General features: G+C 40.7%; 1 pseudogene; it reads right to left on the bottom strand.

The window, feature by feature from the left end:
• On the bottom strand, window positions 9,540-37,482 carry LOC103694772 (Y-linked testis-specific protein 1-like; annotated as a pseudogene).

Genomic DNA, 72,089 nt, shown 5'->3' on the forward strand with positions numbered 1-72,089 from the left:
ACACACCACTTGTCTTGGAGACCAGTCTCATGTAGATGTTTTTCAAGATAATACTGGTCTTAGTCCAGTTCTTGTTCTATTGTCCAAAGAGAGAGATATCTCTAATAGGGCCAGGTATGCACAAGGTTTCCCATCTAATGGAATAGGAAACGGGAATGTTATGTTTCCCAATTTCAGGATGAAATTCAATGCATTCTGCTCTGTGACTTGCACGTTCCTTCTTATCTTCAGAAGTGATAGCCAGACATTGCTGTCACCTGGTCAATTGGATGTGTCAATATGACATTGGGGGTGGGACAGGGATGAGAGACAATCTGGTACTGGTCTACGCACAACCCCACAGCTGTAGGGAGCCGTTCCCTGCTTTAGTTACATAGTAGGGACAGCATCAGAGGGAAAGTGGCTTATGCCTCTTAAATAAGAAACAAGCTTATGGAGTTTCATAGGATGTAAGCTGACACAAGTTTGGGTTTCTGTTGATTCTTGTCTTGAGTGAGTGAAGACACAGTTTTCAGCTTTCCCTAATAGGCTCTGGGTTGTCCTTAAGATTTTAAAAGCTGTCACATGTTTCATTTATCATTTTCATCTCAATGCTCCGAATTCCCACTCTTTGTGTGTAATTCCCTTATGGTGCTTGTATCACTCTGGTCAGGCCATTAGTCCTAATAATTACTTAAGGTTTCCTTTTCAAGCACACTGCTTGGGATGAGGGAGACAGCTTGGGGTGGAGCCTGAGGAACTGGACACAAGGTAAAAAACTTAGCATGGGTAAAAGTTCTTGTACCAAGAATTGGAGAATTCCTGGTATTTACTGCCAGTCCTTCTGACCTATACTGGTTTGATTCAGGACACAGAGAGACACTGGATCATAAACAAGGTAAATTGGTCCACTGGCCTGCATGTCACACACATGAATACATACAGGCATAGCACATATGCATATATGCATACACACACATGGGAAAATATGTTATTAAACATCCATGCATGTAACGATATTTCCTCAGAAAACTCCCTGAGCACTTTCTTTAAAGAGGAGATAGTTGCAAAATCAGATGCAAGGGAAAAGAAGTTGTAATGGAAACGAGTCTGACAACACTTTATTATATGGGGATTCATGTGGACAGATTTTTTTTCAAACCTACATTAATAAGTGTTCTCAAATGCTTAGAGCCCCCTTCTAGCCCACTGTCCAAAGGTAGGGGAGAAAAGATGATATATAGGGCAAGTGGATTTGGACCTGTTTAGAAGTAGTTCTTTGGGGCAAATCCAATCTGACCTGTCAGGACAACTGCAGTCCAGTTCAGTAGTGTCAGGATACCAATAGTCCAGTTGAAAAAAAAATGTCACCTAACACAAAACAGCACTGGTAGCACAATCTTGCAGAAACGATCAGGCCTCCATCAAACTGTCACTAGTCAGCAGGAGTGACCAGAACCAGCTGGAATACCAAGAGTACTTTGCCACACCTCAATAAAGTGAAGTTCAGTGAGAATCAAGACCAAGGATGGATTGCAGGTAAACAATGCAAGCACCTCATCAGTGTCTACTGAGTCATATTCATAATCTCTCCCAATATCACGTGACTCGCCTTAACGAAACACCACCTGAGTCTGCATCACAGGACAACCAGAAATTTCCACTTCAGACACCAGAGTGTGAGGAATGAGAGAGAGAGACTGAGACATATGGAACAAACAAGGATATCCCTTTGAATTGTATCATGTCCCCAAATGAATGGGAAGGGAAGATACCTCTATACCGAGCTGCTAAATTCCATTTAAATAACAGTGGCATCCAACTGGCTGGTTTCCTAAAATTGTCTCTGTTTTTACCTGATACACACGCTTTATAATTTGTGTGTAATGATGGACCTTCATTCAATAGCTCTAGTCATCCTTTTGCTACTTTGTAGGTTCTCCTTTCTCTCACATTCAACCCCTAACACTAGATAGGAGACAAAAGAGGAGAGAGGGAAAGGGTTTCTATTACCATTAGATGACCTCCTATTGATTAGGGGCATGGAGTTCCTTAGGGGGCAAGTTTGATCTTCATTGTCAGGATGTTTAGTTTCTTCTTTGGGCGTGACTATTTAACAAACTGCAACCAACAGCAGCCCAACTATGGGGCTCTAGCATTTATATGTTCTCTGAAAAGTCTCCAGAATTCCAAATGTTACACACTTGCAAAATCTATCTGCTGGTCGCAAAATCACGCCCCTGCGAGAACACAAGGCAAATCATAATCAGCCACTGTTGATAATTGGAAGCAACCGCATGCCCCACAGCCTGGATTAAAACAAAAACATTGTCTTATAATATTTCTATCTTTTTAAATACACCAAAATTCTCATTGCTAATAGCCAGTTTCATTTGGATATTAGTATATCTGACTTTCTATCCTTTAATCAGCGGAGGGAATCCTGATTAGTTTGAATCAGTCATGCTAGCTTTGTTCTGTGCATATCACTGGTGTTGTGGTGCATCAGAAGACTCACTGAGACAGACCAAAAATCTTCTGAGGAAAGATTTTTTTTCTGCCTGTCAAAAATAGGGAGTTATCCAAGACAGTTTCATCTCTCTTCTACTTCCTCCCATCCAGTGTTGGAGTTCTGCTGTGGAGGACTGTGATGTGTTCTCTGGGGATGCAGCAGCCATCTTGTGACTACATTATAGCCAATCACTGAGGGCAGTAAGAGGAGAAAGATGGATGAGCCAAGAGTCCTGTGGGATGGCTGGGCTGTTAAACTTATGCTGTGTGTGCATTGGTGTTTCTTCCCAAGTAAATCACACCCTTGGGATTAAGGGATACTGATTGGTTTTATATTTCTGTGACCAGACACATTCCCATCATATATATTTATTGTGTTTGTCCTTCTAAGGCCAGAATTATTGACAGCCTCATTTGAACTCATCTTCTGTCCTATTGGAACCTCACTTTGGCAGCCCCTTCCCAGGCCCTCCTTAGCAATTAGCAACCACACACTCAAATAAGGACCAATGTCCCAGGAGGTGGATCTGAAACAACAATTAAAACACACTCACCAGGAAGGACAATGGACAATATTATTTAAAATGTTTCTGCCCAAGAAGAGTGAAGTCAATTTAATTTTAAAGGTACCTTCTTTTATCTCTCCCTCTCCCCATTAAATGTTTGATAACTGTCTTCTAAATATCTGACCTTTCTCAGGATCACAGAACACAGATGATATCCACCCCTGCCTTCTTTCTTGTGGGTGTTAAGTTATACTTCATGGACTAAACGTATTTCCTTTTTTGTGTAGAATAAGGCAGATAAGGATTTTTCCAGAAACTTCACATTTTACAAATGCAAAATGCCCCCCTATTGAGAAACAATGCAAAATCCTTCATGGCTCATGTGGCTTCCTCTCTTCTGATTAGAAATTTAACCCACATGGCATTGTCATGGAAGGAACGTGTGCCTTAAAGAGAGATTGTGGTCTGACAGAGGAGTGGATTTCCAAGTTTCTGAGGTGGGGTTCTTGGGTAAAGGAGCTGGCTTAGCCAGTAAAGTGTTTGCCATGAAAGTATGATGGTCTGAGTTCGGTTCCTAGAACCCACATTAAAAAATAAAAGTCAGACATAGTGGCCTGGAATCCTGGTACCAGAGAGGTGGACAGATGAATCCCCGATGTTCTCTAGTCCACCAGCTCAACTGGTATGTTTGGGGTGTAATGTGAGACTTTATTGCAAGAAAACAAAGCAAGGCAGGGTGGAACTGTCTCAGTTCCTTCTCTTTGCTCTGATGAAATACTGTGTGAACTATCTCAGGGAGGAAAGGATTGACTTCAGCTTGATCAGTGCCCATCAGGAAGAAAGTCAGGGCAGGAACTCAAGGCAGAGACTTGAAGGCAGCAGCTGAAGCAGAGGCGATGAAGGAACAACCGCTTACTGGGTTGTTGCTTATTGCTTGGTCAATGTGCTTTCTTCAGTAACCAGGACCACCCACCCAGAGGTGGCACCATCCACAATGGGCCTCCACATGAAAGTCCCCCAAACTTGGGGAGACTCTTGCTCCAGTCACGGTTTGGGGTACAAACAGGAAACACGAATAGCCGGTCTTGATGTAATCAGCAAGAGGCAGTTTTATTTACGAGATCTCGGGCTGACACTTACCCCATATAGGAGATTGACTCAAGCCCAAGCCTCTCTAGGCAGGAGCTTATATAGGGAAAACCAGGGGTTTCGTGTGGATATACATATTGGCTAATACAAAGGGTGCACAGTTACTTTTGGCATGGAGTTACATCAACAAAGCACACCTGTAATGTAGCATCTCAGCAGTGTGGGCAGGGCAACTCATCTCACTGCAGCAGGGGGATGACCCATCCTCAGGGAGTGAAGAAGGGGGGGGGTGGCTTCAGATGGCCAGTGTCCTTGGGAGCTGATAGTCGGGCTGGTGAGCCGTATCTCAAATTCTCTCAGGCATGTCTGGACTTTGTTTGAGACTAACTTTTTGAAATTTAACTCTTCATTCCCTTCTACGTGTTGTGAGTAGTTCTAATCTTAGAACTACATGTAGAACTCATTCTTCATCTGGCATAACATCATGGTACTGTTGTCTTAACATGAGGACGTGTACAGCGCTAATCATCTTCTTGACAAAAGCTAAAAGGTGATTAATGATGTAGGGCCCAAAGGTGAGCAAAAGGAGAAGGATAATCAAGGGACCAGCTAAGGCTGAAAGCAGGGTGGTAAGCCATGGGTACCTATGGAGCCAGCTTTGAAACCAGTTATCAGTGGTTTCTCATTCTCATCGTCTCTTTTCCAACCTCTCTCTAAGTTTAGCCATAGAATCTTTAATGGTCCCAGAGTGATCGAGGTAAAAACCTCATTCTTCTCTCAAAGCAGCACATAACCCTCTTTCTTTAAGGAATATCAGGTCTAATCTTCTCCTATTTTGAAGGACTACCTCTGAGAGAGAGGTTAGGTATTCTTGGAGGTCAGCTAAAAAGTCTTTAGGATTCCAATCTGAACATTATCTAAACCTATACACCAAGGTCATGACTATCTTAGAACTTTTAAACTGATGGTCCCTGAGGCACAATCCCAAGAAGTGTTACAAGTATTAACATATGTAATGTTACATCATTTGTAATAGAAATCAAGCCTATCTCTATATTTTTCTCGATGGAACCCAGGGCCAACATGAAATTCTTGTTTCTAAAGCACACTCCTCAAGTGCGCATTATAACAACCTCCTAGTCACTTATCTGATGTGTAAGTCTAGGGAGCTTTCTGAAGATCTGAGTGTCCCTCTAGGTCCCAGCTCTCAGCCCCAACAGCTAGTATGCGGCTGGTGAGGGCTGAGAATTCACGGCTGTCTGGGTGGTCAGCAGCACCAGGTATGGCCCTTTCCAGCGAGGCTCGAGTGTCTAGGCTCCATGTCATTGTATGTAGCTACAGTCTCCGACCTGGAACAAATGAGCTGTCTTGGAGGTTCCTGGGGCATAGGCTGTGGCCAGCTGTGAGCAGATTTCTTTCTGTATCACTTTTAGGTCTTTTAGCCTGGCATATAAATCATTATTACTATGACATGTTAGTTCAGTAACATCTTCTAATACAGTCAGAGGATCTGAGGCTCCATATAACATCTCAAAGGGGGTAAAGCTGAATGTGGAAGGGGTATTTCTTGCTCTGAAGAGAGCAAGAGGGAAGGAGTGTCACCCAGTTGGCGCCAGTCTTCATGGTCAATTTGAACAGGGTCTCTTTTAGAGTCTTATTTATTTATTCTACCTGTCCTGAACTTTGAGGTCTGTAAATATAATGTAATTTTCAATCAACCTCTAAATACTTGGCCACACGCTGGCTTACCTTGGCAACGACAGTAGGGCCATTGTTTGACCAGATTACCTTGGGTAATCTAAATCGGGGGAAAGATTTCTTCCAGTATTTTCTAAATGATTGTAGAGGCCGTCTCTTGTTTGTTGAGGAAAGTTTTTGTCTATTCCTGGAAAGGTATCTACAAGCACTAGGAGATACTTGTGATCATATTTTCCTGGTTTTATCTCAGTGAAGTTCATTTCGACTTTTTACTAAACTCTCTAGGTCTCTTTATCCTGTTTTCTTGTTAAGCATTTGCTTACTGACATATCTTTCTCTGAGGAATATAATTTTTTTTCTCAAGTGTGTCATTGTCTTTTTTTTTCTCTTCTTTTAATCAATTGGGACCTTTTCTTCTGTTGTACATATTAAGTGAGGCCATCCCTTAGTCCAATCCCAGTTCCCAGTGGCTGTCTCTTGTAGGCCTGTAACTAGGATAGGCTACTGCATAGCCATTTTCCGAGTCACTTTATCTGCTTTGTTACTGTCCCATGCCACTGAATCTCTTCCTTCTGATATGCTGAGCAATGAATAGTACTCACAGTTGTTGGCTTCATCAGTGCATTAAAGGGATGGTAAAAGCATCTGCAGCGCTGATGTGCTGGGGGGTAGAAGTTCAGCCATCCTAGATGACATTGTGATTGTTGCCCACCATGGCAGCACCCACTTATCTCTGACCTTCATGAAGAAGGTTCCCATCTGTGGACAAGGTCCTCGGCTTTCAGCAGGGGTCAATCAGCCAGTCGCAGAGGTCTTTCCTCCACCCATGGGCTTCTGCCAGTTCTTGACACTTGTGCTATGGTGGCTTCCAGGTCAGGATTGGGCAGCAAGTTGACCAGATTGCCCCCAACAGGTGGAGAATCTAGTCCATGTCAGCTGATCAGTGATCCCATCCTCTGGGACATTTCATTTAAAGGCAAAACATCAGCCACTCTACCACAGTTTAAGTCTTGGATTGGGTGATAATTGTCAGAGCCCGGCTGGCAGGAATGATGTGTTCCAGGCAGAACGGCACTGAGCCACACACACATCTCCCAGCATCAGGTACTGGTACACTGAGACAGGTCTTAAGCTCCACAGACACAGTCTGTAGATATGCATACACACGGCCTCACCCAGTCATTTTAGCCCACGCAAGCCATTTTGGAGAGCAATTTTCTCATGAGCAAGGTATAGGGCCAGTCAGGGATGACCATGAAGTAGTGTGTGCGTTACCCGGCCCACGCCAAGGTCCACTGTTTTTCAGGCAGTCCATAAGTATTGTTCATTGCCAGTAGCCCCTTGCACTCAAGGTCTTTGGATATTGGCCCACTGGGGGGCATAGGACCACAGAGCATTGGGTCCCTGTATCCACACTTCCCTTCTATCTCTGTACATAGCCAGCACTCTTGGACCAAGAAGCTCTTGGTCCTAGAGGGACCAGTGGCCCCTCTTGTTCTTTCTTGGGCAGTACCTAACACTGTGTCCTTTTTCTTCGTATTAGGCACACTGATCTTTAGACAGGAATTATCTTTTGTTGCCAGGTACTATCTTCCTAGGTTCCCTAACTACTGTGGCAGTATATGTTCCACTCTTGTCTCTTTTCTTCCATAGCTTCCTGTTCCTTTTACCTTCTTCCCTCTTTCTCTGCCTCAGTCTCATTGTCTGTATCTTCTTCTACAGCTATTAGTTGCTGTTTACTTTTGTGCACTGACCCTGAACCATATATCAACCTTATTTTCTCTGCAACATACAACAACTCTCTCAGTGACTTAGCTTAACCCTTCAAGTTTCTGTAACTTTTTTTTTATATCTTTTTCTTACTTTAGCCAAATTGGTGGGGCATTTTCTAGCCCCTCGGAGACCCACCCTTGGAGCCTGGCGGCAGACCCGCAGCACTCTCTACCTTCAACGGTATTCAGGTCAACAGTCAGGAGTGACAGTCTTCCATCGGTGTCTGGAACATTCTTTCTGGCTTCTTGTAGGAATCCGTCTTTCCTCAGTGGTAAAGAAGACCTGTGACAGTTACTAACAAGCATCTCAGATGGGATGGTGAGAAAACAAGGATGTCTTGAGAATAGAGGTCTACTGAAGAGGGCAAACAGCTTTTAGTCACACAGCTAAACCAGGGGGCCTTCTTGGGACAAAAAGGCCATTGTAGAAATAAGCACAAACATTGTTCCTGTGAAACAGAAAGGAAAGCAGAGAGGCAGCTGATCTGCTATCGACTATCTCTCTGAACTTAGATTTTACTTAAGAAGTACTTCCCTTCAGTGTCAGCTCAGTGTCTCTGTCTCTCAATAAACTAAGCCTCTGAAGGACACTAGGCTTCTAGTAAGAACTAATAACAAAACGATGAAGAGAGGGTTAGAACCTGGGTGTTAGATACTAAGTGGCTGACAAAAGAATTGTAAACAGTTCACCTGGGGCTATCAGGTTTGTAGTAGTAGTCCTTTACCAAGCTGTCTCACTGGTTTAAAGGCCCATGGAAAAGAAAACATTAATCATGACCTTAGCCACAGCCAAAGCCTGAATTCTAAATTTTGACTGGCAAAACAAAGTTCTTCACAGTTTGTTGTAGATTCTTTGAAACTATTTTACGGGCTTCTATACCCCCCCCAACCTGGGGCATTTTGACCACAGGGGCAGGAACTGGATGCTGTGGGGATAGGATAAAAGGCACTCTCCATGTCAATGATGACTAACAGGGAAGGTTACTTAATGTTGGAGATCAACTCCTCTCAGGAATAGGGCCATCAGATAAGGCAGGCTCCCTTAAAGAACTTCTCTTAATAAACACTCTCCTTTTGTTAGCAAGTGTTGAAGGTCTGTCCACTGAAGGCAGCAACTGGAATTATTTATTTATTTTTTCCAGGGACAAAAGTCTCATAATAAAACCACTAACTCTACGCTATCTTTGTTGTCAAAGCGTCAACCCCAGCCGGCCACCTTACCTTGAAACTCCTCTTACGCTGACTTGGCCAGACCTGCACTGCTGTCCACGCACAGCCTGTAGCTTGCTAGCAGGCCTGCATGCCTGCCACCCTCAGCCCCTACATTTTCCTACTCTGTGCTGTCCCTTCCTTAAAAGCTGTGAATGTTTAAGCAACAGGGAGAATTTTTCTTCAGGATCTAAGGTAAAGCTTTCAGGTACTTGTTAATGCCTGCTTCAGAGGGATCACTTGCTAACCTGGAGACCTTCATACACAACGGTTAACAGCAGCTGGACTGGACAATGGGAGTAAAGAGAGGGGCAGCTCTCCTTGGGGATGAGGCTCAAGAGAGAAAGATAAAACTCCCCGGCAGAAAACAATTTCTCTCAAGCAAATTATTTTTAACTTTTAATTAAGAACCAAGAGGACCAAGTAAAACTCCTTGACAAACAAAGCAAACAGTTTCATTATTTCAAACACAGTCGTCAGTCCAAGATTTCAAACACAGTTGTCAGTCCTAGTCCAAAAAGAAAACAAAAGCTAAAAAGACACTCGACAATACCACAGAAAACAAACCAGACAAACAAGACCAAGACAAAGCATCCTATAACCAATTTGCACAGATGCCTGGTACCTTCAGTACCTGGTCCAAACTGCAGCTTAACTTTAGCTGCTTCTGGAATACTAAACACAGAAACAGAATACAGACAACAGACACTAACACATCTAAGCACACTTGTCCATGCCTATACTTAATGATGCAGCCGAACGCAACCTCCGAAGTCAAGTCACAGTCAGATCTTTTTGACTGTCAGTCGCCGGGTTCTCCCAACAATATTTGGCTCTTGGAACGTCTCCCAGAGCTGGGGCGTCCCCACTTCTGCTATCTAAAAAAAGAAAACAAAAAGAAAATGATTATTCGGAGTAGGAACCCAGTACCTACTCACAGGCATCTGTCCGGGGCGGGAAACCCATCGGCCCAAGTGGAAAGCATATCCACTCAAATTCCGGGTGGTAAGCCCATCCACCCGAGTACACTCAAATTAAACCTAGACTATGGCACAATGTACAGTACATAATACACAACACACACACACACACACACACACACACACAGCCGCTTTCAACACTCACTCCAACGTACCTCCAAGAGGCATTCGAGTCTCTGGGGGTCTCGCTCCTATCCCGGACGAGGTCCCAATGAAAGACCCCCAAACTTGGGGAGACTCTTGCTCCAGTCACGGGTTGGGGTACACCCAGGAGACAAGAGTAGCCGGTCTTGATGTAATCAGCAAGAGGCAGTTTTATTTACGAGATCTCGGGCTGACACTTATCCCATACAGGAGATTGAGTCAAGCCCCGAGCCTCTCTAGGCAGGAGCTTATATAGGGAAAACCAGGGGTTTCGTGTGGATACACATAATTGGCTAATACAGAGGTTGCACAGTTACTTTTGGCATGGAGTTACATCAACAAAGCATACCTGTAATGTAGCATCTCAGCAATGTGGGCAGGGCAACTCATCTCACTGCAGCAGGGGGATGACCCATCCTCAGGGAGTGAAGGAAGGGGAGGGGGTGGCTCCAGATGGCCAGTGTCCTTGGGAGCTGATAGTAGGGATGGTGAGCCCTATCTCAAATTCTCTCAGGCATGTCTGGACTTTGTTTGAGACTAACTTTTTGAAATTTAACTCTTCACACACACCAATCATTATTCCAAAAGATGCCCCAGAGATCTGTCCACAAGCAAATGCAATGAGGCAAATCCTCAGCTGAGGTACTAAAAAAAAAAAAAATGTTTAATAAATCCCGATGCCGAGTTACTCACATCAATGGTTTCTGTTTCCGAATGAAAGAAACAAGCCCAGCTTCTATATCTAAGGCAGCCCATAGCTGGGCAGATGCCTACCCTCCATGCTGTTAGAATCCATCTCCCAGCAATAAGCCCAAGTTACTATTTATTAATTTCTATGCTTCATCTTGGCTGTTCTTGAATCCAAGGTGCAGCCCTCTGGGCCATGATCTATTAGCCCTTTTATACGGCAGCTCTGCCTTTCTGCAAGTTATTTCCCTTCCATGACAAACTCTGTCTCCCCTCCTCCACACTCCACTAAGGCATGGGGACCTCTCTGTCCTGCTTGCTCCCGAACCCAAGCCCGGGAACCCTAAATCCCGTCTCTCTCTCTCTCTCTCTCTCTCTCTCTCTCTCTCTCTCTCTCTCTCTCTCTCTCTCTCTCTCCTTCCCAGCTATCGGAGGATAGCATCTTTATTCACCATTCAGAATTAACTGTGGGCAGGTTCCCAGAAGCTAGGGGCAGACTTTCTCCTGCAAACAAATTTGGGGAACCCGATTAGTATTAGAAAGCAAGGAGCTACAATCTCCTCTTCCCAGGTGTGTCAACTTGACCACTGTAGGGAGTTGAGCCAGTGACTGAGGAAGACAGCTAAGGTTGACCTCTGACCTCCCATGCTTATGCAACCACATACACGTATGTATTCATTTATTTAAATCCATAGCAGGATATTGGCTGGGAAGGCAGGGTGAGTGGATCTGGGGACAAGTAGATAAAAGAGAAACAGGTATTTGTAATCACCACAGAGAGCTCTCTTCTTTCCTCTCAGAACAAAGTAGACTACAGCCATTATGTCATCTTCCTAACAATGTAGGGGCTTCTCAAGGGCAAACTCCAAACCTGCAGCATTTCCACCCAAGTCTTTGTTCCATGATGCCACAGTGTGCATTAAGTTGAAAACAAAAACAAGAACAAAACAACAAAATCCCCCAAATAGGGTTAAACGTACCAAGCAAGATTAAAACCATCTTGTTTAACAAGAGACACCTGTTTATTCCTGTTTGATAAATGGTGTTTCTCCAATAGTTCGGATTTTTTAAAATTTTTATTAAACAAAATAGAAATAGAGTAGAAAGGAAGAGAACAAGACAAGAAGCTGTTGCTTGACCTCAGTTGAAACACTAGGTAGAATCAGGCAAATTTTAATTCTGAGAAAGCTCAGGTTTGACAATGCAGTCTGTATGTTATTTCATGGTTTCTCGTGAACTCATCTGAATTTTGGTTTTGCATACGTGCATGAGGCACCCTTCTGTCTTGGACCTCTGTGGTGTTTTGCATGCCCAGGGTGCCCTTCGTTCAACAGTCAGATACACTAAGGATTCTATCAGGTGCTAAGCACAGGTTGGTGATAATCCCACATGGTCCTCTCTTTGGTGAGCCTGAGAGAGAATGGGTCAGGGGTCAGCTAATAATGCAGACCCTTTCATGCAAGCGACAGCTTTATAATGTTTTATTTATTAAAAAATGGTAATTTACTTTAATTAATTAGTTAGTTAATTAATTAGTTAATTAATTAATTATTGTGTGTGTGCGTGAGCTTGCCGCTGCAAATATGTGGACCTCAGGTCCTCAGGCCTGGCAGCAATTGCCTTGTCTTGCTGAGCATCTCACCAGCCTGGAGCAAAATGCTGACCAAAGGAGGCAGTGGGACTTGAATGAAGTGTTTTCTTTTTCTTTTCTTTTTTTTTTTTTTCTTCAGAGTTGGGGATCGAACCCAGGACCTTGCACTTGCTTGGCAAATGCTCTACCACTGAGCCAAATCCCCAATCCCAGGTGTATTCGTTTTAATCTCTTTTATTATTATCTGAGAATTTATATAGATGCATGTAAGGCCTATTTGTTCAAATCCAGCCATTCATTCCCTCCCTTTCAATTCCCTTGTTGCAAAGTCTGTGTTACAGGAAATGTCTAGAGAAGTGTGGATTTTTGGAAGCCCTGGGTCAGGTCTGAGCTGCTCACATTGGCCCTTCAGGGAGACCTGGTGATTTACAGGACCATTAGCCACTTAGTAGGTGGGAAATGCCCCACTATTTCCATTTTAAATGTCTAACTAGGCCCGGTGGGAGGCAGATTCTTATCACTTCAGAAAAGCCTTCAGTACCCATGACACCTGTCCCCAGCCCAGTGCCAAACCTAGAGGGCTCTTGTGTTTGGTGAGGATTGTCCTGGTGTGCTCTGGGATTTCCTCATTTTCTCAGGGAATCTGGGTGTTGGTGTGATTCAGACAGCACAGGGCTCCTGGCTTCACTGGATTTCCATGAGAGTACTCCTGTCTTTCTGCAGACTTGTTTGACAGGGTGTCAGTACTGCTATTGGCATTTCCATTAGGGGCTGATTACTACTCTGACTCATTGGAGCCATACTCCTCTCACTGGGGTCTGACCTCCAAGGTTTGCCCTTCACACTCTTTGTCTTAACCTCAGGGAGGGAGCATACAGTAAGTCTTAGCAGAAAAGATGCTGGGCTTCTGAGTCGAGGGAGAGTGTGAATTTGGGACAACTTCAGCTTTGTCTGATATTTGATGTCTGGATTTGCCTTCTCTGAGGTTTTTGCCCACCCCCCCCATCCCTGCTACTTCCTTTCTTTGACCTTCCTTCCTGTCCTCCATCCTTCCCCACTTCTTTTCCATGGTGAAGATCATTGCTTCATAACATCTTATTATTAGACAAAAGAGAGGCAAAGACATTGGTCCTTATAGTCCCATGACTTCACAGAGCAGACAAAGATTCTCAATATTCCAGGCGGAAGTGGATGGTCCCTGCTTCCCTCTGGTGCAACCCTCCCTTTCTCGGATAGTTTGAATGTGAAATGCTCCTCAGAGACTGTAAACACAGAAACACAGTTCTCACCTTAAGGGACTAAGGATGATTTATTCCGGAGCCATGTAGAGTGATCATGGTCCAGGATCACAAATTTAGGTCACCCCTTATCCCAGTGTGGATGCAGTGTCACGAGATTTCATAGTTTTACACAACAAAAAAAGTTATAATTATAATGCAAGGCAAATGCAAAATACATTGGTGGGCATACAAGCAAGGCAGTCAAAGCTAATTTGGGGGGTCCTTTCTATGTTCCTACGATGCTATCTGATGACATTCTTAGCTTTTAGATTGTTGGTTTGTAGGAGTTTATTAAGTTAATAGATCCCAAAAAGTTTTTATTTTAAATCTATGACATAGATTAGTTTAGACAAAAAGGGAGGCAAAGAATTCTGGGGGCTAAAACTATCAGGTAACTAGTCTCTGGATCAGCAACATTCCAACATCTCCTCACCACTGCAGTTCTAACCAGCCAGTCAGCTTTCACAGACAGCTTCTTCCTAGAAATTCTCATTTAAAGGGCACACATGTTTAAACAGTTAGACCTCAGTTGTGGGCAACATTTTGCGAAGGAACATTTTGTGTGGAACATCTTTGACAGCTGGCAGCCATAGAGCCACAGTGGCAGATTGTGAGGTTCATGGTCTGCCTGTCGCTGACTCCAGCCTGCTTCTCTATATACAGTGGCAGGCTCTTTGTTCTTCTGTCAGGTACTTTGTTACAACAGTAAGGGAACTGATTAGTGCAATTAATAGCAGTTCAACTAACTAGAAGCAGTCTTGAGAGAAAAGGGTACCGTTCTGGCTTTGCGCTAGGTGAAGAGTTGGTGAAGATCCTGTTGTCTCCTTCCAGAATGATGAGTTGACATCTTTACATGCAAATGTCTGTGTATGTCAATGATTGGAAGGCAGGTCCTTACCCATTGTAGCCGAGTGAAGCTGATCACATAAGGACTGGAGTTGGCTCCCGCTCCATTGCTGTTGACTTCTGAGACCATGAGAAGAATGGGAAGCAGAGGAGGTCACTATGTGACAAAAGAGGCAGGGATGTACGATTTGTCCACAAGCAAAGGGTGGTGGCATCCTGCAGAAACAAGGGGAGATCTCTCTCTCTCTCTCTCTCTCTCTCTCTCTCTCTCTCTCTCTGTGTGTGTGTGTGTGTTTGTGTGTGTGTGTGTGTGTGTGTGTGTATGTGTGTGTGTGTTTATGTGTGCGCGCTCCCTACTGACACTTAGGCTCTAGATACTCACCTTCCAAAATGCTGAGAGAATGAGCATCTGTTGTGATATCCCCCATGTATGTGCATGTGTTGTAACTACGTTATGGCACTCACACTGAATCCCTTGCTGCTCTCAACTTGGCCCAAGCCCAGTGGGCATGAAATGGCCACACAGAAGAGGAGATGCTTGCCCTGAGATAACCCCTGTAGATCCTGTCATAGTTCTCAGTTCTCTGGGTTGAGTGGTTGTATATCCCAGGGCCCATTGGTAGCAGGAGACTGTTCTTAAGCAAGTGCTATTCTTGATAGGATGAGCAGCCAACTCTTAGTGGGACGTCAGCTACTGGAGCCACTGCTGTAGCTTCTCCTGGGACAGTGGCACTGAATGTGTGGGACTATTCCTCTCTTAGTGCTAGACACAAGGTAAATCCGCTCAGCCCCAGGACTGCTCAGTGTGGGTCTGCTTCTATCCCTTCAGTTTATCATGATCTTAGAATTAGGATGGGTCTTTATGTGCAGAGCTGTGAGTACCGTACTCTGCGAGGCGAGCCTCTCTTCTCTCCACTTCCCCAAGCTTCATGTCTCATTCATGTCAGCATAGAAGAGACACGGCTGATGGTGAAGTAAGTCCTTCTTAACTCCCCTGGGAGCTTGTTAGGGATGCTTAGAGGGGCACAACTTGTTGAATTCTGTCTGCAAAGGCAGGTCCACTCTGTGGAGAAGGGAGGGGGCAACAGCCTGAGTGGTAGAGCTGACCCCAGCTTGCTGCAGACTCCCTTGTGTTTCCTGTGTATCTTCATGATACATTTTTGTTTGCTCAACTCAGTTTTCGGTATCCTCACTCTGGGCGCCTTTACTTGTGGTTTGAAATTTTGAGATAATGCTAAAGTAAAGGGGTGGAGGTGGGAGATGTGGTTTCTTCTGTTCAAGTAAATCACAACTTTGTAAGTGGCGGGTAGGTTTTTGCAAGTTTAGCTATTTTCCCCTCTGTGTTTCTTGTATCTTCTTCTTTGAGGTCAGAAAGTTGGGCAGGAATCCTGGCTTTTTCACACTGCACACCTTAGGCCTTAGGATGTGCTGCTGGGGAAACAACCGCCATTCTCTACAGCACTCCCACCCTTAGCACGGGACCTTGCGAGACATTTGGTATCCATAGGACAGCACTAGCAATAACATTCTTTGCTCTGGCTTTAGTTACATTGACTGAATGAATGTTGTTTCGGGACCTCTGGTTTATTTTTCATGGGTTCTGTTGTGAATCCATTGGAATTGAAGCATTCCCTTCTAGAGGAAAGAAAGAATCTCAGAAGTTTCAGGAAGCTTAATAAACCTTTAAGGCTTAGGAATCTCGAAGGTTATGACGCTCAGGTCCTGTTCCAAAGAGCAATAAGATGAGAACAATTGCCCCGGGGGTCGGGGGCAACCATGATGAAGGGGGCTTCTTGGGAGGAGCTGCCTGCTAGTTGGGCTGAAAGCTACAGGATGTAACTATTTTGAGTGTCACCCATGCTGGTGTGGGTTTCCCACTGATAGAGTTGACTGAGCCACTCGTCTGCTCCTGAATAGACATGATAAGGTAGACCTGGCTGGAATTGTTTGTAGTTGGAGGCTTACATGAGGTGAACACATATTGTTCAGGTCTACCCAGGATGGGTCATGTAACATAAGCTGCTAGACATTCATGTAGGTTAAAAAGTAGCAGAAGTCACCCTATGTTAACATAACCAGAACTAGGTAGCTAAGGGTGCAAAGCTAATGCAGGGTATTGGGCACAGGTTCTAGAGGACCCAGGGGAGGAAGGATGTTCCTCATCCTCGCCCCTCATCCCTGCTCCTCTGTGCTGGTCCAGATACCACCAGGCAGGACGCCATCCTACAATCCACATCTACACTGGTTTACCACCCAGATCCAATACTTCCGGAACCTACAGCACTACAATGACCTCACTGGCTGCAGGGAGGACACAGCCAGTAAAGAAGCTGCTTAAAGTTAAAGGAGAACTATCACTCAAGTTGGGAGAGGACCTCTTCACTCTCCAGGAGCCTTGTATGAGAGCTCGGGCCTCCTGGGAACCACAGTTCTTGCTTCAGGGCTCAGCAAAAGTCAGGGCAAATGTAGTCATTGGTCGGGGCTGCCTTCCTTGTTAACTGAGGTGCCGTTATTTTATTTTCTGCCACAATGAAATTAACACTTAATTACTGTGGCATTTTTTTATCTTGTGATACACAGTTCTGACCCACGAAGGCATAGAGAAAACATTAACATCTGTTTCCACCTCTCTGCTGGAATAGGATGCTTGAATTGTGCGGGGAAGTTGTGAGTTTCCCTGTAATACAGGTTATGTTCTGAAAGGGAAGGAGGGGACTCCAATCTGCTCTGTAGTAGTTGCATTCAAATAAAATGCTGTCTATTTATCTTATCTGTCTGTCTGCCTGGCTGTCTATCTTATCTATCTAATCTATCATTTGTCTATCATCTATCATCTATTTATCCCTCCATCCATCCATCTACATACTATCTATCTATCTATCTATCTATCTATCTATCTATCTATCTTTCTGTCTGTCTATTATCTATCATTTTTCTATCTGTCTATCTATAATATGTCTATTAGTAAATAGACATATCTATCTACCATTTGCTTATCTAATATCTATCATCTATTTATCTAAGGTGTGTTCATGGGTGTGTGTAGATGCATATGTGTGCAGATGTGTGTATATGTTTCCATATTCAGGTAGTCAGAGAACAACCTCAGGCCTCATCCTCAGGCATGGTCTGTTTTTTCGAGACAGTTTCTCTAATTGGCCAGGAGCTTACGAATCATGCCATCTGTGGTGGTCAGCAGATCACGGGTATCCTCTCCTTTTTTCCCCAACTGGCATTAGAAGCTTTCTCCATTCACATTTTGATGTGGGTTCTGGGAATCAAACCCATGTCTTCATGCTTATGAGGTATCCTGGTTAGTTTTCACTGACATCTTGACATAACTTAGAAGAGACTTGACATACTGACCAAGTGACCTGCTTATTTGCAGTCATGCATTTTAAAAGAAAAAGCTTTAGGAATGGGAACCAAATGGCTGACTCTTTCTAGGGTGAATACAGAAATCAGATACCACAAATCTAGGATTTATATATATATATATATATATCTATATCTATATCTATATATATATAGATAGATAGATATAGATTGATAGATAGATATATGTTTGTTATATATATATGTGTGTGTGTATGTATTATATATATATATATATATTATGTTGTATATATACTGTATAAAGGTATCATATGTGTGAAACTAAGTGCACACATGCTTATATGTATATGTGTATTTATAAAATTATCAGTGCATTCATGTATGCATATTTATGTGTGCATGCATGCATGTGTGCTTATGTTCTTGGTGTGCATATGCATGCGGATATATGTGTCATGCATGTCTGTATGCATGAAAGTGTATGTCTGTGTTGTTGCTACTTATTCTTGTCCTCCACCTCCACGCCGCAATTGGCCTGCTTCTCAATAACACTTTAGATGGAGCTGGGTGTCTTCTCCTTCTGGTAGGAAACTATGGACCGAAAGTGGATACGATCATAGACTGGAGACCCCAGCACATTTCATACACACATGGTGGGAGTGGCTCTGTACTCAGTTAGAAGCACATACTCAGGTCTCTGACTCTTGTATAGGAGCCAGAGAAGGACACTTTCCTCTCTTCTCTTCTGCCCTGGTTTCCATGAAGTGTCCTCCTGTTGCTCCTCAGAGTTGCTGGTAGGACGCTCCCTGGATGTTGCCACAAGAGACGGACCTGCACCCGTAGAAGCCCAAGTAGGGACAGCGTGTATCTGTTGGTCCCGAAATCCAGGTTAACTCCAGCACTCCTGCTGATCACGTAATAGAGCTGTGCAGTAGTTGTCGGGGTATAATTGACCATTCCCACTTGCCTTATAAAACTTGGCCATTATCTTTCTGGTCCAAGCTTGAGAAATGGCCATACAAAGAGTTTTGAAACTACCTTCCCCTGGGAGAGAGCAAAGAAAAAATTAGTAGATATTAAAAGGCTTTTAATCCATGAACACATAACCAGCTGAAACGGGCTGAAAGTGCCATTGTGACTGAACGGAGGATGTGTGAGGCATCTTTATCTAATAACCACCATTTGACATAATAAAGATTTATTTTAAATCAAAGCAGATGAGTCAAGTTCTTTTCTTTAAATCTGCTTTTGCTAATAGCCCTACACATCCGGAACCCATTTTAGTGCCGTCTCTTCTACTGAGAGCAGAGGCAAAGGCTTTCTATTCTCCCCAATGTCCCAACAGACTCAGTACTGATTCCTTTGGGCCCTCCGTGGAAGGGTACTTTTAAGCCTAAACCCGAAAGGAACCTTTTGGTGGGGGGCGGGGTTGTGTGGTGTTCAATGTCCCCATTTGTGTGTCCTGCTTTCGCTCAGTTCTCACATCACGTTCTCTTATCCGCGTGCTCACCCACCCCGAATCATTTCAGACAAGGTTGTACCCGCTATCTTTTGCCTAGGTGGGGCTTCTGTTCTCTTCTTGTCTCTTGGGCTTCACGGAAAGCCCCTCCCCCCAAGTCCCCTGAAATAGATGACAAGGTAAAGCACATCTTTGGGTGATCGGCAGGGATTTTCAGAGCTAACAGGCAAAGTAGAAGAAATATGGGATGATTTATTAAGTCATGAAGTAGTCCCGGGACTAATAATATATGAAAATAAAAGAAAGAAATAACAATGCTTAAATAACAATGCACACGTGCACACACACAGAGACACACAGTCCTTCTATAGAAACATGCACACGCACTCAGTGGTTCAAAGTACACAGACAGGTGTCATCTTCTTCTGTGTTCACAACTGGCTGAGTTTACTGTGGTAAAGACCGCCACCTATTTGATTATTAAACCACGCCTTTTCTCCTGGGCATCCAGCTCAGTGATATTGCCTGGCATCCGTGGACTGAGTGCCAATGGAATGGTCAGTGTATATGACTGGATTACTGGCAGCCTCCTCTCCAGCCGTTCTTGTACTTTCTCCCCTCCTTTCTTGGCTAGCTCTTTAGGTTCTTATGCTCGAGGTAGGGCAGAGCTATGGGGAAGGGGAAACCTGGGTCCCAGGAGACAATGTGGAGCCAAATTGAGACGGAAATTGCAGCCAGAGAGAAGGTCTGGGCCCTGGGTTGGAAGCTGATATTTCAAAGGCTCTTGTATGAGTCATTTATTGACTTCTTCTTCAGAGATAACTATACTTGGAGAAGCAATCCTCTTTATACGCCACCAGCTGGAAAGGAGCTTTCTTTATTGAATTTCCACATTTCATTTTTCATTTTGGTATTGTATGCAGCACATGTACACACGGTCGTGTGCACATGTTTGTGGAGGCTGAAAGACTGGTGTCAGTCTCAGGAACACCACCCACATCATCTGAAACAAGGTCTCCCATTGTCCTGGATCTCACCAGTTAGGTTAGATAGGCTGCCCCCCCAAGCCCCAGGATCCACCAGTCTCTACACATCAGCACCGTATTAATAATATACAGTGTGCACACACACTCCCAGCATTTCCTTCAAAGTAAGAGCTCGAACTTATGGAATACAAAGTTAAAATAATCAAGGGGCTGGAGAGATAGCTCAGCAGTTAAGAGCAATGACTGCTCTTCCTAGACATCCTGAGTTCAAATCCCAGCAACCACATTGTGGCTCACAACCATCTGTAATGGGAACTGATGCCCTCTTCTGGTGTGTCTGAAGATGGCTACAGTGTACTCATAAATAAAGTAAATAAATAAAAAAAAAATTGAATTCAGTGTTTTTGTGGCTTTCATAGGGCTGCCTCCTTCTCTTCTCTTTCTTCTTCTTTTTCTTTTCCTCACTGAGCAAAAAATTAAGTTCTAGAAGAGGGATGCCCAGACTGGATGTATAAAATCAGAAATAACAAATTGTGTTGGAACTGGCTCTGAAGGAAGAGGGGGACCAGAAGGATTGTTGTGAGTGTGACTGTCTGCTTGTTCCAAAGTGTAAGGCTATATAAACCCAGTGCCACCTCCTCCAGGAACGCAAAGCAACAGCTCTGTGTGAGGTCAGTGCTGTCTGTTGTGTGTGTGAGTGTGTGTGTGTGTGTTCGTGTGTGTGTTTGTGTGTGTTTGTGTGTGTGTGTGTGTGTGTGTGTGTGTGTGTGTGTGATCACTTTTGGGGGTGTATGCGACCACAAGCCAATGCTCATCAGATCTCGATCCCGAAAGTGCTTTGGGCCCCATCTTAAGTCATCACATCTCTCAGTGCCTGAGGTTAACTGACTTCCAGAAAGCATCTTAGATGGGCTGACTAATGTTTCATTACATCGCAATGACATTTTCTACTGTAGATAAAATAAACACCTATACTTTAGAATGGACAGAGACTTGAAAAATGGAAGTGGAAAAAATATCACTACCGAGTTTGCATTATAAAACACATTTATTTAGAATTCTCCAGGATAGTTGTAATTTCCCATATAACCTACACATGATTTCCATATATTAGCATCTTACATAATCATTTGAAAATAATAAGGAGAAATTAACCTTTGGGAAAAAAAAGTACTTTTTTAAATCACAGCTCCCACTCCCACACTGACAACTATGAAACTAATTATTTATTAACAAATTCCTAAGCCACAGTCTTTGGCTCATTCCCGGACTAACTTAATAACCCATTCAAACTATTCTGTGTCTTCTACATGGTTATTTACTATGCTTTCAACCCCTTTCTTAGTATCATCCTCAACATCTCCTTTAGCATCTGCCGCAGCGTCCCTCCCTGGGTCTCCTTTTATACACTATTTGCCAAAATCCTCTCTTCCTGCCAGTGTTCCACCTTCTATTTCCTGCCTCAGCTCATAGGTCATAGACTTTTTTTTATTGACAGGTGATGCTTAGAAGAGATTCTCTCTACAAACCTTGGTGCATTAACATCAATTAAATGACTCATTTTAAGTTCTCATTTTTAATTTTGTTCATGGATCTTTTTTGTGTTATGTCATGTGGCTGCAGTACCTGCAAAGTCCAGTACACAGAGGCAGATCTCCCAGAGCCAGAGTCAGTTGTGAGGATGCTAAGGGTTCTGAGTAGCTGAGCCATCTCTCCAGCCCATAAACGACACAATTTTGTCACAGTAAGGGGAAAACTGGATACTACTACTCCTATGCCTTTTCACAGTGTAGATTCCAATCCACACTTTATTTAGAATCTAAGGGTCCTGTAAATGTATTAAACTTTTTTTTCTTTTTCTTTTTTTCGAAGCTGGGGACCGAACCCAGGGCCTTGCGCTTCCTAGGCAAGCGCTCTACCACTGAGCTAAATCCCCAACCCCTTAAACTTTTTTCATTCCCACTTCGGGGGGTACCTATCCCTCATTTCCCCTAGACATTGAAGGTTGTCAAGGTATGAATGGCACATTTTGCAGGCTCTTTGCTTATGGTCCACCTGTCTGGTCTACTGAGCCTCCATACCCAATCCTGTAGGTCCTCGATCTCTTATGATCCCTTCAGCCTTGTGGATTCAAGCTTTTGAACACTGATTTCCAACTTTTCTAGTGCAGTCGTAGGGAGGTTTGGCACCAACTGATTTCGTTCAACCTGTGCTATTTAACAGATAAAGATCGGCTGAACTTTAAAATAACCATTTGAATAATTTATTTTATATAGATAGTAATATGATCTGGTGTGGATTTAAATATTTCGCCACCTAGGAACTGAATTTAGGACATTGTGTAACCTTTTAGAAAACATTCTGTGGTTTTAAATTTTGGTGTGTATATGTGTGTGTGTGTGTGTGTGTGTGTGTGTGTGTGTGGGTGGGTGGGTGGGTGTGTGTGTGTTCATGTGTTTCACAGAGTCCAGGATCCCATCTACAAAATCTGCACAGATAAATCCCAGAATAGACGGGTGGAGACTCTGGAAGATCCCCTCCCCCAACTGAGGAACTACTGGCACCTGATGACTACAGGGCAGAGGGCCGGATTTCTTCATTGATTTGGCCCCTGACTGCTGTCCATGCTCCCCTGGATGTTTGTACCCACGCCCACACATCTAGTCAGCACTAAATGGACTCAGCAGTTTCTATTAAAATGCAGATGGAATTAGGAGGGAGGAAAGGGGAGGGATTTAAGGGGAGGGGATGGGGACGGATTTGCTCAAACACATTATGTGTATGTACCAATTTCTTAAGGAAAAAAATTAAAACAAAGTAAATAAATAAGTAAATAAATCTGCTCATGTTTGCACATGTGCATGGTTTATGTGTGTGTGTGGGGGGGGTTGCAGCACCCTGCTACAAGGTGATACCATGCAAGTCTCTTTCTGGTCTGCCTTCGGATTTAGATATAGAACACTCTCCAGCACCATTTCTACCCGGACTCTGCCATGCTTCCCACCATGATGATAACTGACTGAACCTCTGAAACTGTAAGCCAGGCCCAATTAAATGTTTCTTTATTAAGAGTTGCGTTGGTCATGGTGTCTCCTCACAGCAATGGAACTCTAACTAAGACAGGAGGTGTCTTTGCCTGACCCAAATCTCTCATATTTTCATCCGGGCTGGAAGCCAGCAGACCTTAGTGATTCTGTTCCCCCTTCCTGTCCCTGCGGTTACAGTTTTCCCTTTCCTGTTTCATGATGACTGGGATCTGAGTTCGGGTCTGCTACGGAAGCAAGTGGTTTTACCCACCCATTCTCCTAAGAACCATCCTGTGGTTTTTAAGGCTTATCAGACGATTACAGTCAACATTCAAACACAAATTAGAGATGGCAAGTGCATCTTGAATTTTCCTTGTTTTGGTATATTTGAGTTGTTTCAGTGTCTTGATTTCACCTTGTTTCAGTATATTTGAGTTGTTTCAGTGTATATGAATGATAGCTGAGGACTGGGAATCTTAGCAAGAGATCAAAAGGAGAAATGAGGATGCAAAGATCTATCAGATCCCTGCCACTTGCCCTTGCATTCAACATTTCATATTTTAAAACAATAACAACCACTACCATCGACAATAGTCAACAACAAGGCATGCATGCAAGAGACAGGCAGAGAAGACACTAAAGGGCATTACATACTTGTAACTTCACTTTCTCCACTAAAGCCTCATGTATTGAGCCAGTGGATTTTGTTCTCAAGCCCTGACGATTAATCCCTAGATGGAAGCCCCCTAACACCGAGATGAATGACACCATGGTCAATGGTGTAGGCAGAGCTTGCGATTTTCTTTTCTTGTAAAATCAACCCAGTAGGGAACTAATAAAGACAGCTCACATATATAAATAAAAGAGCCTTTGACACTGACGATTGGAATTGTTACTATATATCCCAGTTCTTTGCATTTTATTTTCATTTGTGTGTTGTTTTCAGCACCATGATTGCTACATAGAAAACTGTGTATTTTCTACACTATGTATCTTTTGGAGGTGCACTCTGTAAGCTAAAGACTAAATCAATCCATATCAAAGGGTTCCTCCCTGACCTGTTTACAGAACTGAAATTAAACTTTTCACAAAAAATTTCACACTTGCCTGGCTCATTGTTGTTAGGGCTTGAGTGTGACATTTCCCCAGGTTCTCAGCTGTGGGAACACTTTGTCTCAAGCTGATGGCACTGTCTAGGAAGGTGGAGGAAACTTTCAGGCTGTGCCCTAGCAGAAGTAGGTCACTGGGTCAAGAAGGAAGGAGCTGGCTGGTTCAGACCAAACTCTTGGCTGTCTGATCCACCCAAATATAAGCAGGGCCATACAGGCTCTCAGTGACACAGATCAATACACTGTTGCCATGAAGTCATTGCCACGACAGTTTGAACCCAATGACTGTGACTGTGTGCCCTTAACAAACCTCTATTCCTTTATTTTGATTGTGTCATGAATTTTGACACTTTGACATAAAAATAATGTAAGTGTACATCTGCATGTGTGAGTGTGTGTGTGTGTGTTTGAGAGAGAGAGAGACAGAGCCAGAGCCAGAGCCAGAGACAGAGACAGAGACAGAGACAGAGAGACAGGAGAGAGAAAGGGACCAAAAGACGGAGAAAGTGCATTATATTAAGTACACATAATTTGCTCCTTGAATCATAAGGCAGTCAATTGGTTTGATTTATGTTCAGTATTTGAATTCTTCAGAGTCATACAGCCTTATAATACATAGCTAAAGCTTATAGTATAAATTTTCTATTAAATAATAAATTGTCATTATCCTTGAGAATTTCATACCTGTATACAATGAAACATGGCCATAAACTCTTCCATTTCACCCTCTGCTCTGCCCAAATTCCCTGACAATAACCATCCCTCAAAATTCCTATCCTCTTTCCCAACCTATAACCACTAAGCCCAATTAGCATTGGTTATGTACTTATGGGTGTGTGACCATCTTCAGGCATGTGGGAAGTATACCAGTGACCAAACCCTCAGAGAAGAATGATTCTTTTACCCCAGCAGCCATCAGGACCCGAAAGCTTCCTCAGTAAGGGATTCTGTCTTGCTGGTTGTCCTTTATAGACGTATGCAGGTGACCACAGCTGCTGTGAGCTCACAATTGCAGCAGTCATGTCCTGTCCTGAAGGCAGCAAACCACAGCCCTTCTTCCCACCCTCTGGGTCTTACACTCTTCCCACCTCCTTGTCCAAGATGCTTCCCGAGTCCCAGGAGTTAAAAGAGACTGTGTGCTCATCAATAAATGGGGCATCTACTGCTTCACATGCTAAACTGCTCTCTTAAGAAACTTTACTTTAGGGCTGGAGAGATGGCTCAGTGGTTAAGAGCACTGACTGCTCTTCCAAAGGGGCTGAGTTCAATTCCCAGCAACCACATGGTGGCTCACAGCCATCTGTAATGGGATCTGATGCCCTCTTTTGGTGGAGTGTCTGAAGACAGTGACAGTGTTCTCACATTCATGGAATAAATAAAGCTTTAAAAAAAAGAATCTTTATTTAAATTTTAACTGGAACCTGAAACTTTTTCTTTTTATTTACCTTTATAAAATGTACACACACACACAATAACACACACACACAAAGAGAGAGAAAGAGAGAGAGACAGACAGACAGACAGACAGAGACAGAGTGAGAGAGAGAGAGGGGGGGGGAGGGAGAGGGGGAGGGAGGGGGGAGGGAGAGAGATCGATCTAAAGGACTAAAATATACTCCTAAGTCAAAGATAAAGCCCAGACACTTGTCAAAAGAATGGTGGAGACTTAAGTGTGGAATGACCATGGAGCCTCCAGAAGGCAAGAACCAGAGACAGTGGCTCTACCAGGTAGGGAGTCTACTGTTTTTCGATGACTTCAAGACCAGGATTGGTGAACTGCAGAGTAGCCATGTGGGTATTAGCCTGCAAAGTGCACTTTGTATGGAGACTGAAGTGTGCTGCCCAGGCTGCCTTGGTTCCCTCTCACTTCTATGATTCCTAGGAGAGTAGGAAATGTTTCACCAGGTTCAGTGAAGCTTGTGAATCTGGAAGCTAGTGCTAAAACTGGACACTTAAAAGTTACTAGTTATTAGAAATTCTGTTTAAATTTAAAAATCATTTCCTCATTTGTGTGGGCTCACCCGACACGTGTAGGCAGTGCTTACTGATTGATCATGGCGCCGTACACTACCGACCTCACACAGACTCTGACAAGGATTACTTCCGGTGGTGTGTGACTTATTTTTTCTCCTTTCAATGAAGGTGCAGACGAGCCATTTCCGGTGTCAGCACGTAAATGACCTAGTTCCGGTTTCTCACAGGCTTCCTGCATCTAGGTTGAATCCTTGACATGGGACATCCTCGGCACGGCACAACGTTCCGTTTGGCTGAGCAAGAGGGATCTCTGGTGTGGATTGTTTTCTCTGCCCAAAGTACATGGGATTAAATTCGCAGACACCATGAGTCTATAGTGGCTTCTGTGAACTCTGGGTTGTTATTATCTTTTCAAATCCTCTTAGTTCTTGGCCTAGTCGGTGACAGCTGCCTCACTCTGTGAACTGGCTGCCGTCGTTCTTTTACAGTGATTTGATCGATATGTTGCCTTCATTTTTTAGATCTCCTAGCTCCATTTTCTGAGAAAGGCTACTTCCCTCTGTGCGCATGACCTCACTTGTTGGACGCTACCTCTTTGGAGATCTCAGGACATTCCTTTGAGGTTCTGCATCCCTGCAGACAAGGAGCTAAAGTCTTTCAAACAAAATTCTGTAACTCCACGGTGGCTTTTTCATGCCTTTTGATAAATCCGAGGACAAGTCTTTCCTCTGGCAGCTATTCATACACGTTAAACTCTTAAGTCGAGATATCCAACTTATTTTAATCCAAATATCAACAAACACATGAGTTACCAGTAGATTTATTGAAAGAATCATGTATGAGTTTGGACACTCCTTTGTCTCTCTCTCTCTGGAACACAACTTTTCCCCTTTGAAAGCTAAAATTTCTAATTTTATTCAGTCCATTAAAAATCCACATTATTCTTAATTTTTTGATGGTAATGACTTTAGTTATCTACAAACTGACTTGCTCCACCCCCCTCCTTCCATGAATAAAAGGAAGTCTACTTTAAAAGCAGTTCTGCCTAATGAAAACCTAGTTTTTTCTTTTGTCAAATATTATTTCTTCACTTCTGGATTTTTTTTTAAATACCAATAAGGCACCAACTGTTTTCTTGATGTCTCCCCCTCCCACATATACTTTATTATTTGGTAAACATGGGGTGAGCCCCCTGTATGCTCATTATCAAATGCTTCTGATTCGATTTGTGAACAAAAGCAGCCTACCCTCTGTCTTTTTCTAGTGGTGTTCCTTTTCAGTGAAAGAGAATTACCAAAGCCTGCCTGAGAATTAGGATTTTTCAAAACTCTAATCTCATTGAGGATTCCAATTTCCAAAGTTGACATTCATTAAGGGGAACGGATATGAACTTCCCATTACGGTTTGGATGTGTATTATTATTTCTTGTTATATTTATTTTCCCTTTGTGACTTGAGATGTAAGCTACCCACAGAAAAAAAGAGCTATCTAACCAAGTTCCCATCTTCCCCTCTCTGTAAGTTGAGATTTCTAAGGCTGAAGAGGAGAATAAAGTAAAATGAAGTGAGTCTGCAGATGTTGTCCACGTAATTCCTAGAACAAGAAACAGAGAGAGACATGTTACATGAACACGTGTATCAGATGGATCAATGAAACTGCAGGGGCCCTGACTAGATCTAAATTTTCTGTAAATGGTGTGTGTGTGTGTGTGTGTGTGTGTGTAAACCTAGGTGTATATGTATATGTATATATGTATGTATGTCTTAGGGTTTTATTGCTACAAAAAGAAACCATGACCAATGCAAGTCTTACAAGGACATTTAGTTGGGGCTGGGTTATTGGTGCATAGGTTCAGTCTATTATCATCAAGACAAGAGCATGGCAGCATCTAGGCAGGCATGGTGCAGGAGGAACTGAGAGTTCTACATCGTCCTCTGAAGGCTGCTAGAAGACTGGCTTCCAGGCAGCTAGGGTTAGGGTCTTATAGCCCATTCCCGAAGTGACACACCTACTCCAACAAGGCCACACCCACTCCAACAAGGCCAAACCTCCTAGTAGTGCCACTCTTATTTGGTACTATTTGTCTTTAAACTTGAAACTTATCCATAAAACTTTTCAATGAACAACAGGTAACTTTAATGAAATAAATACAGAAGTATTAGAAAAATACACAGGAAGATGTGTGCCTTAGTTACTGTTCTATTGCCGTGAAGAGACACCGTGACCAAATCAATTTATGACAGGAAACATATAATTGTGGTCTTACACTTTCAGAGGGTGAGTCCATGTACCATCGTGGTAGACACTATGGCAGCAGGCTGGCAGGCAGGTAGGCATGCCTGGAGTAGTTCCTGAGAGCTCTCATCCTGCTCCCCATATGAGAGAGAGAAGGAGAGGGAGAGGGAGAGAGGGAGAGGGAGAGGGAGGGGGAGGGGGAGAGGGAGAGGGAGAGGGAGAGGGAGAGGGAGAAGCCTGGTGGGCTTTTGAAATCTCAAGGCCCCCACCTCCCATTGACCCATCTCTTTTAACAAAAACACAACTCCCAATCCTTTCTAAACAGTCCACAAATTGGAAACCAAACACATTCAAGTATTTGAACCTCTGATTGTCACACTTATTCTAAATACTAAAGTATGTTTTATTTTCTTTTAAAAGAAATTAAGTAATGAGTGTCCATCCCATTTGGTAGTACATTTTATCATTGCATTTCATTTCTCAGAGGTTAGGGTTATTTGCATAACAAGCATCCAATCAAGCCATAACTCTCCCATAAGCAATAGGCATCATACTTCCCCCTTTCTACTTAATTATCCACGTAGGGGTTACGGAAACATATCCCTTCATAATGATTTAGTTCAAAGCATGGGACGCTATTGATGTGCAATTAATTGCTATTCATAATGGGATAAAACAGAAGCCAACATGATTGAGTCTATTGTTGCTGGGAGCTGAAGATTTCCCTTCCATTTAATAAAAGGTGATAAATATGATTTTAACGCAAGACTAGAAACCCCAACAAAGCCTTTAGTTTATATTTGTTTCAGTATTTCCAGATCATTCTCTGTGATACACAGGAACCCCAGAGGAGGAGAATTGTGTGGAGTCACTGACACACACTCAGCAAAGGATTGGTTTTTCACAATAAGGAGATATATCCTGTCCTCTGAGAGTTGGCCCCAGGACTCCCAATGATTTAAAAGTCCTCAGGTTCCTTGGACAAAATGACACTGCATTTGGATATAACCTATGAAAGCCTCTTGTATACTCTAGTCATATTTATGTGTGTGTTTGTGGGCGTGTGTTCATAGATACATGTAAGTTCAGAGGATGGCGGAGTGTAGAGCGTGTTCTGCTCCTTCACTACCTACTTTATTCCCTTGTGACAGGGTCCCTTGCTGAACCTGAGGTGAAGCACACTGTCAGGAAGCCCCCGTCTTCCTCCTGTTCCCATACCAAGCACTGGTGTTTGCAAGTGTAACTACTCACTTGGCTTTACCCCTGTGCCATCTCCCCAGATCCTCCTACATTTTAAATAATCTCTGAATTACTTTTGTACTTAATGAAATGAAATCATGAGGGGCTATTAATTAGGAGATGACAAGAAAAATGGTTTGTTTGTGTTCAGTACAGATATATTTTAAAAACCACTTATATTAGTTCCTTGATAACTTTGTACATTATATAATGATAGAATTTACTTCTCTCTTCTCTTCCTAACTCCTCCCAGATCCATCCACACCTAATCCTTTTTCCCTAATTCAAGCTCTCTTTCTTCCCTCTGTAATAACCTACTGAAGTCATTTATGCTGCCCATAATTTCACAGGCATTGGGCAAGCCACTAGAGCCTGGCCAGCTTATCACCAGCTATATCTGTGCAGAAAACTGACTTTCCCTTTCCTGTCAGCTAGGGCGGAGGAATAGTGGTCCTGTCGTGTATAGAAGACACTGCTTTGTTCTGGTTCTCACTAACATCTGTATCTTATATTTTCACTCCCTCAACCTTGAGGGTTCCTAAGACTCAACTCCTTCCCTTTTTGCACCTCTCTGTGAGTCTGGGTATATGCTTGTGTGTCTATATTATAGATGTCCCATTTTACATTCAAACCAACACATGGTTGGTGGGCATCTTTACAATTGACTGCTGTTTGTATCTCACCCCAGACAAAATGCTGCAATGCAGACATGGTGTAGATCAGTACCAGAAAGAAATAGGAGATGCTGAGAAACCTACCCAGTTGTTTCTAGTGTGAGGTGAAGTTTAGACCTCTGACACAACCTTCTGGCCCTACCCTATGGGTTTAAGATACACATTGTCCCGGTACAATGTTCAAAGGTGGGACTATGAAAATCAATGGACCCTGTGTGCTGTAATCAATGAGTTCATCTGTTGATGGATGTGTATGAAGGTGGCGGGAAACTAGGAGATAGGAAATTAAGGGATTTGTTCATTTGGGACATGTCTTGGAGGGTGTTTTTTTGTCCTTGGTCTCTTCCTGTGTTGATGCTTCTTGGATGTCAGTGAGGTTAGCAGTTGATTTCTATCGCGCCTCTTTCATGGTCATGTGACCATGGACCGAAACCTATGAAACCATGAACTAAAATAAGTTTGTTTACTATGTGAGTTGCTAGGCAACTTGTAAGAGTGATGAATGAGATTAACATGAAAGTGTCCAAAAGTGATGCTGACTATACCAGGTCAGGTCTGGATTTGATGTAGGAAGACCCATGACTTAATCCTTTAAACTCTTTGTCTGGAGGCTGCAGGGTAAGAGAAGGCCCAATGTTTCCAAAGTGGTTTTATCCAGACGATTCTGCCAATGTATCTGTTGTCTTAGCAAATCAAGAACCTCCTGTTTCCCGCTCTGGTCCTTCTCCTGATTTCACTTCTGTGTTTTTAATAGACTTCGATATTGTATGAACTAGTGGGAAATGAGTACTAAAAAAGGGAAGGAAGCTATAAATTTTGCTGTTAAATCATTAAATTACACAATTAAAATAAATGGATTTTTTTAATTATGTAAATTATACTTCAATAAGGCTGCAGAAAAGGCTTGGATAACTATGATGCTTGTCCAGTGATTTGCTATTTGTCATAGTTCCTGTGACTTTGATATTAATAGTAGTGGGTTTTATTAAAGATGAATCAGACACCAGTGTAACCATGCAGGGAGAACACTCCATTCTGACAGGGAAAAAAATCAAGTCAAATTCATTGGCTTTCTTGGTGAGGTTTTTCTGGTCACAGATGAGTTGGCTAGAAGTTGGACAGCTATTAGGGGAGAGCAAAGATGGAGAGAGCACAATGTTTACGGGGATAACTGAAGGTTATGCCCATGAAAGGGGCTGAGTTTCATAGAGTGCAATTGCAGAAGCTCCAGTGGCTGATGGAGCTGAGTCCTAGGAGCCTTGCAAGACTGCCATTATACGTTTTGTGATGTCATGGCCGAGTGTGAGATAAGGCTAGATGAAGTTAAAAAATTTTGGTTTCTTTGGAAATTAATTTGTGTCACAGGATGTTTTTCTGGAAGCTATGTTAGGAGAGGATGTTTTGCTGAAGCAGACACGTGAGAAGGCATATGATATTTAGCTAGAGCACATGCTTGTAGGGGGACAGGATGTTTATGGAGAACATAAATGTAATCCCACAGAGAGGGACAGGACATATTTACATTGCTACACCTTGCAAGGATTCGATGGTCTTTGCTGGTCTTATTTCGTAATGAGAAATGCACAAAAGAACCTGTGCTATTCGGGCTGCTTCTGGCTGCTTCTGCTGCTTCTTGTTGGTTTATTAGAGCCTTGAGGTCTCTGCCAGATCAAGGCACTGCTACTGATTTGTGTTTTGCATTTGCTATGGGACCACACTGCACCATGAAGATTGAAGTTACCCCAAAGAATTACTTCTAAATAGGTCCACAACTCTCTCCATTTTTCTATCAAGTTTCTCTCTCTGCTACCTCTGGTTGGTGGGCTAGAAGGTTTAAAAACCCTAAATAAAGTAGGTTTTGAAAAAATCTAAGCATACAGATAGATTCATGGGTTTTGAGAAGGGCTATGTCTCCTGCTGAGAGGAGATGATATGTAGTTTGTGACTTTTTGGTTCTGTGGTCTACTGTGACCCATTAAATGGCCAGTGACTGACTGTCTCCCAGTAAGTGTAGCACACACTAAAACACTTTTGCTTGGCATTGGGAGCTTTAGAATGTATTCATTTCTTGTCACATATCCTCGCGTATTCATGTTGGTGACAGTAGTAACTCTTCAGTTCAGCCATACAGGGAAGTGGGTCTATACACTGAGAGAAGAGAATGGCTGGTGGTGAGTATGTAGCATGGAATAAGAGAAACTTTACAGTGCTGGGTCTCTCTCTCTCTCTCTTTTTTTCCCAATTTGACAATCTGGAGTCAACTGAGAAGAGAGAACAATTCAAGAACTGCCTCCATTAGATTAGACTTTGGGTAAGTCCATGGAACATTTTCTTTATTAATGATTATGTGGGAGGGCCCACCATTGTGGGCAAGTTCATCAGTAGTCATGTATAAAAAGAATAGCATTTTAGGCTGTAAGAAATAGTAATGGACCAAGCCATGGGGAGTGTGACAGTTTGAATAAGAAAGGCTCCCACAGTCATATATTTGAATATTTAGTTAACAGGGAGTGACAGTATTTTCAAGGATTAGAAGGATTAAGAGTTGTGCCTCATTTGAGGAAGTGGGTGTGTCGACAAGGGTGGGTTTGCTTTTTCAATAGACCTATGCTTTCCCAGACTTTCTCTCTCTCTCTCTCTCTCTCTCTCTCTCTCTCTCTCTCTCTCTCTCTCTCTCTCTCTTTGCTTACAGAGCAGTAGCTCTCTATTGCTCCAGTTTTATGCTCCCTGCCATCATGATGGAGCAGACTTCTGAAACTGTAAGGTAGCCTCCAATTACATGCTTTCACTTATAGTAGTTGTCTTGACCATGGTGTCTCTTCACAGCAACAGAACAATGACTGAGACAGGGAGCAAGCCAAAATGCAGTGCTCCTTGTTACCATTTCAAGCTCCTGTTCTGGTTTCCCTCAGTGATGGTCTGTAACCTGTAAGTCAAATAACCCTTTCATACCCAAGTTAGTTTTGATCATGGCATTCATCACAGAGAGAAGGAAGCAAACTAGAACTTCACAGGTCAGTACATGAGCAAGTCTTACCTTTAAATTAAAGCAAAGTGTCTATACTTTTCTATTTTTGGTTATGAGGTAAGAGTCTGTGGCTCTACTAGACTCACTGTTTCTATAAGAAATTGTCTTACTTAGGGTTCCTATTTTTGTAAGGAAACATCATGACCAAAAGAGCACGTTAGGAAGGAAAAGATTTATTCAGCTTACACTTCTACATTGCTGCTCATCAGCAAAGGAAGTTGGAACAGGAACTCAAACAGGACAGTATTCTGGAGGCAGGAACTGAGGCATTGTCTATGTAGTGGCACTGCTTACTATCTTGCTCATCATGTCTTGCTTAGCTTGTTTTCTTATAGAACCCGGACCACCAGCCTAGTAATGGTGCCACTCACAGTGGGCTGGGCCCTCCCCAACCAATAACTAAGAAAATGCCCTACACTTAGATCTTATGGAGGCATGTTCTCAAATGAGGCACCCTCTTCTCTGATTACTCTAGCTTGTATCAAGTTGGCATAAAATCATGGTGGTGGTTAGAATGTGATTGTCCCATGGGAAGGGTGGCACAAGTAGGAGGTGTGGCCTTGTGGGAGTAGGTGTGGCGTTGTTGGAGGAAGCATATCACTGTGGGGGTTATATGCTTCTTCTCCAACACCATGTCTATCTAGAAGCTTCCATGATTCCTGCCTTGATGAAAATACAATGAACTACTGAACCTGAAAGCCTGCCCTAATTAAATGTTGTTCCTTGGGGTTGATGATTTAGCTCAGTGGTAGAGCGCTTGCCTAGGAAGTGCAAGGCCCTGGGTTCATTCCCCATTTCCAAAAGAAAAGAACCCAAAAAAACAATGTTGTCCCTTATAAGTTGCCTTGGTCATAGTGTCTTTTCGCAGCAATGAAAGCGTCAGACAACCAGCCAGTATAAAAACTCCCAAATAGCAGAAATAATTAATGATAGAAAGTATTTTCAAGTCCTGCACTGAGAAACTTATTCTTGAGGGAAGAAACAGCAATGAATGAGTCCAAGATAAGGTTGATTCCAAAGACATTCTTGGAGTGTAGATGTGGCTCAGGGAGACCCCATGGAGTGCAAAGGGGCTTCTAAGGAGGAGAGAGCTACATGGTCAGGAACCACAAAGCATTTTAAAGTCAGGGCAAATGGCATAAGAAAGAGCTCAGCACCTCTGCATTGGAGGCACCAGCAAGATTTTCCTGAGGATAAGCTTACATGTGAATAAAAGACGGGAACTTCCTGAGGCTAGATAGGGTAAAAGGGCCCACAGGTGTGTAGGAAGCCATCCAGTCGAAGAAGAGCCAGGCAAGACAAGCCAGTGCAGGAGCTCTTTGTGGTCATCTAGGGGCATTGAGAAGGGACGTCAAAAAATATTACAGGATGCAACAGAGTCTAACAGTGCACAGGGAAGCTATACACAGGATCCAGGTAACACCTGACATAAACTCACGGCATCCTCATGTTCTTTTTTAAATTACTTTTTAATGATCATACATAATAATGGGCTTTATGATACTTTCAGGAATCGATAGATATAAACTGAGTTTGGCATTCACTACTCTGAGTTATCCTCGTTAAAATGTCCTCTCCGGAAGCCTCCACCTCACATCCACCTTCTGAAATGATGGCTTGGCTGTTCTTTAAGGAACCAAAGAGACCAATATGGATGTGGCCCAAGTTCAACTCATTCTAGACCCTTTCTGTTCTTCCTGGGTCTCCTGCTTCACTTTTTGAGAACTCCATCTTGGAATTCCCTCGTCCCTCAGTGTCCTCGACTCCCCCATGTGTTCTTTAGTCTTTCTTCCACATCACCATCAATTTAATCTTTCTTACCCTCATCCTGGTCTCTACTCTGCATGTGAAGGTTTGATTTATTTAAAAAGATGACTTTAGGGGCCTGCAGAGATAACCAATGGATTAAGAGCTCGTCTGCTTTGAAAGAGGATTTGGATTTGTTCTTTGAGCTCATGTCCAATGGCTCCCAACCACCTTTCATTTCAACTCCAGGGGACCTGACTATTCTTGTCTCTGTGGTCTCCTGTATTCATGCCCTTCCCCTAACCACATAATTAAAAATAATACATCTTCAGATGAGAAACAGGTTTCATTAGGTTTTGTTAGTCAAACAATCCCAGATCTTCTCTGATTCTGAGTCTGCTTGGATCAGTTTATTGGGTTTCCCCTTGAGTTCCAAGACCACCTCCCTGTTACCTGCCACTCTTTCACCAACTGGCTGTTTCTCCCTCAAACTTCACTTCAGAGAGTTTATCTATTTCTGGCCCTTCTCCACTGCTTCCTAAACATCCATTTTTTTCCCTGTGCCATCCCTGCTCCTCTAAGCCTGGTCTCAAGCTCTTTTCTCTCCCTAAAGACCAGACCAGCTCTGTCCTGTTTGTTTTAGCCTATGTGAGAATAGACTTAATATTCACAGCCTTGACCTTTCAGGCTTCCTCTCCATGTTCCATCCACCACAGTCAGTCTCCTCCAAAGTGTTCACACACAAAAGGTCACATCGCACATTTTAATTTTAGAGCAAAAACAAATTCCACAGGAAAAGATACTGGGGTTGTCAAACGCCCTTGTGTATCTGAAACACAAAAAAACAAACATTTCCCCCAACCCTATAAATTCCCCATCCATGTCCCCCACACTTTGTGAATTTCACCTTTACGGATCTTTTCCATCAGATTATAGACATAGATGTGGACATCACAATCAAACTTGATGAAGTACACGGAAGGCTTTGCTAGAACTTGGTAAATGACTTTGCTGATCTTTTTGGACCCGTCACTTCTGATGAACTGCACACATTGTCCTGTTAAGATGTCGCTGTAAACATCTGAGTTTACCTCTACTGGAGTAATCTCTGGAATGATATGGAGGTTACCTTCTGTGTAATCATCCAGGATCTGGTAGATGTATAGGACGGGATTTTTCTCATAGGTGATGTAAAACCAGTCCTTCATGATCGGCACCTGGGCTAGGACCACCACTCTCCAGTTGTCCCTAGAGCTATGTTTTCCCTCAAATTTATGCTCCAAAGCTCGGCCAACCATGGCACTTGCGAGATGGGCTTCTTTCACTTGAGGAAACACTACTTTGTGAGTCAAGATCTTATGTTTTAATATCCTCTCATCACTGTGAAGTGCCAGTCAATAGACACAATCAATTCCATCATACTTGACCAGATAGAGGGAGGGACTGGTTGGCAGTTGATCTAGAATGATGGCCTTCCATTGGGTGATGGGGTCATCACATTTCTTCCATCCATGAGAAAATGTGCAGCCCACAATTGTCCCCAGGGCCTGGGAAGAAGGACTCCTCCTCCTCTGCTTCTGGAAGGATGGTGTGCTCATCCTCCTCAGAGAAATCCTCTTCTTCTTGGCTGAAGACCTAGTGTGGTAGGCCAAGGCACTCCTTGTCCACTGTCTTGTGGCTATCGTTCTGTGTTCAGTCTTCATACTTTACCATGGCCTGGGTTTGAAGAGCTCACCTGCTTAAACCACACACAGTGCTGTTGCCTCTGTCATATGAGTGCCTGCAAGAATGATTGGGGAGGGGTGGGGGAGGGTGCTCAACCAAGTCTCTTGTCTAAGAGAACTTTGGAAAAGGTGAGGAAGGCGATGATAAACAGTTTTGAGCATCTGAATCTAATTCTGTCATAATCAGAAGTTCGTAGGAGGGCTGGGCAATGGTGGAGCACACCTTTAATTCTAGCACTCAAGAGGCAGAAGGAGGAAGACCTCTGTGAGATCAAGGCCAGGCTGGTCTACAGAATTAGTTCCAGAGTAGCCAAAGCTACCCACATAAAAACCCTCTCCCAAAAATCAAAATCTAAAGTTCAAACGGAAATGAAAAAATGGTTCTCTACAGCTCAGAATAACATATTCAGACACAATTCTTCAGCCCGAGGCACTTTGCCTCTGCTGAGGAACATCTTGAATGCCTAGGTCAGTGTGGGATTAAGTATCCCTGTCCCCACTTTAATCAAGCAGAAAAGAGAAAGGATAGCAAAGGAGCCAGAAGGGTGGCCACACTCCTCTTCTACCCTCTAAATATGAGCTATGTGGCAACATCCACAAGTATCTGCCCAGAGACAATGCACACCAGTCCACTGGCTTTCTGTACTGTGCATCTTGACCGAGTCCCAGGTTTATTCCGCGATGCTGTTGCATCTTCAACCGCAACAAGAGTCTTTTGTGTAGGCAAAAACAGCCATTTAGAAATAATGTCTCCTGGGGTTGGGCTTTAACTCAGTGGTAGAGCAGTTGCCTAGCAAGTACAAGGCCCTGGGTTCGGTCCTCAGCTCCGAAAAAAACAACAAGAACAAAAAAAAAAGAAAACAAAATACAACAACAACAACAACAACAACAACAACAACAACAAAAAAAAAAAAAAAAAAAAAAAAAAACAAAGAAATACTATCTCCTAAAATGCACAGGCACAGAGAGGAGCTTTGGCATTGTAGTAGAGTTATGAATTAGATATTGTTATCAAAGTATAATAAACTCCGGAGACTGACTAGCCTAGACCATCCACCCAGCTCTCAAACGTGGAAGACATTAGAACATAAGGTTACTTGCTGTACGAGAGAAAACTTTTAGCTTTCTGGGATACAAGGGTCCCAGTTATCTTCATAAACCCATTTACCGAAAGAAAATATCCTAGTCGTCCAGATTCTGTCTTCTGAAACAGGTCAGGCACCAAAAGGCTGTTGAAAAATTGTGGGGTTCAGGAGCTGAACTGGCTTTCACACAAAGCTGCGAAGATAGTGAACCCACCTTCAAGGTCGTCTAGCGCCTCCAAGTGGAAGAGATGTGCAACATCCCCCCTTCTCTCTGTGACATCATTCAGGCTCTGCTTATGTCATAGAAGCCCTCTCAGGCCAGTTCCTTCCCTAGTTCCGCTTAGAAACTTCCAGCATCTAGGTTTTAGCTTCTCGTGTATCCTGCTGACGACCCAAAATAAAGTCCCCACCCAATTATTCTGATGACTCGAGTCACAGTCTGCCCAAGTAGCTCTTTTCATGTATTTTTTTTTTCTGAAAAAAGTCTTTGGTTTCTGAGTCACCAACATCCTTGGTGGTTATTTTCCCAGCTCCTTTCTTTCCTTTGGTTATCTTTAAGTCATTCTCCATATCAGAAAAAACGCTAGGCTCTCTCTTCGAGGCAGCCCACAGGTTAGCACACCAAAATTAGCTTTATCAAAACCCACAATTAGAGGAGGGCCACTTTTATTCAAACAAAACTGGAATTTGACAAGATTAAATACCTTGTATTGAAGTAAATGGCAATCATGAATTATGGATTCTTTGCAAAAAGCGAGGTAAATTAGCTCCTAGGCCTGCTTCCAAAGTCGGGATAAACTGATGACAAACCCGATATCGACCAGTCATATTTTAAATGTCTTTAAAATTTACCAGCACTTCTGGTTACATGGAATTTATTAGATCAAATGCACCAAAACAGGATGAAATAGATGTGGTATTTTTTTTTAAATATGGGTAGACAGAATACTGGATGCAGGTTAAGTATGGAATTTACCTGTAAATTACAGCGCACTTTAATTTTTTGTGTCACATAGTTCTCCAGATCTTCAAAGGGATTCTTTCAGAACCCTCCCCTGTCCCCACTACACTCTGACCATCCCTTCCCTCTTCCCAATAATTCCCTTCCTCTTTAACATAATTTTTTTAAATGTACTTAGAGCTTAACACTTATGGCAACTTTTAAAAATATGTCCACTTTTCTAAGTGCACCGTCATCTTTTTCTCCCTTCTATCGTAGTTTTAAGCACATTTTCCTTCACACTTTGAGTTTTACTCTCTCTCTGCTCTTATGACTACTCTGCCATTATGTGACTGTTGGTCTACTATGTGGCTGACCTCAATGTGTGGTTGACTCAAATGACATGATTTTTTCCCCCTTTTCTCCCCTTCATCTTCCTTCTCTAGGCACCTGCTGAGATTTACAGCCTTGGGGAATTTTTAAGCCTGGAAAGCAAACACACACACACACACACACACACACACACACACAAACACACACACACACACGTCAGACACGCACACACATACACAATTACGCACATATTCACAGAAACACTTATAAAAACACAAACACCCACATACATACACATACAAACACACACATGCACACACTAACACACAAAAAATACACATATACACACTCAAACACACAAATACAGAGGGAGATTGAGACAGAGACAGAGTCAGAGAGAGACATGGTGAGAGACAGAGAGCCCATGAGAAAACATGTAATATCATCTTTCTAAGAACAGTAAACAGAGACAACTTTCAAAAAAGGAAGACCTAGTAGGCAAAAAGAAGAATAATCTCATCATAGCCATAAATTTGAGGAGGAAAGATTCTCACTCTAGGCTTCTAGTTACCAGTCTGTTACTGAGCGAAGTTGGGGCAGGAACTCAGGCAGGACTCTAGAGGCAGGAATGGAAGCAAAGACAACTTAGAAATGCTGAGTACTGGATTGCTATCCACGACTTACTCAGATTTCTCTCCTTCACATACAACCCAGGGACCAACTTCATAGGGGATGAAACTACACATAGTGGGCTAGACCCTTCCACATCAACGATCAAAAAAAAAAAAAAAGAATTTCTTACCACTTTACATCCATTCTGTTTGCCACATTGTGTGCAATAGACAAGCCATTGGAATAACTTTAATTGTTGATCACTGGATGAATGGCTTAAAAAATATGATATACATTGATGTGATTTTCATCTATGTATAAGGGGAAAGGGTTTGTTTTTCTCAGAAAAACAGATGGAACTGTAAAATACAATGTTAAGTGAAACAAGCCAGACTCAAACAGATGACTGTGAAATTTAGATTTTAATAAGGGATATTAAGTTAAAGGGGGCATTTAGGAAGAGGAAGGGGAGAAGCAGGGTGTGTGTGTGTGTGTGTGTGTGTGTGTGTGTGTGTGCAGGAGGAAATGGAGGTGAGTTGTGAGGATGAAGATGGCTAATGTACAGTATAAAACTATACAAGTAGTCACAAGCAAGCCCACTGGCTTGTACATTTAAAGAACATCAGTATAAGAGAACTGAGTCTAAAACAATGTTTTGATTAAATTGGGGGTTTACAGTTTAGAGATACCATAAAGTTTATTCATATTTTTCTTCCCACAGTTGGCTCTTGCTGTTTCGAGCTTGATACTGGTGACAGGATATGACAATGAGTTTTGGTGTCTGTATCTCATTAATAACCCGGAATTCACATCATTCAGTGAGGCTACCGTGGGGAAGGAGGTAGTTAGAGATCTTAAGGGTACACCATGTGGGAAGAATAATACCCACCCCCACTATAGATATCCAAATATTCACAGTCATCTCTGGTTTGAATGTGATCACACAAAATTAATTTTCTGAAGATTAATACCCAGAGGGAATTTAGTTGTGAAGAAATGATTAGGTCAAGAGGGATACGACCTACAAATAAAGATCCATTAATGATGCTATTGTGCAAAAAGGTTAAATTATGAAAGGGCATTTGGTTCCCTCTCTTTTATTCCTAGCACATTGGATCCCTTCTTTGGTGTCAACATCCCACAAAAACTCCTTCCTTGGCCGATGGTTTCTTCATCTTGGATTTACAGGCTTCTGAATCAGAATCATACAGAATCTGTGTCATTAGAGACTAGCCAATCGGTGCCATTCTGTTGGTCCATGGAGGCATGAATATGCCTCACAATTGTGAGCAGCTGGGTTATATGTGAAAGCATAGCTGGCAGAGAGGACTAGGTTGTTAGTGTTGACTGAAGACAAGATGGGTTCAGGTTTAGCATGTGTGCTCTTCGTTAAAGAAACAGCACAGAGGAAGAGTGTACATTGGAAAGGTGCAACTTAGAAGGGACTCCAACATCTATTGTTGGCCTTGTGTACAAGGAGCCATTAGGTAAGGGGACAGATCACTAGGGATAGCTTCAGCCACTGCTTTTGTCTAGAAGAACCCTTTTTAGAATCCTCATCTTCGAGGATGTAAAATAAAACTGCCTGGAGTCAGTTGATACATCAGGAACCATCAAAAGTGTGTCCACTGTTACAGAGGGACCCAGGAAAAAGCCTGATCTTGGAAGATCCTTTGCCTTCAAGAGTTGGAGACTTCTCCCCACCAACACTGGGCAACCCATCTACGTTGGTAAGGGCATCCCACTAAGTCCAGATCAGTGGTTCTTAACTCTTGGATTGAGACCCCTTTGGGAGCTCAAATTACACTTGCACAGGAATCACATATCATATATCCTGCATTCCAGGCATTTACATTACAATTCATATCTATAGCAAAATTAAAGTTATGAAGTTGCAATGAAAAAAATTTACAGTTGGTGGAGCTATATTAAAAGGTTATGTTAGGAAGGTTGAGGACCGATCTTCCTGCCCCTATAAAATATGCCTGTTGGTATGAACTGGAGGTATAATCCCTTTTATTCAATCAGGCAAATCCAGAAAAACCAAAACACCACCATAAGCTTATGAAAGATAAACAGCCACTGGATCCACAGTGTTAGGACTGCTCAAGTCTTAGACAAAGGATGTCAAAATGGAAATTACATCACACCATGACCATCCCCCTAAATGAAAAGCAGAGGAGAAAAAACAGTTCCCTGGTGGTGGCACCAAGAGAAAACCATTGTCAGAATTGTCAGCAAGGATCTTAAACCCAGTATTCAAGTGTTGTCAATGAGAAACTTCAAAAACTGACAGAAGGGGCTGGGGAGATGGCTCACTGCTTAGGAACACTGGTTGCTCTTGCAGAGGATCATGGTTCAGAGCATATGAGTGACTCTTTGGTCAAAACACACACACACACACACACACACTCATCATAGAGATAAATTTAAAAAACAAATTAAAAAAAGAAGGAGAAAGGTATGTCTCTTTCATCCCAGTTCTCAGAAACAAGCTGATCTCTGTTAGTCCAATGCCTACCTGGTTTATACAGTGAGTTTCAGGCCAGCCCTACCAATATAATGAAACCGAGTGTCAAAATAAAACAGAAAAGAGTGTTTTATTTATTTCTGATAATGTAGGCAACAGAGAAACTATTTCTACAGATAAAGAACTTATTGTTGAGAGAATCAGTGGGCTGGAAGGAGACCCCAATTCTTTGTGTAACTACTCAGCCTCAGCAGGGAACAAGAATGGGTACAGCTAAAAATGAAGCAGGGCAATTATGAGTAAAGGTGCGGACACGCATCAGCCCATCATCAACAGAAGCAGGCAGAAAACCAGCTAGGATGAGATGGCTTCACCAGCCAATGTCTCTGAACTGACAGTCCCTAGTATCACCAGGATGTTCTTTTCCTTCAAGTACCCCTGGACTTTTCAGACACTCAGAAACCATAGAACAAAGTGTGGCAAATGCCTAAGAAAAGATGTCCTGTGGAATATATTTGTTTATACAGGTTTCATGTAGCCCAGGCTGACCTCAAACACACTATGCACCCAAGGATGATTTTGAACTCATGTTTCTCCTTCTGGTAATGGGACTATGGGCATATACCACCACATCAGGCTTATGAGGTACTGTAGGTTGAGCCCAGAGCTGTGTGAGAGCCAAGTGAGCACACTGTCCAGTGAGCTGCATTTCCAGCCCCTCGGGATGTATTCTGCTAATACAACAAAACTAAAATAGAAGTCTTCAATGAGAGACAACAGGAGTCTCCCAGTCCAGAAACATTAAATTACACATTCACAAGTAAACATATGTCAAGGAATAATGAAACTATGTAACAGTAAGAAAAAAAAAGATAGGAAAAATATTATCAAAATGTGCGAGACATAACTATGACAGTGCTAAGAGGAAACTTTATTTACAACACTAATTCTTAGATTAGAAACCAAGACCAGCAACCTAAATTTTTATCTACACTAGAAAATAAGAAAATAATTAATTCAATGAAAAAATAATTGATAAAATGAACCCCAAAACACTAAAAATAACAAATTAAAAATTACACACAATGGTTTTCTTTTTTAAAGCAAATAATGGTATTTCATCGTCTCAGTTAGACCTAGATAGAAAAATATAAGGTCCATTCTCTTTGGCGATTTAAAAAAAAATAAAGAAATTGCCTTTTTTTTAGAGTTTATGCAGAACACTGAACCTGGTACCACAGACAAAAATTAAAAAAAATATATATATTCATCATTTAAACCCTTTTTATTGACAGTGTTTATACTCAACTTGTTCGTCCTATAATCTGTTTAATATCAGACTAGATTGCCAGGATTGCCATATGGAGATTACGCAGTGTTGAAATGGAAGCACAGCATTGTTTTCCCAACACGGACTCTGGTTGAGAACATAATTGTTTTTATCATGAGGGAACTAGCACAAGATGCAAGCCCAGTCTTCCGAGGTGTTGTCCCATCTTAGAGCCATTTCTTTAAGACAGCACTTCCCGTGTGTCACATTTTTCTTCAACAATTGAAACAGACTTGTTTGCTGCACTGTTTGGTTTTCCTGCTACTTTAGAGATCCTGGAACATCAGACATGATGGAAGTTCTCCCCCACACACCCAAACTACAGCACTGGTATCTGTGTAGAGGAAATAGGAGAGACAGAAACCAGAAAGGAAAAAAAAAAAACTGTTGTTGTTTGGGGAAGTGTCATATAAGTAGGCCAAGCAGATTTTGGACTTCCTATGTAGCCCAGGTTGGCCTTGGCTTTACTATGTAGCCCAGGCTGGCAATGGACTTGCTCTGTAGCCCAGGCTGGCCTTGGATTTACGATGTAGCCCAGGCTTCCTTTGGCCTTACTATGTAGCCCATGCTGGATTTGAACTTGTGATCTTCGTGAGTATTGAGAATATAGGTATGCACTACCACACTCAGCTTTGCCTCTGTTATTTTAAGTGACACAGCTGTGGCCCCTCATTTGCCAGCCTCCCTCAACATTAACAACAGCATCCACAATCACATACTAGAATAATCCCATCCTTATCTCATCTGTTAAGGTCGGAATTTACAGAACAGAGAGTAAGCAGGGTCCTTCTCCTTATTAGAACAGATTTGTGTGGAGGGATTTGAGTGATTGTTTGAGTGATCCAGTCATACCTTAACCTGGTTCTGATATTATGACAGAGACGAAAAAAAATAAGAAAACAAAAGTAAAGGAGTTGGGTCCAACACCGGGACTTGACCCTTAACAATTGAGGAGATGGCTCTGAGGTCTCAGGTAAATGATGGGTAGGATTTGTAGTCCACATAGAATCCCAGTCCAGGAAGTTTGAGATAGGGCAGATTCCCAGGGTAAGATAGCTGTCAAGACTAGTCATATTGGTGAACTCTGGGTTTGACTGAGAAATGTTGGTTCAATGAATAAAGTAGAAGAGAAATGGATTAGTCCCTACATTATACACTCCACGTGCATGCATGCACACACAAACACAGACACAGATACACACACACACACAGACACACACACACACACACACACACACACACACACACACACTCACACACACACACAGGAACAAAACATAAATCCTTGGACTTAAGGCATTTCCTCCACTGTAGTAGCACATAGTAGGAGGTGGGAATCTAAATAAGTGTACCTTTCCACCACCACAATGACCAACATAATTATGAACCCTCAACCCTGGATCTGTACAATCTGCTGAGGAATCCCAGATGTTTAGTTTAGTCTCCTCGCTCTCTAACATATTCTGTTGTTTGGTTTCAGGAATCCTGAGCTGGTGCTCGGCTGACTTGAGCCTTACTCCCACTCTTGCATCCAAGACAACTTTCAGCTGCCACATGTACTGATCCTTTGAATTCCCTGCAAAAGTACCCTGACTTGCATTTCACACGAGGCCATGGCATGAAGCCAGAGAAAGTGCAGCTTTCTTACTCTGCCATTTATTATATTAGAGTATTGGGAAATTGGCTCAACATTTAAATCTCACTTCCCTCATGTAAAATTGAGCAGGCGAACAATTCCAGTTCATCAGATCTACATTAGGAGTGAGTTAATAAAACATATCAAAATGATTAGTGCCAGTGTGTTTTATGAATGATAAGCAGTATTACTTATATGATTTGTAACATTGGTAATTATGGTACCTGGAACGTAACGGTTTTCATTACCTTTGCACAGATGATGCGAGGAAAGCATCTAGGATGCAGAAATGCGTCCTTTTTTGCTTTATTTCCTAGAAGCATTTCTTTCTGATCCAATTTTTTTTTTAAAGTTACTTTCCACTCCATCTCCTCTTAGGTGAGTATGTTAGAACAGGGTTTGGTGAGAGGGGTTATAAAACGTTGTGTTACAGAATATATCTACAAGATCAACTTTTGAGTTCAAATGGAGGCACCCTCCATGGATAAGCCATGATATCACTGAAGCTATTGATTTCTTTTCTTTTTTTATTTTCATTGATTTCTTTTGATGGCTAGTTTTGGAAGAAAGAACCTCGGTTGAGGAGCTTCCTCCATCAGATTGGACTTGACTATGTCTAGGTGGCATTTACTTGACTGTTAACTGATGTTGGAGAGCCTGTTCTACTGTGGGCAGGACCACGCTATGCAGGTGGGTCTTGATTTTGTAAAGGTAGTTGAATGTGAGCTTAGAAGCAAGCCAGTGAGAAGTCTCTGTAGTTTCTGTTTCCCAATCCAGTCTTGGTTTTCCTTGATGATGGGCTGGAACATATAAGATGAAATAAAGATTTCTCTTCCCAAGCTGGCTTGAGTGACTGTATTTATCAGAGCAACAGAGAACCAAAATTAAGCAAAAATCACAGTGCCAGATGTGGGATATCTTCCTGAAATTTGCTGACCATCGAGATCACAAAAGCCCTCAGAACCTTACAGGTTGTTGCCATAGTTCTTTGTAGTACTCCAGAACTTGATGGTAAGACCCTATTGCTGAGGATACTGAATCCTTTTGGTCACAGGTCACAGAAGGGTCAATATAAAGCTGAGGTGGAAGCATCCTCTATAATGGCTTGCCTTCATGATTCAAGAAAGTGCTATGTAGGCTTCCATGGGAGAAAATCATCTACAAATTTACTCGGGGGTGAACCATTCAAGCTAAAATGTCAGCCAAGATGTGCCCCTAATTTGTTAGTGCCATCACAGACATGGGAGTACCCAGTGGCTTTCCAATTGGATACAAGTCATATTCCACACGAGGGAATACACACCAGGTTCTGTAAAGTTATCAAGAACCTATGGTTAGGGTGATATATGATATATATGATATATGATATATGAAAGAACCTAATGCTAAATACATTGTCGAACTTCCTTCCAAACATCCATATTTGTATCTACAGATCAGCGTTGCACTCAGCTCTCATCAGAGAAGAAGCCTCTGACTACCATGGGCAGAGACATAAAGCTAGACAATGTGCTGGGAATCAGTGGTGTTGAACTGTTCAGGTGGAAATAGGACAGCTAATTCTTCTCCTCCACAGCTCAGAGAACATCATGAAAGAGTGGGTAGAAGGAATATATGAACCAGAAGATGGGGAAGGGGACAGAAAAAGGATATCCTTTAGATTGGACCTAGTCATTGAACTCTTCAACTTATTGTGGCTATGGTCATGGGCACAAGACTAGGCCACTCAATACTTCATTACAGATGGGAGAGGCCATAAAGTCCATCCACTCCCTTGGCAATCAACATTTATTGGAGGAGGGGTTCTATCCTGCAGGCTTAGATTTTTCAAGACCTACTTTAGTAAGAGTTCTTAAATGCTTTAACCTTCTTTTAGCCCACCATCCACCAGTGGTAGTGAAAAGGAAATGACAATAGGGCAAACAATGGACAATGTGGACCTGCTTCGAAAATGGTTCTCTGGGGCGATTTAAACCTTCATCATCAGGATATCAGTTCAGTTGACGTGAGTCAGCAGAGGTGGGTCGATCTACTTGCAAACACCATTCACGAATCACCAAGGACAGTTCAACCCAGAAAAAATTGCTGAGCTCTTCCAATTGGCCTGGGTTCGAGGAGGCAGCAAGAAGCCATTGATTTATCACCACAAGAAGTTCCCTGGTGCTTTTCTCTCTACAAAGCCATGGCAAACAATGGTCAGTGGAGAAAGAAAGGTGAACCAATTCCAAAGCGTGGTCAATGAAGACCAGATTCATCAAAGTCCATTGAGCATCAGCGAAGAATGGCAAGGCAAGCCAATTCCATGGTGTTGCCCACTGTTGTCCAGGGTTATACTCGTACCCTTTCTAAACATCACATGCCCTTTTCCCAGGCAGCTACCAGAAACACCATGTGTTTGTTCTCAGCAAAACATCCTCTCCGAAGACAGTTTCCAGAACAACATACATGACACAGTTGAGTCTGCAAAGAAACCAGAATTTTCTCCTTCACTACCTTCTTCATTCCTGTACACATAGATAAGTTGTTCTGTCGAATTCCTCTGTGCTCATGTAATTAATTAAACTTAGGGATTACACACATAAAAGAGACATGAAATAGGAGGGGGGACTTATTCAAAATATCGGAGCCAATTGGAGAGGGAATGGAGTGAGAGAAGGGGTTGACCTAGGGGATGACAGAGGATGATTAGGAAGGAAGCAAGGGTGAAATGAAGGATAGGATGGGAGAATGATTGAGGAGGATGAGGGAGGGGAATTGGGAAGGGAAATCCAGAAAGTAAATTTCTAAAACTCATTATATAAGTATAGGAAATTGTTAAACAAAAACATCAAAATTGTCTTTTTAAAAAAAAAAGGTTAATGGTTCTCTTTATAGAGGGTCAATCATTACAACTTTGGGCTCATTTTGTTGGATCAATTTTGTCTTATGGCTTTTTTTTTCCTTCGTGCAAATCGTCAGATGTGAAGTTTTAGTTCGAGTTAGTGCCCTCCAGGGTTCTGTGTAAATGAAAAATTAAGTCAATAAATACTTTGTATTTATCGTCAAAATCCCAGTGAGTTTTCTTTAGTAATATTCTTTTTATCACACTCCACCCACAGCCCTTCTCAAAATGCTGCCTGAATTAAGTACCTACCACTGAATGGAACACAAGTTCAAACCAGTGGTAGTGGGAAGAACAACTAAAAGCAAACAAAGTAACAAGGAGCAAAACTTCTTCCCTCTGCATCTGGGATTCCATTTTATGGTTTTGGAGAGTCTACTACACTGAATAAAATGAAAGAGTAGAGTCTGAGGTGGTGTTTAACTTAGTGAAGAAAGGCAGGAATAGCCGAATATGGGGAGTAGGCCGGGTTAGGCTGTCAGGGCTTTTCCTCTTTTGAAGATGTATGTAAACACCAAAGCTGAGAATGAAGAGAACCTCCCAGTGAAAACAGCTATGCCAAATTTCATGAATACAAGAGCATTTGTATCACACTGACTGAACATTCACACAAATAAATCACACCACAAGTCTTGTATGCATATTTGCACACATCAAGTGTTGCTCCGTTTGGGGGGTTGTATAAACAATGATTGTGTGTGACTGGAGAGGTGGCTTGGAAGTTGAGAACCGTTATTGCTCTTGCAGAGGACTTGAGTTCAGACCCTGGCAGAAACATGGTGGCTCACAATCATTGATTACTCTTGTTTAGTTCTGTGCCCTGCTGCTCTCTCTTGTTTTGATGAATACACATGTGGTCGTGAGGGAAACTGACTTGAGTCCTGTGGCCTCCCATGTCTTATTGACAGCTATACCTGCTTTTCTTCCCTAAGTTTCTTGTGGCTTCTGTATATGTATCTTTTATACAGATACCTAAAACTAAGGGAAACACCTATATATGTTATTTAAAACAAGGAAACAAAGAAACAAAGAAAGAAAGAAAGCTGAACACCCTCCAGGTCTGCAATGTGACCATCACACTCCAGTTGCTATGCTTTCCCCATCATGATGGATGGTACCAGCTCAAACAATGAGTCAAAGTAAACACTTCCTGTCTCTTTTTTTATTGTAATTTTATGTATTTAAATTTCAAATGGTATCCTTTTTCCTGGATCCCCTCTCTCCCATTCTCTCTCCCACTGCTTCAGTGATGTTGCTTTTCTTAACACCTACTCCCATCTCAACACTCTGCCATTCCCTCACATTGGGGAAATGAGCCTTCAGAGGACCAAGGGCTTCTCCTCCTATTGATGACAGACAATGCCATCCTCTGCTATATATGTGGCTGGAGCCTTTGGACCATCCATGTGTACTCTTCGGTTGGTGGATTAGTCTCTGGGAGCTCTGTGGGGGTCTGGTTGGTTGATACCATTGCTCTTCCCATGGGGATGCAACCCCTTCAGCTCCTCCGTTCCATTCTTTAACTCCTCCTCCATTGGGGTCCTGCTGCTTGGTCTAATGATTAGCTGTAAGCATCCTCATCTGTATCAGCAAGTCTCTGGCAAAGCCTATCAGGAGACATCCATATCAGACTCCAGTCAACAAGTACTCCTGTCTTCGTTAAGTTTTTGCTTTGTATTTTTTCATAGCAACAACAAGAAGAATCAATATGCTCCCTCTTCATATCCGGGCCATGTGAATTAGAGTCAGTGCTTCACTGAGCCCAGTAGGGTTCTCTTGGCTCCATCCACAGAGCCTGGAGTGGGCATGGACCCTCAAACGGACATGGTCAACATTGACTTTTGATGATGTATTCTCTTTGTGAGAAACAAAACTTCATGTCATTGATAAATACAATCAAGGAGGGTATCGCATGTAATTATCCTAGAGTCTATTTTTTGTATACTTATTCTCAGCAACCCTCGTTGGGAGTCAGGGACAGTGTGAGGCACCAAAACATCTCAGTTCTATGGACCACATTCTGCATTCCATGACATCATAGAACTTGGTCCTGGAATGCAAATTCTTAGCTCAAATATCTAGCTCTTCCTTTCAGGTGTAGCTGTGTCTTGGGTCTATGACTTATAACATGAATCAAAACCTATAGGTTTGGGAGAAAAATGGCCTCATATTAATGGGAAATGTATCTGACATGCATGCCTTCGATATACTTTTCCAAGTGAAATTTATGGAAGGAAAGGTGTGATCAGACACACAAAAGACAACCTAAATCCTAAATTCAAATTCTTTGAGTGTTGTCCTAATGCAGCTGTGTGTGTGTGTGTTTGTGTGTGTGTGTGTGTGTGTGTGTGTTTGTGTGTGTGTGTGTGTTTGTGTGTGTGTGTACACATATTTCTGTGTATGTGCATGAGGAGAACAGAGGCAGACCCTGCACATCTCTTCATTCATCTTCCTCCTCTTTAGTTTTTGAGACAAAGTCTCTTACTGAACCCAAAACTCACTGATCCTGGCTATCATAGGCACCCCACAAATGTTATCCCTTTTTCTGCTTCTCCACTTTCCCATTTCCCTCTCCCCTTGCTATTATGAGGATGAACTACCTCCCACCCACTCCCACCTCAACACCCTGGCATTCCCCCACACTGGGGAAATGAGCCTTCACAGGACCAAGGTATTCTCCTCCTATTGATGCCAGACAATGCCATCCTCTGCTATATATGTGGCTGGAGCCATGAGACCCTCCATGTGTCCTGTCATTATCCCTCCAATCATGGGTTATGGGTTGTCATGCAGGTGCTGGTAATTTCACAGCAGGCACTGCTTCCCAAAAAACTATCTAACCAGCTTGCATTTTATCCCATGTTACTGGCATACTGGAGATCCTGTATTTTGTTTAGTTGGCCCATAGCTAGACCCTCTTTCTTGAACTATAAGTCAGTGATCTACCTTCCTAAAGCTGCCACCCTTTAAGACATTTCCTATGTTGTTACCACCCTTGATGACAAAATTATTCTTGTTGCTACTTCATAGTTATAGTTTTCCCACTGTTATGAATTGTAGTAGGTAATCATTTTGGAGACTGAAATTTGTCAAAGGAAACATGACCACACACAGGTTGTGAACCGCAGCTATAACCGATTGGTAGCAAGATATATTTGAAGGACAAACTGGGGAAGACAACCACCATCCCTGGGTCCTAAGGGCATAGTTTCATTGACCTAGCTTACCTCTTCACCTCCTTAAATATGGAGTCAAAGAAGGAGAGTTTGTCACATTGAATAAAACACACCTTAACGGAGACACATGATGGTTCGTTGTTGCTACCATCTTGTAATTTCCTTCCTCAAAACCCCACATTTTAAAAATCATCGAAAGCAAAGAAAATAGGCACACAGATATGTCTGTGTGAGGTACTGCCCACAATTCATTTCGTTCACCTGGCCCTCAACTTTAGAATACTGCAAGCATTAGCCATTTGAAAATCCACTTACTGCTCATGTTTTGTTGAAGAAAAAAATAATTAAGCTAAATAGAACAAAAGAGATGGAGTGTACAGGATGGGTTGGGGGTTTAGTGCTCTTAAGGAAAGCTCGCAAAAAGTGAGGTATAACAATATACCTCAGCTGACTCAGAAGCAAACAGGTGAGGACCATAGGAAGCCTTGAGCATGAACAACAGGGATGAAGGTGTCTTTCCAAGGCAGGGAGACAGAGCAGAGCACCCTTCCTTGGTCTAGTTGAAGTGAGAAAGCTAGTGGTTATCAACCTAAGTCATCCCACACTGAGCCTGCTTGTGAAGTTCTGGACCCGTAGACTCTCCTGTGCCTAAGGTTGAAATGAAGCTGCCCCCCCACCATGCCCATAGGAACAAGCACTTGTTCCAAGGAGAGGTGCTTGAAGACTTCATTCTTTGAAGCCATCTTCTTTGAAGGGCAGGTCTCCAATTCCTTAGCAAGAAAGGCATCATGTATTCAACCTTGTTCTCTTTCCATATCTGCCATATCTGGGAAGACCCATCTAGAAGATCTTGGCCAGGGCATCTGGCTTCCTGAACTGATGTCTCCAACATGTTTACTAAAGTCTAAGTTTAGCAGTTTTCGCCGGATTATCTGTGCCTTATCTAGAGTGGAAAAAGGGAATTAATTCTGGCTTATCTGAGTCCCTGGCGGTAGTAGGTACTTATAGAGTGCAGGTGAAGGAATTATAAACATGAAAGTGCTAATCCATTCTTCGGGTGCGAACTTCTCTAACTTTTTATACATATTTTTAATCATTTAATAAAGTAAGTCAGTATCCCAGACAGGATGAGTGTCTGGCTTATGCACCACCCTCTCTTTTTATCCTAACTCCTGGCTGCTCAGGCTGTGATATCCATTGGAAGTAGAGTCACTGCAGATGTAAGTGGTTATAATGAAGTCTGCACTGGAATGTGCTGGTTCCTTAATCAAATATGATCATCGACCCTATCAGAATAGAAGTGTTAGTGGGCTGAATGGCAGACAGGATGAATGGGACCCGATGACAGGGTGTGGTTGAATGGGAGCTGGCTTTGTTTCCCAACCACGAGTTTGGGCTTTAGCCTGAGGTTCTAGTAAGCACTGCAGAATTTTTATCAGGGATTTCCTTTCAGGGATCCCTCAAGATGATCCCCTGTGGATGTACAGATGAGGACATAGAGGAGGCTGCAAGGGCTGTCAGCTCAAGCAACATTGAAAGCTGTTGGCATTGCAAAAGGCATATGCTGCAGAGTGCAGGCCAGCAGAGACAGTGACTGAGGCAGTTAGTGCAATGTCCCTCTTTGCAACAGAGCAGACCCCCCCACACACTATCTTTCTGCCATGCTTGACTTACATGTACAACAGACCGTCAAAATCCTATCTGAGTGAAGGGACACCATTGCACTAAGAAACGAACACTGTATAGTACGAGACACAATGGATGGTAAGATGTTTCACAATGATGGGAAACTAAAATAATGTCAGTTAAGATGGTTTGCATTCCTCTTAGAGTACCCGGGTTCAGTTCCCAGCAACTATATCAGATGGTCCACAACTCTAGGGAGTCTGATGCACTCTTCTGATCTCAGTGGGTCACTGCACATGTGTGTACATACATACATACATACATACATACATACATACATACATACATACTACAAATATATACACACATACATACTATACACATACTACATACATACACATATATATTATGCCAGTGGGTTACTCAGTAAATACTATCCTTGGTCAGTGGATTACTCATGCCCTCAGGAACCCTCAGAGGAAGTGGAACTGTCCATTTCTTCTTCTCTGTCAGTTCCCTTCTGGGGTCTAGGGCCCTCTAATTGACTGAAGCCATTGTATGATCTTTGAGTTTCTGAAGCATTTCTGTAACACGAGCATCAGGTTTTTTGAATATCTGGTCTTCATAGGGTTTTGAGCATCTGAACTTGTGCCGAGTCCATCTAAGTAGTCCCGGGGGTGGAAAGTCGCTCGGGTCTCTGCTGTTCAAGTGCTTCCCCCATTGGGGTAGGATGTTATAATCCGGTTGAGATACACTGAAGGCATTCTCAAGCGGCAGAGGCTGGGAACCCTTCAAGTTCTTCCCCCATTGGAGTCTGGTGTGATAATCCGCTTGGGGGACACTGAATGGGCTTCCAGTATGTGGAGGCTGGGAATCCTTCAACTGATTCCCCCGTTGCACTCCGGTGTTATAATCATCTTGAGGGACTCTGAAGGGGTTCCCAGACCAATGAGGCTGGGAAATTGTTGGTGCATTGACAGAGGGTAAAGTCCGGGATGAGGCTTTCTGTCCTCTCTAAACACTACCACGTGAAGGGGCAGTGAAAGTACTTGGCAGTTGTGAGTCTTGGTGAGCATCACGTGAGCTTTATCCTTTGAGTATTTCTGTCTCTCTCTCTCTCCCGAGAACTGTGGGCAAGTCTGTAAGGCAAAGCAGGTAAATTTCGAGTGACTATTGAACTCCGGAAACAACCAAAGCTCGAGAGGGGCTGTCCTCGAGTTTGCACGAGTCAGTAGCGAGGACTGCATAGGGCAGTCTTGAGGTCTGCACAGGGCAGTTGCGAGATCTGAATGGGCCATCGCCAGGTCTGCACGGGGCAGTCGCGAGTTCTGCACGGGGCAGTCGTGAGGTCTGCACGGCCCAGCCAGGATATGCCTCACTTGTCAGTTCTGCTTGTAGTAGCGGTGCGATCATCCAAGCTTTCTGAATGAGGAGGAACCATGTCGACTCTCTTCCTTTGAATCTGGAATGCCACCTGTTTTCTACACACTGTCAGACGTATTGACAACTGATTCCTGAAGGAGCAACATGAATGGAAAGGGCAGAGGGTGCTTAGGAGTCTGTGCAGTCAAGCGCCGCTTACACCAGCATTGGTTCAGTGATGTGTCTTGGAACCTCATAAACCAATGAGAAAGGCTGATCCAGACCCTTGCTCTTCAGAGACTGCAGGGACTAGAAAATCACTGGTTGACTGTGTTAGGGAATGAACATATGAAAGGATTTGAATAGAGCATAGAGTACATCGTGTTGCTATTAGAATTCCATGTGAGTTTCAGGTGTTACTGTGACGCTTCCACCTTGATGTCTCACTATTTTTTTTCCTAAAACCCTTAATATTCCTTCCGTGATGATATTTTTGAAATATTGAGTATGCTACACCATGTCAAGTATTTTCTCTTGTCACATATATTGAAATTCTAAATGTCTCTTGACATTGTATGCAGTTGCCTAGCCAGAAGTCCTGGGATGCTTTCAATACTGGTAAGTTGATTGAACACACACTGTTTGTGTTACAAGCTTTGCTTGTAAATAATTCTTTTGGTGACCCCCATTTAGATTGTACAAATGCCCTCTGCCTTTCACAGACATTTCTACAACCACCCTTTCTTGGAGAAAGGAGTTAAGTGTTATGCCTTCTTTGAATGAGGAGGAAGATCTAAGGCTACACTCCTCAGAGAAAAAAGGTGTCAGGTATTGTAGGAAGAAATATCCATCTAGGCAACAATAAATATTCCAAGCAAACCTGTACAGTAAAGTAATGTATGGGAAATACCACTCCTCTTTTAGTAGTATTATCTACCATTGTATTTGTTTATATTTCAAATATTACCCATTTTCCATAAACCCCATCTCCACATATTCCTCCTCTTTGTCTCTAAGAAGGTGACTCCATAAGCCCCATGCATTCTTTCCTCACCCCTCTAGAATCACTCTTCTCTGGGACATCAAGAATCCAAAGGAACAAGTGCTTCCCCTTCCACTGATGTGAGATTCGGCAGTCCTCTCCTACATATGTAGGATAGCAGACTACGAATAATCTATGGTTGGTGGTTAGGTCCATGGGAGCCCTGAGGGGTCTGGTTAATTGATATTGTTGTTAATTATAGTTTCTTTCAGCTCCATTATCCCTTCCCCTACATCTTACATTGGTATCTGTAGGCTCATTTGAATCGTGGCTGTGAATATCTGAATCTGTATCAGTCAGGTGCTGTCAGAGCCTCTCAGAGGACAGCCATATCAGACTCCTGTTCGCAAGCATGTCTCAGCATAAGCAACAGTTCCCATTTTGGTGTCTGCAGATGTCTGAATGGCCTTTCTTACAACCTCTGCTACATATTTACTCCTGCATTTCAATAGACACGGATACCTCTGATTTAATAAGAGATGGGTGAGTGGTCCCATCCTTACACTGGGGGCCATGTCTATCTACTGCAGGTGGTGCCTTCAGGTTCAATTTCACTGTTGTTGTTGATGTTGGCTAATGTCATCACTGTTGAGTCCAGAGAACCTGTTGCATCCTTAGTATCTGGGACATCCTAGAGGATACCCCCATCCTCCAATGTTCCTTCTTTCTATGCTCATTCTCCTGGTCCTCTGTGCTTCTCTCCTGTCTCTTCCCACATCTTATCTTGCTCTCCTGTTTTTCCATTTAACTCCCTTCTCCCTCACAGGGTCCTTCCTCCATGTGCCTCCCATGATAATTTTCTTCCCCCTTCTAATTGGGATTGAAGCAGTCCCTCTCTGTCCTTTCTTGTTGAGCTGCAGAGTATATATGAGTTTTTTATGGATATTCTGAGCTCTTAGGCTAATTTCCACTTACAAGTGAATGCATTCTTTGTGCCTTTATTTGTGTTTTTGTTACTTCCATCAGGATGATATTTTCTAGTTTTATCCATTTGATATGGTCTCTTTAAAGTCTCATGTAATTGTTTAAGGGATTTTTGTGTTTGCTCTGTAAGGGCTTCTTTCTCTTTACATCTGTTGTCCAGTATTTCTTTGATGGAATTCTTTATTTCCTTCTTAAAATCCTTTAACCTCATCATGTTAAGTGATTTGAAGTACAAACATTTCTTTTTCTTTTCTGTTGTGTTGAGGGTATCCTAGCCTTGTGTTGGTGTGAGATCTGGGATCTGATGAAGTCATATAACCTTGGTTTATATTGCTTAGGCTATTATACTTCCCTCTTGCCATCTCATTATCTCTGGTGTTAGCTGGTTTTACTGTCTCTGACAATGGATTGATCCTCCTGTAAGCCTATGTATCAGGACTCCAGGGACACTACTTCTCTCCTGAATGATCTTGTGTACCAAGAGCTGTGGATCAGGTTCAGCGATATAGAAAAGATAGAAACCAGAAGTATCCTGTAACAGATTGCCCCTTTGTTCCTGGGTTCTGAGGGCTGCAGGCAGTTCACCCTAAAAAGTGGTAGTCTGTCCTGTGATCTTGAATGTGTAAGCACTCCTGTACCTCCAGCCATTTCCTGGTGGGATCTGGGGAGAGAGAGATGAGGTACAGGTTCAGCTCTGTAAATACAGCATTGGGTCCTCTTGGTTTTTAATCTTTCACTGAAACAGCTCACAAATAATCTTTGACTCCGTGAACAGTAAGCCCCTAAGAATAATCATCTCTTTGTATTTTCAGAGATGGGACCACAAATGATTGGCACCTGGCATTTTTACATGGGTGCTATCAATTAAAATTAGGTATCTTTTTCTTCATGTCAAAAGTATTCCTAGCTGAAATAATTGCTAAGCCAACAAAGCATTGCTGTTGAATATGAAATAGACTATCGTTGACAAATTAAAATGTTTAGGCAATGTCATCTAGTTCATTGAAGTGTAATATATTGAAAAATTCACATAAATAATTCATGATGGTTTAACCAATGCATGGAATCCATATTCATTAAAACGAAGAATAGTATGAAGTTTATTTTTACAACACACTGAATCATGTAATAAATAATAATCTTCATTAATGTACCAGGCTCCATAATAACGCTGTTGATTAGGAATGAAAAAAAAAGTATTATGAGCTTTATCTTCTAAAAATTGCATTATGATATAAAAAAAGAAAGAAATGAATGCATAAATCAGTGTGTTGGAGTTTATTGTATGCAAATAACTGAAGAATCTATCTTAGAAATAAGGTTATGCAGATTGTCCTAAGGAAGTGACAGCTAAGTTAAATTAGATGAAAAATAATTGAACTATATTTCGGGCAATATTACTATAAATATGAGGCAAATAAAAGGAAAAGATCTTGACATATACAAAAAGTAAATTTGAAAGGATTTTTTATAGAGTAAGTGATGGAAGAGAGGACCGAATAAAGCTGAAGCTTAGATATCACATATGGGCTTACAGAAACAATATGAGAGATATAAATTTTTATTCATGGAAATTGTCTAATAAATCATGAAATAGTTTGAAATAAGTTTTTTTTAACTCTCTATGTACATACTAAGGGACTCTGGTTACTTATGTATTATGAAATGATACACAGAGTGATTAGAAGGATGTTTTTTGAAGTCAATCTGGAAGTAGAGTCAGTGATAAAGATAAAGATTCATATCAGACAGCTATGTTGGAAACTTATGTTGTTTGGTAGTAGACTGATTATGGTGAGGGCCGATAGAAAGAAAGACAATGTCTTGTTTTGAGCAAATGAAAATATGTTGGAGTTATTTACTGTGATGTGGAATATTTCATGATAAGTGTATTTAGGAGAATTTTCAAGGAAATATTTTAGATCGATTTATTTGAAGATGCTTGAGAGAACCTCTAACTCACTAAAAATTCCTACTTCAAGGTTTGGTGATTTAAGCCATTACTCAGACCATGAATTAATAGCTGTTATATAACAAAAAATTTACTTTAAAAGATGTATTTTTCCCCATTATATCTGGTAGTTCTTATTTCATTAAGAGCAAACCTATGCTTACGTTAGATGCTTGTTTAGTACATGTGGACAAATAATTTGCCATTTACTTTCTGCAAATATTTTGGATTGCAATTAGCATTTAATTTAACTTTATGGGAGCTGACACAGGAGTTTGATTAGAATGTAATAGCTCATGAATGTGAATTTCACAGAAAGAAGTGATTTGCTCATATTTTGTAAAGCTACAACTCTAAAAGAGTAAAAATATTTAATAAATATCTACTTCTACCTTTTCTCTTTAGTTTTTTAGCGTGTTCTGATATTCATCCAAAAATTCTTTATCCAGATGATTTTTAACTATAATATCCAGTTCTATGAAACATATGCACAGCATTTTAAAACTATTAATAATATATGCTTTCAGAAAATTTTCATCAAATGAGCAGAAATTCTTCCTGACTTCAACACAACATGGCCATTGGGAAAAGAATAAACCACAATTAAGGAAATGCAGAAAGTGAGTGACACATGCTAAATTCGTGGTTTTAAATTTAATTATCATGCTAGTTATGGGATAGAGCTTTGAAAATAGAGTCAATGACTTGATGAGAAACACTGAAGAATAGTATTTAAATTGAATTTTTACTAAATAAAATAAAACAGTGGATCTGAAGGTAAGCTACATTTAACAAAATGACCCTGTTGTTCTGCCACTACTTATTCAATGCTTTGTTTTTTGTTCCTATATGTTCCAGAAACATCTCAATGATTCTGGTTATTCTTAAATAAATGAACATGCAGTTTAGCTGATCTAATATTCCACATTATCTCAATGTATTTCTGTATCATTATACATTAAAATTATAGAGAATTATTTTGACTAGAAAAAATTTTACTGTTTCTTTATCATATGAGAGAAGCAATTATTGTTCTTTTTTTTTTTTTGGAGCTGGGGATGGAACCCAGGGTCTTGTGCTTCCTAGGCAAGCGCTCTACCACTGAGCTAAATCCCCAACCCCGAGAGAAGCAAATATTTACAGAGAATGTATACCTGATAATTTCTAAATAATCTCAATAGAGGATTAAACCATATATATATTAGATCAATCATTCATAACTTCTCCAAATGAAACTCATTAAATGTTACTACACATATAGTACGTAACGGGACTGATATGTAGAAATAAGAAAACATCACCTATGCAGCCACAATCATCTATTATCCCCATGATGAAAGCCAATACTAGGAAGAGAAGATAGTACAGACACATTGCAGGATAATTCAGCATCATTCAAAATAAAGATTGAGCTGGAAAGTGTTTTGTACTAAGTACAGTGAAGAATAATGTAAATAAGTTTAATGGTATGAGAACCAGTTTACCTGTTATGGCTGCCTTATTCGTTCTTAACTTGCCCAGTCACATTTCTGCTCTGTGGAATGAGACAGTCTCCACCTTCTCTGCCCTCACATATTTCACTTTGTCACTTGGTTCTCAGGACATCCATATACCTGGCAATGAATTTTTGTTCTTGGAAATTCGAAATTTTCTTATCCTGAGTTCGGAGAGAGGGTTAAATACAAATGGGAAGTGAGTGCCATACCATAACTCTTCTATATTATTATCAAAATGTTTTTTTTTGGGGGGGATGGGATACTTGAGGTGAAAAAAAAGGAAAGGTGCTGCTTTATTTGAAATATTTTCTTACCTCATTCTGTGCCACTGTAAAGGGCCCAGACTTATCTGTCAGGCCTGGCCATGTTCCTGTAATTACTCCACTGCCTTTCTCATGCAGTTCTTAATTCTAGATCCTACTTGCCACTCTAGTTTTAATCTTGACCAGATTCATATCATCTACCTGTGATCCTGCTCTGAAACATACGCAAAATTTTTTTTCTTTTGTTTCATTTTCAAACTTTTAAATGTTTATGTTAATTTTTGTTTAACCTGTTTTAGGGAAGCCTTAGAGGAGAATTATTCAAGGCTGTTTGTTTTGATTGGAAGTAGAAAATAATGAAAAAAACAGTTTTTTAATTTTACAAGACATTTTCATTTCTAAGTATTTCTCTTATATAAACCCACCATGCTAGTTTATCTCCCTGTCTTGTCCTGAATTCTTTCTTCCCATTGCTACTTGAATACTGTCTCTTAGGATTTACTGCAGATCCGTAAATGCTGGCATACACGAGGAAGGAGTTGATTCTTCTACACTTTTGTAACCCTTTTTTAGATGTATCTTCTTGCTCTCTTGAGCTATTTGAATTAATTTGGAACACTGTACTCAGTAGTATAGTACTATAGTGATTGGGCCTTGAAAATATTTATTATTATTGCCTTGTCATAGTTTTACAGATCAGGGTTGGGCCTAGTTACATTTTGAAACTTTACTCCAAGAAGTTTGTGAACTTGGAAAAAACCTAGACAGAAAATATCAATACTTTCAAATGGTATTTTAGTACATGAGGGCTATAAAAATCTTTAATAAATCATGGAAAAGCAGTCTGAGTTTCTTGTTTCTGTTAAGTACTTGAAAAATATGAAAGGGGGGAAAGTCCATGGCCCACTCACTTTTGTCTTAACATAGGGTGCTCAAACGTGACTTTAGTTTTGGTGCCTTTTCTGGTTAGAACATACAGTTGTTTCTGGTAGTTTGTGGAAATGGTTTGCTTCTATTAATATACTCTTTTGTTATTGTTTTTGATTTTTGTCTTCATCATTCCCATTAGGGCAGGGATCCCCACTTTGTATAGATAAAAGGTGGGTTCAGTCCAGCTATTACTGTCCTGGGTTACAACCCACAAGTTTGGGAAAAAATGTTCACAATTATATAGTTGACCGTGGTTTAAAATCCTTCCTTGACTTCAAATTCTTGTAGCAACATAAATGCTTACTTCTGCTTCACTTAATTGTATTGATCACCCTATAATACCATTATGTATCTGTGTGTAGGGGGAAAGGGATCCTTTCAATTTTCTCTGTTTTGTGCTTTTATTCTTCCATAAATTATTTCCCACCACCACATGAGCACAGCATACTACCTGGCATTATTGCATGCTGGGATCACTGTGGAAGAGTAGTGTGAAATACAGCACTGTTCTTTGTTTCAGAGATTCTTATTTTAATAACTAATCCATCCTATTGAAATAGCTAATTAACTCTTATATTCTCCTTCAAATATGGCTGCTGCTGTGAATAAATTGCATTTTTCCATTGATAAACAATAACAAAATCCCATTAAATCACGAACATACATGAAGAGGGAAAAGTATTCACAAAGAAAAAATGCATAATAATGGAGAAATATATAAGTAAATGAGATCAAAAGTTAGAGTTTGAAGTTATGAAATTAAAAATTTCTTTATAAGATTACAAATTTGTTAGATTAGATAATACAAATATATTTTCAAACAAAGAGGCAAACATTAAATGCAATATATGCACAAAGAGTTAACTCAAAATGTAGTATATAAACCACGATTGAAATGGAAAAATCACTCTTGCTATTGAAGAGACAAAAATGGAAGAACTACCAAGTGACAAACTATCAAGAAAGATGATGTTTCAAAAAACACATAAATAAGTCATCGATAATTTAAACAAATACATAAAATAATAAAATAAAGAAGAGCAGCCCTAGTCCATGGTGATCTGATAGGATGCGTAGGATTACTTCAATATTCTGGTATCAATTGAGTGCTGTTATGTGAATGAGTATTTGGACAAATTGGGAGAAGTTACAATGAGGTGCATAGGAAAAGGTATATTGTTCTGATTTAGGATGAAATGTTACCTAAATATCTGTTAAATTCACTTGGATTTTTTAAGATACTAAAATAACTTCTGTTATTTTAACCATATCTGTTTAGTTACAGTTTCCATAAATTGTCCATTGATGAGAGTGCAGAATTGAAGTCTCCAACAATTTATTCTGTGTGGTGCAATATTTGCTTTGAGATATAGTTATGTTTCTTTAATGAATTTAGGTGTCCTTGCATTTGAAAAATAGTTGTTCAGAATTGAAAGTTCATCTTAGTATTATTTTTTCGTTGACAGGTATGGTTCCCTTCCTTATCATTTTTGATAACTTTTTTTTGAAAGTCAAAGTTGTTCAATATTAGAAAGGATACTCCAACTTGTTCCTTGGGGACATTTGCTTAGCATTTTTCTCCATCCTTTTACCCTGAGATTCTCTGTCTTTGTCTCTAAGGTGTATTTCCTGTATACAGCAAAATCTTGCATCCTCTTTATGTTTTCAGTCTCTTAGTTTATGTCTTTTTCTTTGGGGAATTTTGTCCATTGATGATAAGAGATATTAAATGAAATGGACGGTTGCTTCCTGTTATTTTTGTTGTTAGAAATGTAATTAAAATTGTGTGGCTATCATCTTTTGGGTTGTTGAAAGGTTAATTCCCTACTTTTTGCTAAGGTGTAGTTCCCCACCTTGTGTGGGAAGTTTCAATGTATTATCATTTGTAGGGTTGGATTTGTGGAAAGATATTGTGACATTCGGCTTTGTCATGGAATATCTTGGTTTCTCGATCCATGGTAATTGAAAATTTCACCAGATATCCTAGCCAGAAGATACAGAAATGAATGCACACACCTATGGTCTCTTTTTCTTTGACAATGGTGCTAAAACCATGAAATGGAAAAAAGACAGAATTTTCAAGAAATTGTGGTTCAACTCTATGTCACCATATAGAAGAATCAATTATGTAAATAAACTCGCGGGGGGGGGGCAAATGATTATCTTTTTCAGATGCTGATAAAAAAAATTAAAAAAAATAAATATTTCTTCATGTTAGAAGTCTTGGGAAATATTAGGAATTAAACGCCCATACTTAAACATAATAAGAGCAATATTAAAAAAAAAATAAATAACAAAACAAAATAAAAAAAACCAAAAAAACAAAACAGTTGCCAACATCAAACTTACTGGAGAGAAACTTGAAGTAATACCAAAAAAATCACGAACAAGAAAAGATTGCCTAATCTCTACTTACTCCATCAATATAGTACTGGAAGTCTTATCCACAAAAATTAGACAAAAACACGAGGCAAAATGGAAAAATTTAGAAACCAAGAAGTTAAAATATCATGATTTTAGATGATGTGATTTTATATTTTAGTGACTCCAAAAATTCCACCAGAGAACTCCTTCAGCTGATAAACAACTTCAGCAAAGTGGCTGGATGTAAACTTAAATCAAACAAATCAGTAGCAATCTACTTCAAGGATAAACAGTTTGAGGAGAAATTAAGGAAATGACCGCCTTCAAAATAGTCACAAAAAATCATAAATACCTCAGGTTGACTCTAAACAAGCAAGTGAAATTTCTGTATGACAGTAATTTCAAGTCTTTGAAGAAAAATATTGAAGAAGACGTGAGAAGATGGAATAATTTCCCATGGTCATGCATGTGCAGGGTTAATATTGTAAAAATGGCCATCTTGCCAAAATAAATCAAGAGATTCAAGGCAATCACCATCAAAATTCCAACTCAAATATTCACAGAGTTAGAAAGAGCAGTTTGAAAATTCATTTGGAATAACAAGAACCCCATGATAGGGAAAACGTTCATCAACAGTATAAGAACTTCTGGGGCAATCACTATCGATGATTTCAAACTGTATTACAGAACAATAATAATAAAAACTGAATGGGAATGCTACAGAGACAGTCAGATAGATCAATGGAATATAATTGAAGGCCCAGAAATGAAGGCACACACCTATGGCCACTTGATATTTGATAGTGAACCGAAACCATCAAATGGAACGATAACATTTTCCAAAAACGGTTCTCATTCGACTGGAGGTTAGCATGTAGAAGAATGGACATCAATCAATTCTTATCAGCCTGTACAAAGCTCAAGTTGAAGTGAATCAAGTCTCTCCACAAGAAACATATAATCTTAAACTCATAGAAGAAAAAGTCGGGAAATTTACTGAAAAGAACATCAATGGCTTTGATCCAAGATCGAGAATTGACAAACGGGACTTCATAAAGCTTTCGTAAGGCATAGGTCACTGGAATTTGGAAAAAGGTAAAATCAATAGGTTAAGAAAAGATCATTACCAATCTTTCATCTGATATAGAGCTAAAATCAATCTATACAAAGACTCAAGGAGTTAGACTCCAGAAAATCAAATAGTCCTTTCAAAAATGGTGAATAGCACTAAACAAAGAATTCTCTACTGAGGAATATTAACATCCTAACCAATCAGATAAATGCAAGTCAACAAATTCTCAGGTTACACAGAATACTACTCATAATGGCTAAGAAAAGAAATTCACAACAGATTCTGGCAAAGAGGTGGAGAAACAGGAACTCTCCTCCATTGTTGGTCAGATTGCAAGCTGCTATAACCATTCTGGAAATCAGTCTGGAATTTTCTCACAAAGGTGGATATAGTACTAACTGAGGATACAACATTCCCATTTCTTTGATATATATCCAAAAGATGGTCCAATATATAAGAAGGACACATGATGCTAGATTGAGAGCAACCTTTATTTTTATAACAGCCAGAAGCTGAAAAGAAACCAGATGTCCCTCAACATAATAATGGATAAATGAAATATGGTACATTTGCACACCTGTGTTCTTCTAACCTATCAAAAACAATGTTTGCATAAAATTCATAGGATAGACTAGAAATTATCATTCTGTGTGAGGTAACTCAGTCACAAAAGAACACAAATGGTATACATTTCTTGGAACTGTGTATCAGCCCAAAAGTTTGGAATACATAAGAAAGAATTCCCAGGTTATATGAAGCTAAAGCTGGAAGAAGACCAAAATGTAGATGTTACATTCCTTCTTTGAAGGGATAAAAAAAATATTCATGGGAGGAAATTCAAGGATAAAGAGTTAAGCAGGGACTGAAAAGAGGGTCAACCAGAGACTGCCCCATGTGGGGATCTGTCCCATATGCAGTCTCATAAACCAGTCACTATTGCTGATGCCACCAAGTCCTTGTTGACAGGAGTCAGATATGGATATCTCCTGAGAGACACTGACAGAACCCTACTGAGTCTGGTGAGGATGATTGTAGCTAATCATTGGATTGAACAAGGGGAGTTCAATGAAGTTCTTAGAGAGTATACTTAATGAGATGAAGGGATTTCCAAATCCCCAGGAAGAACAACAATATCAACTAACCAGACCCACAAGAAATTCGAGGGATTAAACCATCCACTAGTGAGTACAGATTTAGGGACCCATGACTCCAGCCACATATGTGGCAGAGGATTGCACTGTCTAACATCATTGGAAGGAAAAGCCCTTAATCTTGTGAAGGCTTGTATCCCCGATGTAAGGTAATGCCAGAGCATTGAGGTTGAAGTAGATTGGTGGGAATTAAAAAATCCTCACAGAAGACGGGCAGGGATGTTATGGGAGAAAAAGGAAAGGAAATAACATTTGAAATGTAAATACATAAAATATTCAGGAAAAATTATTAAATAAAAATGATATCTTGTCTCATTTAATTAATAATACAGTAATTATCATTCGCCATTTCTGATATTGACACAAATATTAGAGTTTGGTACTAATTTCCTTTGGTCTCTTTTGCTGTCTATTTAATAGTTCCCTTTTTGTTATGACTTATTTAAATAAAAATATATTTTATAATTTAAAGGAATATAGAATGAAAAACTTATTGACATAATTGCTGACTTCCCTTTATTAAAAGTTGGACAACTCCTTGAAGAAACTTGAATAGATAATATCAAAATAAATTTTTAAGAATTGTATATCAAATATTTTTTGTTAATAGCCTCAGTCAGGAAATGCTTCTTATATTTATGCATTATGATATTTGATTTCAGAAAAAACTCAATGATCTTAGATTTTATAATAATGTACATAAGTCATTTATTCTTAAAATTTGTTCAAAGGGGGAAGTTATCAACGAATACATATATACAATGTAGCACACATTTCTAATATAAATAGAGCAAATAAATTATATATATATGTATGTATATATATATATATATATTTATATATATGACCAACGATGAACAATCATGTTTAAAAGGAAGATATAACATTGAGTATACCGACATTTGAAGTTGAGATGATTCATGCTACCATGTATTTCTGTCCAGACACCTAATATGATAAAAATTATTGTTGGAAAAAGCTAAAAATTAAATTAGAATGCTTAATCTAGTATACATATCTAAACAATGCTTTGAAAAAATATACAGAACATATTTTCATATATATATATACATATATATATATATATATATATATATATACATATATATAAATATGTGGAAGGGGAAGGCCTTTGTCATGCTATGACTGAACCCCCAGTGAACGTGATTGTTGCGGGAAGGGCGGTAAAGAGGGGGGGAAATGAGTAGGGGAACACCCTTCCATAAAAAAGAAAAAAAAAAGAAATACATTTAAATGAAAATTCTATACTTAAAATTAAAATGAAAGTCTACTAGATTATTATAAAAAAACTAATGAACAAAAAATGTACGTAAGAAAAACAAAGAAAAAGAAAAAAAAAGAAAAAAAGAAATATGGGCAATTGCATTCTAAACATGAGTATGCAATTGCATCTAAAACAAATTTACTTTTTGGATGCAGGAGAAGTAAACCTGTTTTCTTATACAAACTGAAAGCCTGTATATTATTAGTGTGGGACAGTTAATTCTTAGCGTTATTAATGAGGAGTAGTTATGGGTCTTTTTTATTTTGTTTTTGCCATATTCTCTTTCCCTATTCCGATGAATTACTACAGGGTTATTTACCATTTCTGTCCTCTTGAGACTATACCTTATTTTCAGAACGCGGTTTACCATTTTTAGACTAAGATTGCTGAAGAGACATGGCTTCCTAATGATTAGGCTATGTAAAGTTTCTCCTCTTTGTTGATGTGAATGATACATTTGCTCAGTAATAAATTCTAGGCTAGTATCTGTATTCTTTGAAGACGTGTTAAAAGGTGAACCAAGCCCATTTATATTTTAGAATGTCCATTGAAGATCCAGGTGTTAGTCTCATTTGATCAGCTTTACATGTGACTTAGTCTTTTTCCTTCACAGTTTTTTATTTTTATTTCTCTATTCAGTTTTGCTTTGATGATGATGATGAGTGTGAGGATGATGATGATGATTACTTTATTTTTATTATAATTTATTTTTATAATTATTATATTTATTATTGTTTTCATCACTTTTATTATAATATATTAAATTATTTAAATGTATATATTATTATTATGTGTCTACTTGATAATTTCTATGATTCTTGTACTTTAACAGGTATCTCTTTCTTGTTTGGGGAATATTGTTCCCATAAAATCACATACAAATAGTTATTGCAGCTGATTTTATTCTCATGCTTTTCATAGTGCCCTGAACTTATGAATTAGGGACCCTTCCTCAGTTGGTTCTGATTGGAAAATAGAAATATTGATAGGCAGTGTCTAGGTAGGGCAGACAGAGCAGGAGTTTCAGGATGATTGGACAAAGGTCCAGAGAGGAAGAAGACATGGAGAATCTCCAGGACAGACTTTCAGGACAGAGAAGCAGCTGACATAGAAGAGGATGAGAATAAGCAGGCCCAGGAGAGCTGCCCAATGGTGTCCAGGGCAAGAAAGATGTGATATAGATTTTAGCAAATAATAACGTGGGAATATCAGTGTGGGATAGCTTAGCTACTTGGAGGTTAGGAAGTGTCCTTGCCATTGAGCTGTTAAAGGCATAGAAAAATATAAAGGCTGTATGTGTGTGGACTCCATCCATAAGCCCCCTATCCCTATCTTCTTCCGCTGCCCTGTCTTCTTCAAAGGTGTTTCCACTCAGCAAAAACATCCCCTTGCTGCCTCCCCAGCATGACATTCTATTTCCTGGAAGGTCCAGCCTTGTCATGACCAAGGGCTTCTCCCATTGGTATAGAACATGGTCATACTTTGCTACATATGCAGCTAGAGCCACCAGTCTGTCCATGTTCAGTCTTAAGGAAGTGCATTAGTCCCGCGGAGATCTGGTTTTTGACCACTGTTGTCCTTACTGGGTTGCAAGGCACTTCAGCTCCTTTAACACTATCTCTATCTTCTCCAAAGGGGACCCTGTTCTCAGTTCAATGGTTGACTGGAAGATTCAGCCTCGGTATTTGTCATGATCTTGAAGAGACTCTCAGGAGACAGCTATATCAGGCTCCTGTAAGCATGCACTTGTTAGCATCAGGAATATTGTTTAGGTTTGGGGGTTGTATGTATGTGGGCTGGATCACCAGGTGGTTTAGGCTCAGAATGGCTATTCCTTCAATCTCTGCTCTAAACTTAATCTCCATATCATGTCCTATGAATATTTTTGTTTCCCCTTTTAAGACCGACCATCCTCACTTGTTTCATCCTTCTTCTTGAACTTAAACGGTATGTGAATTGTATGTTTTGTAATACAAGGTTTTGGGGTTGTGTGTGTGTGTGTGTGTGTTTGTGCGTGTGTGTGTGTGTGTTTTATTTTTCTTTTTTTTGTGTGTGTGTTATTTTGTTGCCTCATTCAGGATTGTATTTTATAGTTTCCTTCATTTGCTTATGAATTTCATGATGTCATTGTATTTGATTACTGAGTTGAACTCAATTATGTAGATGAACCACATTTTCTGTATCAATTTATGTGGTCAAATTGTCTGGGTTCTTCCTAGCTTCTGGGTATCATGACTACACCTGCTATAAACATAGTACAACATGTGTCCTAGTTATATGTTGGGGCATCATATGGGAATATATCCAGGAGAGGGATAGCTAAGTTCTCAGCATATTCTATGGCCAATTTTCTGAGGAAAGCCCAGAGTAATATCCGGAATAGTGTACCATATTTCAATCCCACCAATAATATAGGAGACTTCCTCTTTCTCCACATTGTGACCAGCATTTGCTGTTAACTGAATTTTTTATCCTAGCCATTCTGCCTGGTTTATTTTTGATTTGCATTACCGTGAGAACAATGACTTTGAACATTTCTTTATGTATTTCTCAGCCATTCAAAATTCTTCTGCTGAAAATTATTTGTTTAGATCTGTACCCCATTTAAAATAGGGTTATTTGACTTTCTGGAGTATAACTTCTTGAGTTCTTTGTACATATTGAATTTTAATTCTCTTTCAGATAAAGGAAGGCAAAGATCTTTTTTCAAGATATTAGTTGCCATTTTGTCATAAAGACAATGTTCCTTGCCTTACAGACACTTTGCATTTTTACAAGATCCAATCTGTCAACTCTTCATCATAAAGCATAAGCCACTGGTTTGGTGTTCTGTTCAAGTAATTTTCCATTGTTATCATGTGTTCAAGCTTTTCCCCACTATTTCTTCTATTGGTTTGTGTATATCTCTTTTTTCTGGATGCCCTTAATCCACTTGGACTTCAGCTTTGTACAGCGTGATAAGAATGGATGGATTTACATTAATTTACATGCTGACATCTAGATGATCCAACACAAGTGTTCTACTTGTCTGTCTCTGTACCAAAACCATATAATTTGTATTACTATTCCTGGGTATTTAACTTGAGGTTAGGGATGTTGATTTCCACAGAATTTCTTTATATTGAGAATAGTTTCAACTTCCATGTTTTTTTTTTTTCTTATTCTAAATGAACTAGCACATTTCTCTTTCTAACTGTATGAAGAATTTTGTTGAAAATTTCTTGGGGATTGTGTTGAATCTGTAAATTGCTTTTGGCAAAGGGCAATTTTTGCTATATCAATACTGCCAATCTATGAACATGAAAAGTCTTTCCATCTTCTGAGAATTTCTTCTTTTAGAGAAATTAAGTTTTCTTCATATGGCACTCTCCCTTTCCTGGTTTGAGTTACTGGAGGTATTTTTTGTTATTTCTGATTATTGTGAAGTGTGTCATTTCCCTAATTTCTTTCTTGGTCTGTTTATTCATGGAAGGTTACTGATATGCCCGAATTAATTCTATATCCAAGACTTTGCTGAAGTTGTTTATCACTGCAGCAGTTCTCTGGTGGAAATTGTGAAGTCACTTAAGTATACTATCATATCACCTGCAAATAGAGATATATTGACTTCTTCCTTTATTATTTGTATCCCTTTGTACTCCTTTTGTTGTCTAATTGGTCAGCCTAGCAAATTGGGTACTATGTTGAATAAGTAGAGAGAGAATGCATAGCCTTCTCTTGTCCCTGATTTTAGAGGGAGAGCTTCAAGTTTCTCTTCATTTAGTTTGATTTTTGTCTACTGGATTGCTGTACATTATGTTACTGTTGTTGAGTATGGGCCTTGAATTCCTATCATTGTAAGACTTTGGCTATGAAGGGATGTTTTATTTTGTCAAATTCTTTCCCAGCATCTAGTGAGGTGAAAATGTATTTTTTTCTTTCAGTTTGATTATCTAGTGGAATATGTTGATGGAATTCCATGTTGAACTATCCTTGCATTCCTGTTAAGAAGTTTCCTTGATAGTGATGGATGATCATTTTGATGTGTTCACGGATTTGGTTTCCAATGATTTGATTGACTATTTTTTGTTAATAATCATAAGGGAAATTGGTTTGAAGTTCACTTTCTTTATTGTGTCTTTGTTTGCTTTAGGTAAAAGCATAACTGTGGCTTCATCGTTTGAATTGGGTTGTGTTCCTCTGTTGGTATTTTGTGGAATATTTTGTATTAGGTTCTAGGAAGTGTTGATAGAATTTTCCACTAAAATCATCTGGTCCTGGGATCTTTTCCCAATTGGGAGCCTTTTAATAATTGTTTCTAATTTTATAGGATTCATGGTACAGTTTAGATATTTTATCTGACCCTGACTTTACTTTGGTAACTTTTCACTGTAGAGAAAATTAATCATTTTATCCAGATTTTCTACTTTTCTTGAATATAAATTTCAGTAATACGGTATGATGATGTTTTGAATTACTGCAGATTCTGTTGTTTTGTTTCCCTCTCATTTCTTATTTTCTTATTTGGATACTTTCTCTATGCCCTTTTGTTATTCTAGCTCAGATTTATCTATCATGTTGATTTACCCTTGGATCCAGCTCCTGGTTTTATTTAGTCTTTGTAGAGTTCTTTTTGTTTCTCTTTAGTTGATTTCAGCCTTGAGTTTGATTATTTCCTGCCTTCTGCTCCTCTTTGGTGTATCTGCTTCTTTTTGTTTTTGAGCTTTTATATTTGTTGTCAAGCTGCTAATGTATGCTCTCTCTAGTTTCACTTTGCATACTCTCAGATCTTTGAGTTTTCCTCTTAGCTATACTATCATTGTGTCCCAGAAATTTGAGTTTGTTGTGCCTTACTTTTCCTTAAATTCTAAAACATTTTTTTAATATTTTCTCTATCTCTTCCTCTACCAAGATATCACTGAGTAAAATATTATTCAACGTTCATGTGTAATTGGCCTTTCTTACATTTTTTTTTTGTTATTGAAGTCCAGCCTTAAGTCATGGTAGTATGAGAAAATGCATGGGATTATTTCAGTCTTTTGAATCTGTTGATGCCTCTTTTATGCCCCACTCTATGATCTGTTTTGGAGAATGTGCCATAAATTCTGAGAATAAGGTATATCCTTTTGTTCAAGGATGAAATATTCTAAAGATATTTCTTAAATCCATTTCGTTCAAAATCTATTAATATCTCTGTGTCTCCGGTTTCCCATTCCATGATCTGGCCATTGCTGAGTGTGGGTTGTTGAAGTCTCCCACGACTATTTCGTTCGCCTGAGCTTTAGTACTGTTTCCTTTACAAATTTAGGTGTCGTTGGATGTAGGGTATAGATATTCAGGATAGAGAATTGAC

This window comes from Rattus norvegicus, chromosome Y (genome assembly GCF_036323735.1).
Source record: "Rattus norvegicus strain BN/NHsdMcwi chromosome Y, GRCr8, whole genome shotgun sequence".
Taxonomy (NCBI): Eukaryota; Metazoa; Chordata; class Mammalia; order Rodentia; family Muridae; genus Rattus; species Rattus norvegicus.